At 48.8% G+C, this 63,017-nt stretch overlaps 2 protein-coding genes across 5 annotated transcripts; one reads left to right on the top strand and one right to left on the bottom strand.

The window, feature by feature from the left end:
* Window positions 1–8,323: 8,323 nt before the first annotated feature.
* GDF5 (growth differentiation factor 5) lies at window positions 8,324–12,772 on the bottom strand. Its single transcript, XM_019732486.2, has 2 exons — window positions 11,822–12,772; window positions 8,324–9,660 (listed from the first exon to the last, which is right to left on the bottom strand). The coding sequence occupies exons 1-2, from the start codon at window positions 12,444–12,446 to the stop codon at window positions 8,786–8,788; spliced, it is 1,500 nt and encodes a 499-aa protein (XP_019588045.1). The 5' UTR covers window positions 12,447–12,772; the 3' UTR covers window positions 8,324–8,785.
* A 9,286-nt stretch (window positions 12,773–22,058) lies between these two features.
* CEP250 (centrosomal protein 250) lies at window positions 22,059–56,740 on the top strand. Of its 4 annotated transcripts, XM_074318296.1 has the most exons (27): window positions 22,059–22,188; window positions 28,864–29,151; window positions 29,606–29,662; window positions 30,597–30,679; window positions 30,909–31,074; window positions 31,870–31,976; window positions 32,212–32,463; window positions 33,888–33,984; window positions 35,652–35,759; window positions 36,282–36,437; window positions 36,952–37,130; window positions 37,454–37,636; window positions 39,039–39,183; window positions 40,027–40,173; window positions 40,881–41,006; window positions 41,670–41,803; window positions 43,178–43,316; window positions 44,284–44,626; window positions 45,165–45,286; window positions 46,494–46,614; window positions 47,611–47,732; window positions 48,228–50,837; window positions 52,689–52,802; window positions 52,985–53,140; window positions 53,657–53,758; window positions 54,697–54,756; window positions 56,105–56,740. In XM_074318296.1, exons 2-27 carry the CDS (start codon window positions 28,966–28,968, stop codon window positions 56,366–56,368), a joined length of 6,279 nt encoding a protein of 2,092 aa, XP_074174397.1. In that variant the 5' UTR covers window positions 22,059–22,188; window positions 28,864–28,965; the 3' UTR covers window positions 56,369–56,740. The 4 variants fall into 4 exon arrangements, with proteins under 4 accessions (XP_074174397.1, XP_074174398.1, XP_074174399.1 ...); XM_074318297.1 differs by lacking the exon at window positions 30,597–30,679 and having other exon boundaries at window positions 30,904–31,074; XM_074318298.1 differs by lacking the exon at window positions 52,689–52,802.
* The last annotated feature ends 6,277 nt before the right edge of the window (window positions 56,741–63,017 follow it).

Here is a 63,017-nt window from a genome sequence, read left to right as displayed (position 1 = left end):
ATAGTTGGGTTCAATAAAGGCTTAATCAGTTTTCCCAGGTCAAGGAATGAATGTCATCAATGCACAGAAGGTGATGATATTGACAAGCAAATGTTTCAAGTGATAGGCCAGGAAATTGTATAGTAAAGAATATAAAGAGAGAAAGAAGTTGTTAGGAAAGAAGAGGTGGCCAATGAGTCAAAGAAAATGTAACAAGTAAAACTGAGTGAGAGCATCTTAAAGGATAAGAAAATGTGGTCAGACGGTGAGATTTTTTAATTTAAGGTTTTAGGGTTAGAACCATTCTGAATGATGACACAGTATAGGGGGTGACTATGGAAAAAAGTGCCTGCAGGGAGGTGAAGGTGAAAATCCCTGGAGTGGAAGCCTTCAAAGAATTGAGAGCTTACCATTTAGGGTGGATCATTTACACAGACATTTAGGTTACCTAGGATGATGGCTAGATTGGGAATGAAGAGTCATACTCTGTGTCTGATGCCAAAGCCTACGATAAGCAGAGAGTGTTCCATGAGGTTGGTGGTAGCATAAACATGTAGCATGAGCCTTAAAGGAGCAACAGGTAGAGGTAAGGCTTGAAAGTGGTGTTAGAAAGCTAATGAATGAAGACTCTGTCGGTCTTCACACACACAGGGTATAGAATAATGACAAGCAACATCCCAGAGAAGGAAGCCTACAGGGGAAATAATATTCAAAGAGGAAGCCAGGTTTCAGTTAAGGCAGGAAGTAGAAGGAACTTTGTGGGAACAGGTTGAGGGAATAGGCTAGTTTATCTATCGTGGAGTCCAGGGGGATCGCAGATTCCACAGGCCCCCCAGTGCTGCCCCTGCCCCTTGGCCTTAATTTCCCAGGGATGCTGAGCTTCCTGCCACTGCCAGGGCTCATCAGCCTCTTGTCCCCTAAACACTCAGCCTGAAGCCCCAGCAATTTCCATTGTTTTCCTAAAGCTCCCTCTCTACTTTCATCTTTCTCTTTGCATTGCCTCTACCCCTCTGAATTCCCATACTTCTTTGTAGACACCACATTGAAATTCAGTCATTTATTTAAAAACTACTTGCTGAGCACTTACCGTGATCCAGGTTCAGATCTAGACGCTGAAGATACAGTAGAGAATAAAACAAAGTTCCTGCTCTCGTGGAGTTTATATTCCAATAATGGGAGACAAACAATAGGCAAATAAATATAATCTAATGTCAGGTAAGAATAAAAAGTGAGAGGGCAAGGTGCTATTAAGGTGATCAGCCAAGACCTCACTGAATTTAATCAGAAATGTGAATGAAATAAGAGAATGACCCATGTCAGTATCTCAGAAAAGAGCATTCTTGGCAGAGAAAACAGCAAATACCAAGGCCCAAACATGGGAGAATGCTTGGTCTTTCCAAAGAAGAGCAAGGAGGTTATTATGGCTAGAATCAAATAAAAAAGAGTATAATAGGAAAAGAGGTTGACAAGGTTGCCCTAGAAAGCAGATCATGGGGGACATTGTTGGCTAAGGTTTTGGATGCTATTCTAAGTGTGTGTTAGTATAGGTACAGAAAATCACTGGAAGAGTACACAAGAAACAGTAATGGTGGTTATGGTTGATGATTCTGAGCAAGGGGGCTGGAGCACCAGGATGTCAGGTATGGAAGGGACACATACCATATTTCTCACTATATATCTTTTTGTCTTATTTGAAGTTTGTTCCATATCTATACAATTACCTTTAAAATTGAAATAAAAACGGGCGGTTGGAAGGCTCAGTTGGTTAGAGCGCAAGCTCTGAACAACAGGGTTGCTGGTTCGATTCTCACATAGGCCAGTGAGCTGCACCCTCCACAACTAGATTGAAGGACAATGACTTGACTTGGAGCTCATGGGCCCTGGAAAAACACACTGTTCCCCAATAATAATTTAAAAAAAATTGAAATAAAAACATCCATGTCACTCTCAAAATCTCATTCTGAGATAAATTTACTCATTGGTTTTATGGAAAATACAAAGAAGTAGAACTTGATCCTTACTCTCAGGATATTACAGTTGTGGGGTATATAATACATATTCACAATTTTTTAAAAAATTCAAAAAATGAATTTGGACTCCTATCTCACACTATATAAGAAATTAACTCAAAATGGAACATAGACCTAAATGTAAGAGCTAAACTATAAAACTCTTAAAAGAAAACATGAGTAAATCTTCATAACCTTGTGTTAGGAAAAGCCTTCTTAGATGAGCACAGGTAACAAAAGAAAAAAATATATAAATTAGACTACATAAACATGCAAGCTTTTGAGTTGCAAAAGATACCATCAAGAAAGTGAAAAGAGGGCCGGCCTGGTGGCTCAGGCGGTTGGAGCTCCATGCTCCTAACTCCGAAGGCTGCTGGTTCGATTCCCATGTGGGCCAGTGGGCTCTCAACCACAGGGTTTGCCGGTTCAACTCCTCAAGTCCCACAAAGGATGGTGGGCTCCGCGCCCTGCAACTAAGCTTGAACACGGCACCTCGAGCTGAGTTGCCTTCCAGATGGCTCAGTTGGTTGGAGCGTGTCCTCTCTACCACAAGGTTGCCGTTTCGACTCCCGCAAGGGATGGTGGGCTGTGCCCCCTGCAACTAGCAACGGCAACTGGACCTGGAGCTGAGCTGCGCCCTCCACAACTAAGACTGAAAGAACAACAACTTGACTTGGAAAAAAGTCCTGGAAGTACACACTGTTCCCCAATAAAGTCCTATCCCCTCCCCCAATAAAATCTTAAAAAAAAAAAAAAAGAAAGAAAGTGAAAAGAGATGGAATGGGAGAAAATACTTGCAAATCTTATATCTGATAAGGGACTTGTATCCAGAATATATAAAGAACTCTACAACTCAATAACAAAAAAATAAACACCCAAATAAAACTGGGCAAAGGATTTGAATAGCTATTTCTCCAAAGAAAATATACAAAAGGCCAATAAGCTAATGAAAAGATAATCAACATCATTGATCATTAGGGAAACACACACATACACACAACACACACACTGAGACACCACTTCACACGTCCACTAGATGGCTATAATCAAGCAGACATATAATACAAAGTGCTGGCAAGGATGTGAAAAAATGGATCCCTCATACACTGCTGATGGACTATAAAATGGTGTAGCTGTTGTGGAAAACAGTCTGGCTGTTCCTCAGAATGATAAACATAAAATTACTATATGACCCAGTGATCCCATTCCTACGTATATATTCAAGATAAAACATATGTCCACACAAAAACTTAATGTTCATCACTGCATTATTCACAATAGCCAAAAAGTGGAAACAACCTAAATGTCCATCAACTGATAAATGGCTTAATAAAATGTGGTATGTCCAGAAAATGGATAATTATACAGCAATAAAAAAACATGAACTGAGACATGCTACATGGATGACCTTCGAAAACATTATGCTTAGTAAAAGAAGTCAATCACAAGAGGCCACATATTGTATGAGTATGATTCCATGTCTATGAAGAGTCCAGCCCCCCACTCTCATGACCAATTCCTGGACTTCATTACCAGAATTGTTTTAATTCTGAAATTTTTAATTAATGTCATTCTGCGTACTCACCATCCTGTTATTTCAGCTTTCATTCATTACTCCTAGTACTCCTGTCGTTCTACCCTGTTGAGACCCCCATACTTTTTAACTCCTCTATTTATAGTCTGTCAACCTTCTCTCTTTTCTTCTCCTATCAAGCTCAGATTATATGGTCTGTCACTTTAATTGTTCTCTTGCCAGTATCAACTCCTTTGCTCAAATGTCTTTCTATCCTGCCCACCTAGAAAGCCCCCAACCTTGTAATTGTCTATTTATTCCATGCTGGCATCTAGATTATTGAGTACTGCTGGAGAAAATTATGCAAGGGGCATATTGGAACCACCAAATATGATTACCAACCTCTATTATGCTCAACTCTGTCTCCTTCTCTAAAACTACTATTTGCAACTGTACTAGATTCCTACGTCTGCCATAACAAACAAACAAAAACCCACAAACCAGATGGCTTAAAACAATGAAAATGTATTGTTTCACAGTTCTGGAGGCTAGAAGACCAAAATCAAGACGTTGACAGGACCATGCTTTATCTGAAGACTCTAGGGGAGGATATTTTCTTGCTCTTCCTAGCTTCTGGCATTTTCCAGCAATCCTTACATTTCTTGCTTTTTACAGCTGCATAACACCAATCTCTACTTCTGTCATCACATGTCCTTCTCCCTGTATTTCTCTCCTCTTATAAGGACCCCAGTCATATTGGATTAGGCCCACCCTAATTAGGCCCACCCCACCCTTATCTTAACTTTATTACATCTGCAAAAACCTTTTTTTCCAAAGGTCATATTCACAGTTGTGGGGGTTAGGAATTCACCATATCTTTTTGAGGGACACAATTCAACCCATAACAGGAACCCTTTCCACATTCCTCAAACCTTGACTCTGACCTCTGCCTCCTCCTCTGAACAGATGGCCTAACCTGCTATTTCACAGAGAAAAATAGAAATTATGAGCCTTCAGAAGGAAACTCAACTTCCCAACACTAACCCAACAAACCTGCTTTTATTGTGTGCATGTATCCTTTCTTTTTATCATTTCATGAAAGAATTGCTGCTTTTCCTGTTTAAAGCTAATTTCTTAAGGGTTTTTCAAATTTGACATGTCAAAAACTGACCTTATCATCATCCTCTCCAAATCTATTCCTCCTTCTGTGGTCTCTTTGGTTGTTATTGAATAGCACACGATTTACCCAGTTGCACAAGTAAAAAAAAACAAAACACAGGATTCGCCCTTGTCACGGCTTCTCCCTTGCTCTTTCCATCCCAATATTCCCCCAGTCCTGCTTAACAGAGCAGAAACACAGTTTCCTTGGGTTTGTACGCTACATGTCTATTACCCACACTTGTATTCACATTTAGGCACCCACGTTATATTCAACTAATTCAAATGAGTTCACTGCTACCTACAACACTGTCTCTTTCCCATCTGAAGTTGGGAAATCACATTGTTTTCACACGCTGTATTTGTACGGTTGGTTTCATGCATTCAGATATATAATTTGACTTTTCCCCCTATTATTTCATCTCCTTTGATTCAGCCTATCATAAGTTTAGCATCCTAGCATCCTTTGGGATCTTGATTTTCTCTTTCATTCATGCATGGAACTTAAGAACATGATCATTGCAATATCAGAGAATTCATGTAAAGTGTTAAGCACGGTACCTGGCACATAATAAACCCTCAATAAACATTAACAGTTGTGGTTGTTGTTATTATTCCAACACTCAACAGAGTCTGAGTCATAGTAGACCCTCAATAAATATTTATTAATGAATGAATAAATGAATCAAAGATCGATGGAATGAGTGAATATCCCCTTGCCTGAATCCCAAGCCCAGTAAATTTGATATTATTATCCCTCTTTTACAGATAGGGAAATTGAGGCTCAGAGAGGTTAAGTAACTTGTCCAAAGTTACTCAGCTGGAAAGTGGTGGAACCAAGACTGGAACCTATGTCTGTCTGCCTGACTCTCAAGCATCTGTGACTAACCCCTCCCTACTCTGCTTTCTCACATCTATATTCGGATCAGAAGAACTAGTTATGAAGTCTGAGAGGCTTCCCAAGATTTTGTGTCCCAAGCTTTAGAAAGTTGATTCATTTGCTTGTGGCCCTGGAACACGGGATGGTGGAAGAGGCCAAGAGATGGGTATCAGGGCACTGGGAGCCTCCCCTCTTCCCTCCCCTATGGGCCTCCCATTTTCCCTGCCCTAAGTGTTTCTCCCTAGGAACTAACAACACTGTGTGTCCCCAAAGGGATACTGTAAGACCAGGCAGCCCAGCCCTAGGTATGTAATTCTGCTTGCCACCACTGAGGTCAGTGGAGTTGGAGGCCAAGAAAAGAAACAAGAATGGTACAAAGAGCACTGAGACCTATAGGAGTCCTGTAGTTACAACCTTGGGTGTCAGTTTCCTTATCTGTAAAAATATTTCTTGCCCTGCCTGCTTCATGGGACTGTTTGAGGCACATTAATGATAACAGCTGATATTTATGGAGTGCCACCTCTGTGCCAGCTACTTCTGTGTTGAGTGTCTTTCATGTCCTCACAGTTGGCCCTATGAAAAAGGTATATTGTTGATACCTCCTGCCACTTTTTTTCTCTCACAAATGAGGAAACCAAGGTTTATGGAATTAAGTTACTTGCCCAAGGCCTCTAACTCTAAGTGACAATTCTGAAATTCGAAGCTGGGCTGCCTTTTGAGCCCTTCCGGGCTGCGAGATCACAGCTGGGAGAGTGTTTGTGATCTCTAAGGAATGATATAAGCCTTGTACCCTTTTGCATAAGAATGTACTGTACAAGTATGTAGCTTGTTATGATTAGGACTGGAGGAGGGTGCCTGGTAGAGATAATTTTCCAAGGAAGCAGTTGAATAGATCAGGTGGGTAGGGTGGAAGGGCTGTTCCTAGCCACCCCACAATTATCTGATTGGATCACCATAGTTTGGGTGGGAAAGGGGGAGGGTACAAGGTCTGAGTGGCTCTTTTGTGAAAGACAGTCCTAGGGCAGGTGGAAATGGGAGAGGAAGCTCCCTGGGTATCAAGCCAGAGCCACAACAGTCAATTCAACGCCCAGCCCTTCAGCAGGAAGAGCACAGTGGCTGAGATGACATGAAGCTCTCTGATGCGGAAAAGGCAGGGAGCAACTCCAGTTCTGTCAGACTTTCCAAGAAACTAAGGACACACAGCCCAGAAAACGTGTGTGTAGGAGCCAGCCCCACCTGTGACCCCTTCATCCCTTGCCTCTCTGCCCTTGGGTTTCCAGCCACCCACTTTTTACACTGCACTCCCTGTATCCACAGCCCACGACTTGGCTTCCTTGGCACCTCCCTTCCAGGCTCACTCTCTCATACACACCAGAACTCTTGTCTGCAGTGGCAGCTCCTTTGTTTACTTCCAGAGCTCGCAGGCCTGCCACCAGCCAAACACAACGAAGCCGGGCCAGGGAAGGCAAGGCTCCAGGCTCAGGTTGGCCCCTCAGGGACAGGTAGTGGCCTCCAAACCAAGGAGGCAGCTCAAAGGTAGGTTGCCCCCTGCATGGGGCTCTTGCTTTGGGTCCTGACAACCCAGGTTTCAAGTCTAGAGGGAAGGGACACAAGATCTGCCCATAACTGGGCAGGAATGCCCACTGTTGAAATAGCTTTGGCTAGAAGCCCTGGGAATCAAAGACTCAGCTGGAGAGAGGTGGGGAAAATTTGGAGGCCCCCTGGGTGAGAAGCAGAGGCGTAGACTCCCTTCTCCTTGTCTTTCCTCTCTTCAACCAGGCAGAGCCTGGTCTTGAGCCCTTAGAACAAGAACTCAGGTGCCCAAGTTTCCCTATCAGAGGGTTCTGCTCCCCTCCCAAGAGTTCATGTCTCGTTCCCCACCCCCAACCCCAAAGACTCTAGTGGAGAAAAGAAAGTGGGCATTTAGTCTGGGCCAAGCCCCAAGCAGGAAACATTGTCAGGATGTGGTTGGCACTAGTCTATCTGAAGTTACTGGGGAAGTTATTTATCTAATGTATAATTATGTATTTATATAATATAGAATGTAAAGGAGAGCACCTCTAGCTCTGTTTCTGGAGATGGGGGTGAGGAGGTAGGAGGTTATGAGTGAGCAGTGAGGGTAGCAAGGCCACAGATATGATTATGTGAGAAACAGTGGTCAGTGGCAAAAAGGAAATGCCTCAAGAGGGGAGGAGATGTGTGGCAGCCCAGGTTCCCCAGTGAGAGGTAGAGGGCCTGTTAAATAGTGGCCATTTCATTCTGTGACACTGGAGGGAGCGGGGGACAAATACTAGTGAATGAAGTGGGGATGATTTTAGAGGAAATGAAATCCCCCATTTCCCTCCCGTTTAAGGATTAATTTCAGAGACAACCAGCTTGACTAAGAAATGCCAAAAAGAAAACTTAACTCTGTTGCCAGGCCCCAGTGGAGCAGATGGAGCTCCAGACCCATGGGCCTTTGGAAGGAACTGGAATGGGGTTAGAGGTAGCACCGGCCCTGCTCAGCCTGTACTCTCTGCCCCATTCTGTTTCAGTTTCCAGGATTGGGAATGGGGACTGGGCCCTGGAAACCAGGTTTATACATGAGACAACCGAACTCTCCTCCCTGGGTCAGTCATTCTTTGAGGAGTAACTGGGTCCCCTGGAGTAAACAATAAATTTGCCACAGTCTTAGGCACAGTTTTGCATTTTATCTCATCAATGTACATTTTAATCTAATAATCTAACAGCCCCACATTCCTCACCCCTGCCCAAGCCCTCTCCCCCTCTTTCCCACCCCTGCCCAATCAGCATCTCATTTACCCCAGGGGCAGAAAATCACCAGGAACAATGGTGATTCAAGGAGGAGGTGGCACCTGTTGCTGTCCCAAGAGGAACCCTCCCTGGAGAGTCAGAGTCCAAGGAGGCCCAGATAAGGAGAGGTCGTGGGCTGAGTCTCATTGGAAAACCAGGTCTGTTGGGTCTCAGTCTCTTTCAGAGTCTGTCTCCCTGGGCCTGTCCCTGCCAATCAGAGCAGCAAAAAGGCAGAAATCCTCAGACAGGGGGACTTGTGGGTAGAAAGGGACCTTTAGCCCAAGTCCCACTCAGATAGTGAGCAAGGCTGTTGGAATTCCCTTTCATGGAGGCTGAGCAGACGGTCCCGGCTGCAGCTTCCTGACCCCTCTGTGATCCCACAAGTGTGGAGAGGGGCTCTTGTGACCAGCATCTTGGGAATGTGCCACCCAGGAAGACAGAGGACAAGTGCTGCTACCTGCAGCCACAAGACTCCACGACCATGTCTTCATACTGTTTATAGACCACGTTGTTGGCGGAGTCAATGAAGAGAATGCTGATGGGACTCAGCCGCGTGGGCACACAGCAGGTGGGTGGCGTGGACTCAGGGTCCATGGAGTTCATCAGGGTCTGGATGACCGCATGGTTCGTGGGCTCCAGGTGGGAGCGCAGGGGGAACTCACATAACCCCTCACAGTGGAAGGCCTCGTACTCAAGGGGCGCAATGATCCAGTCGTCCCAGCCCATGTCCTTGAAGTTGACATGCAGCGCCTTCCGACTGCAACGGGCCTTGGGGTTCTTGCTGGGCCTCTTGCCCTGGCGTGTGGCCAGTGGAGCCCTCCGTTTTCGCCGCTGGCTGAACAGGTATTCATATACCGTCTTATCGTCCTGGCCAGAGCGAGCCTTAATCTCATTAAAGAACAGGTCCCGCTTCTTGGTGCGGCCAAACACCAGGAACAGGGCCTTCTCATGGACCTGACGGGCAGCCCGGTCAAAGCCCAGACCACGGAGGTCCACAGCCCGGCCCCGTTCCCAGGCCTCCAGCTCCAGACACAGCTGGGCCGAGTTCTTAAAGTTTCGGAAGAGCTTCCAGATGTCGAACACCTCCCAGCCAGATCCGTCCAGGCCTGGCACGGAGCGCACATCCAGCAAGGCTGCCGGCTGCCGGCCGCTGGGGCAGCTGGACAGCTTCAGCTGGGCAGCTCGCCCGCTACCGGGGGCCACTGGCTTGGCTGTGTCTGAGGGCTTCTTCCGCAAGATCCGCAGCTCGGCCCCTAGCAGCCCATCCTTCTCCAAGGCACTAATGTCAAACACGTACCTCTGCTTCCTGACCGCAGGACCTCGGTCATCTAGAAAGAACACCCAGAAGTCATTCCCTGCAACCTTATCAAGAAAGCTAATCATCTCCAGGACTCAAGGGAGGGCCACAGCTCTTTCCCTCTCCAGAGAGCTTTCTTTAACCTCTTCCCCACTCAGACAGAGGCCAAGACCTAAACCACTGAGAGCCTTTTTCAGAATAAGGGAGCGTCCTACACAGCCCAGCAAGTAGGGTGGCTGTGCTGGGTGTTTGTGTCAATCACTATGTGAATCTGAGATCCATCAGCCTTAGAACTGCCTTCTACCTTCTCTCTCTCTTATCTATTATCTAATATGATATCTCATTGGTGAAATAGGTGGGATGGGCATTATAATTAACCTTGTTTTCTCCTGAGGGGGAATCTGAGGCTCAGAGAAGTTAGGTGAGACTTGCTCAAAGTCAACCAGCTAGGAACAAGCAGAGTTGGAACTCTAGCCTAGAACTTTTCATATCCTATCCTGAGCTACTTCCGCTGTACCTGAAAGAAGATCTTAATCTTCTCATTTTATAGATGAGGCACAGAGAGGGGGTGTGCCTTGCCTAAGGTCACACAGCAAGTTAATGACAAAGCTGGTCAGCAATCCAATTTCTCTGGCTTCCCAGTCTAATGATTTTGTTGTATGTATGTCTTACCCTGCTGAGTATACAAGTTTGTGTGTGTATGTGTGTGTGTGACAGTTCATGTGTTGATGCGTATGATTGGGTTCATATGTGAATAAGAAAGTGACATATGTGAGTAACATGTTATGTGTATGCATGATCAGGATTGTGTGAAAATTTAAAGGGTGTGTGTGTGTGTGTGTGTGTATATGTAAGATTTTGTGTATATGTGGATGTAAGAAAGTGTGTGTGTAAGTGTGTACGTGTGTGATTCAGCGTGTGTGTACAAATATAAAGTTGTGTGTATGTACAAGAAGCTCAGTAGTATGTCCAAATCAGCATGCCCTCCTTCCTAAATACCAATTTGCCATTGGGAAGCATTCATATATTGCTCTAGAAGGTGACTAATTAGGCCTTTAAACTCCCCATCTCCCCCACTCTGAGATCCCTTAGTGCTGGGGGGCACAAAGACTTACTTTATGAGCCCCCGAGGGGTCACAGCTTTCCCTGGCTGGGCAGACAGCCAGGCCACCTCCCCCACCTCAGCCAGACCTGCTGCCTCTATGCCTCCCCCCGCCCTCTGTCAGTCCCCCACAGGCCAGCTCTAACGAGAAGCCTCTCCCACTCTCTGCCCCCTCCCCCATCCTGCCAGCCAAAGTCCTAAGAGTCACAGAACCAGACCATATGAGCTGTAATCAACCCTAGCAATCAGTGGTTCACCTCTCTCTTCACATTTAGGGAGAAACTGAGGCCCTGAAAGGGAAAGGGACTTGCTGAGCTCACGCAGCAAGTTGAGGGGAAAAGCCAAGACAGTAATGCCAGGTGGGCAGAGGGAGAAATGAGGGGAGCAGTTATTCTCCTGGATTAATGACCAAAATGATCTGTGTTTCGGAGAGAACATAAATTTTCATATTTGAAGGGCTCTCAGAAATTGCCCAGTTCAACCCCCATATAGTTGTATAGATGGGGAAACTCAGACCCTGAAGGGAGAGGGGGCTTTCCCAAGGTCACAGTGTTAAAGCTTAGGTCTGTTGCCCACTCCCAAACTCTATATATCTAAATGTCATTCCATGACTCCAAGATGCCTCATTTACTGTCTTCATCTCTCCTGCCTCCGCTGCCCCCTAGCCTGAGGGCAAAGTTTCAGAACCATGGGTAGCTAGAGATTAATTTCTCTCTCTGCCACCTGAGAAAGCCTACAACGCCCTGGAGCCTAGAAAGTTTGGCCAACCCACATAGAAACAGAGCATGGCCTGGTGACCAAGGGTCTTAGAGTCTGGTCCCCAACTCTGCCACCAACTCGTAGGTCTTGTCTCCTCTCTGGGCTTCAGTCATCCCTCTGCACCTTGCAGGAAATGGACTTGGTTATCCCCAGGTGCCCTCCAGCCCTGACATGCCAGCAGCCTGGAACCTGGTATGTATGAGATAGCCCCAGATACCACCCAGGCCAGATGCACACGCCATCTCCCACCAGTGCAGTGTCAGGGCTCCGAAAGGCCCCTCCATGCATGCCCCTCCCTCTGAGCCATGCCCCTGCCACCCCGCCCCCTCACCTTGCCCTTTGTCAATAAAGCTGGTGATGGTGTTGGCCAGGCCAGCCTCCAACTTCACGCTGCTGTTGCCTCCCTTTCTGTCAGCATCGGACAGCGTCCTGTACAGCGAGAGCATGTACTCGTGGGGTGTGATGGGGGGCGGGCGGAATGGCTCCTTGGGCTCTCGAGGGGGCCCAGGCTCCCTGGCCTTCTTCAGCAGGAAGGAGCTGGGGACAGCTCCTGCCTTTGGGGGTGCCTTACCCCCTGGAAGCTGTCCTTTTGGGGTCACAGTCCGCGTTGCAGCCTGCCTTGTCTGGGGAGGGTGTCCTGGCTTAGGTTCAGGGCCACCAGATCTGGGGGGCAGCTTTTTGGGTTCATCCTTCTTGGGCTGTGTCAGGCCTCCTGCCTGCCCGGTGCCTCCCTTTGCCCTGGCATTGGTGGCCCCCCCACCATAGCTGTGACCCCCTGGCCTGAAGATGTTCCGAGCCAGAGGGGGCCTCTCCTTGGCTTCTGCTTTGGTCAATCCTGGCCTGGCCCCCTGGGGTCTCTGGCCCAAGTCAGGGGCCCCCAACACAGTGCAGATAAATTCCAGGTCCAGCCAAGCCAGGTGCCAAAGCAAGAAAGTGAGGAGTTTGGAGAGTCTCATCCTCTGGCCAGCCGCTGAATGACACCAAAGAGAACGGCGGCAGCAGCGAAGGTGCCTCTGGTTTGGCAGGAAAAACCATGAAAGGAGTGGACCCTCAAAAGCAGCGGCAGCAGCAGTAGCAGCAGAAGGAAAGGCTTTCTCCTCAGTCTGAGACTCTTTAAGTCTGCCGGGTGTGTGTTTGTATCCAGTCCCATAGTGGAAATGCTCTCGTATCCAGACGTGCACCGTCTCCAGTCAGCAGCTGAAAATAACTCGTTCTTGAAAGGAGAAAGCCGACCGCCCCCTTTCTCCTGCACAACTGACTGAGGGCTTGAAGGAGGCTTGTATAAGGCTGAGGGATTTTTCCAAGAAGGAAGAATGGCGTAATGCTGCCTGTGTGCTCCAGTTTTTGTTTTTTTTAACTTTTGAATCCTTTCCAGTGAAAATACTTCACACACACACACACACACACACACACACACACACATGCCTGCAGGTGCTCAGAAAAATCTTTTACAAACCTGAACTCAGGAATTGGAAACGGAATTCCAACCCAAACCAATTTAATTACTCTCTGATGTCATGCTGTCTAAACTCATTTAAGTGCGATATATTTATGTGAAAAAAATCACCGCTGCCCTTTCGAGGCCATGGCTCACGGGGGCTCTTGGCACAGAGCCCCGAAGCGTGACTCTAGGCTTAGGGGGCCCCTCGGTCCATGGAGCAGACTCAGGGGTCTTCACCTCCACCTCACGGGGCAGCCCACCCCACCTTCTTTAGGAGAGAGAGATGCTGAGGCATGGACTCAAAGATCTTAAGCCCCAGAAGCATGGGGAGTGTGGGTTTTCAGCTAAGTCCTTGGGGTGTTTTTAAAGCAGTTTCAAACCCTGTGTCTAGTCTGGGGCCTGATTTGTTGTTGGGGGGGGGGCAGCACAGATGGCAGCATTTACCCACCGTTTCTTTTATTTTAATAAACTTGTGGTGACCCAGAGAGAGAACTATCAGTACCCACTACACCCCTCCCCCCAAATGCCATTGACTGAGCTCAGATGATTTCTTCAGGCTTTGGGGGACACTGCCACTTCAGAGCACACTTCTTGGATGGAGGCAGGTCCAGGGTGTACCTCACTACCACCCCCCAGCAAAGCCAGACTTGTCGTTTTGTTGGATGGGACTGGCAGTGGCTGACCCAGCCTGGGGCAGCAGCGGCCCCTGCAGGAGGCTGGAAAAATGATTTCCCACAATGATACTTTTCTGGTAGGTCTGAAAGAAGTCTGAATTCCAGCTGGACTCATGGGGGAAAGCTGCTCCCTTCACCTGGAATACCCTCCTTTCACTCCCACAACTGGAGGAAGTCTTCCTCATCCTGAAAACTTCAGCTGAAAATTCACCTCCTCAGGGAAGCCTTCCCTGATCCCCAGACAGAGCCAATTACCTCCTCCTGTGCATTTTGCTACACTTGTCACATTGTAAAAGGTGTAGCAGCAGTGGAAGCAGTAGTCAGGCAGGCTTCCTTCTTAATGTGAGATTCTTTGAGCCTGCCTGACAGAGATCTGCTCATACTCTAACGTCCCCAGATTGGTTTCCCAGCATAAGCTGGCACAGAGTAGAAGTTCAGTAAGTGCTTGATGAATGAAAGAAGATGAAACTCACAGCTGGGAATGTCCAGGTGCCCGATCAGCCCTTTCACTGTGACACTCCTAGATCCCTGCTGATCTGCAGAGTCCAGCAGCAGAACTTGGCATGTCAGGCTTCACCTGGTGCACCTGAGTCAGAAAACCCAGTAGAGCGCCATCTTCCCATCTCAAAGGACAAATGCACCACCAGGCACTCTTTGGGAGAGCTTTAAGGAAGAGCTAAATTCATTACTATCCCTCCAGCTGCCCAGGTGCTCAACACTTGACTTCCCTTTGGACTTGTCCCCATTTAAGCAGTCATCTCTGGCATTTTTCCCTCTTCTCCACCCCCCCCAACCTCCCATCTCCCACCCCTTCCCACCCCCATCTCACTGTCTCAATCCTCCTCTCTGCCTTTAGGATCGCTCTGTTCCAACCCTTCTCTCTAAAACCTACGCTTTGAAAAGTGCCAATTCATGAGCCCTCTCCTCCATGAAGCCTTCCCTCATCCACCAGAAAACACCCACTCCTGAATTGTCATCATGCATTTTCTGCGCCCCTTTCCACTTTGGTAGCTCAAAGATTATCCAGTCTGCCCCTGCCCCCTGCCTTGAACACAGTTCATTTCTTCCACTCTGTATTTTTTTCATGTTTTTTTTAAATCATAACTTAATTCCTTATAACTGTAATAATTTATTTACATATCTGTCTCCCCCATTAGATTATGACTAGACTGTACTATAATTATCTTTCAATTATTCCCAGTGCTGGGCACAGGGCCCAGCACATAGCAAATTCTCAGTATGTGTTGAATGGATGAAGAAATCGCTAATGAGCCCTTATATATAAAAGCCATCATTTTCTGCTTTAAGGTATAGTTATTTGTGGACATATTGTGCCTTCCCTGCTGGACTCTGAGTTTCTTAAAGGGAGGGATTCTCTCTTGCCATCTAGTAGGCACTTTGTAAGCTCGAGCGAGTGAATAAAGGAAGAGATGAATGAATCAAACAACCAAGACACCTCTGCCTTGGTTTGATAAAGAGCAAGGACTCTGGAGACGAGAAGTCCAGGTTTTGAGTTCCAGTTCTGCTATGTGGTTTGGTGCATTGTATGATCTTTGGCACCCTCTAAACCTCTCTGAAACTGAACAAGCATCATGACAGTACCTACTCACAGGGTTTTTATGGGGATTCAATGAAATGAATCATAAAAAGTGATTAGCCTAGCGCCTGGCAAATATTAATAACAGCTACTATTTACTGAGCACATACTCTAGTAAATTAGACTTTGGCCTTTGTATCCCACCACATTTTTATCTTATTTATATTCACAACAACTCTATGATGAAGGTACTGTTAGTCCCACAATTTGCAGGTAAAGAAACTGATGTTCAGAAAGGTTAAATTACTTTTTAAGCCCAGTTCCTGCTTTGACACATTTTTTACCCAAGAGTCCTAACCTGGCCCTAGAAACACAACAAGCAGTAAAAGGGTGGTAAAGGCAATTACAGTATTCTTGGCTTTCGGTCAAGGCCTCATCCAAACGCGCTGGGACTTTGGGGACATGGAGGAGTGTCAGATCAGGGGCTATTGTTTGAGGACCAGGGAACCCAGAAGTGGGGTGGAAGCATGGAAAAGGGACTCAGAGCTTGCTTAGAAGGCCCTCTCCAGGGAGGAGCCCAGGGGACCGGCCTGGCTCTCACTATAAAGGTGACTAATCACTTCGGTCCCCTCTGGTAATTGCAACCAGATGCTGCTGCTGGCAGCGCTTCAGTCCCAACATGTTTAATTACTGGGATGCAGAGTCCCTCAGGCCCCCATGTCCCCCTACCTCCCCCTCTCCTGTCAGCAATATTAATGTCAAACGCAAGGCAGAGGATGGGAGCCTTGGGAAGCCACTGGCATGGAAATAATCCTTACAGTCCCTTCTACCATGTAAAGCCTATAACTCTTATACATGCTTCCCCATCCATTATCTCACTGGCATTCCACAAAACATCCTCTTAAAACAGGCAGGCCAGAGTATGATTACCCCATTTCACAGATAAGCCAACAGTAAACTGCATAATGATGATAATAATAATAATCCTTTGCTTTTTTCCCCACAAACACTTAGCAATTTTCGAAGTGGTTTTACATCCACGATACTGTCAGAACTTCCTGCGATCTCTCGGAGTCAGTCCAACACATCGCAGTGATTAAGAGCATAGGCTCCAGCATCAGACAACTCAGTCTGTGTCCTGGCTCTGCCACTAACCAATTGCGTGACCTGGGGTATTCATTCATTTATGTATTTAATTACCCAGCAACTGTATACTGGCTGTCTACCATGGGGAAGTCCCCGGTCTGGGCACCGGATCTCTAGCAGTGGACAAGACAACCAAGTCTGCGCTAACAATCTGGTGGGAGAAATAGACAAATAAGCAAACAAATGCATAACTTCGGAGAATTCTAAGTGCTGTGAAGAAAAATTAAGCAGAGTCAAAGGGATGTCTCTTGTACTCATAGATAGGAATGTCTCTTTGAGAGGGGTGACATTTGAGCAGAGATCCAGATGTAGTGGTGGCATGAGCTATACAAGAGTCTGGGAGGTGATCATTCCAGGTGGAGAGCACAGCAAATACAAAGGCCCTGAGGTAGGAATATGCTTGGCATATCTGAGGAACCATGAGAAGTTGGTGTGAGGTTGGTGAATAAAGAGGGGAATGACAGGAGATGAGGTCAGATCATGCCAGGACCACATCGAGTATGACCTTCCAAGCCAGAGAAAGGAAGCTGGATTTTATTTTTAGTGCAGTGGGAAACCCAGTGGAGGGTTTTAAATAGGAGAGTTGTCTAATTTGTAACAGCTGAGCTACTTGCCTTCAAATCCTAGCTCCCCAATTCACCAGCTATGTAATTTCAGGCTAATTATTTAAACCCTCTGTGCCTCAGTTTCCTCATGTACAAAATGAGAATAATAATAATGATAATAATAATACACCTATTTCATAGAGTTGTTATGAGTTACGTTGTTGTGAGTCAAGTTAGGACAGTGACCACATTCACAGTAAACACTACACAAATGTTAGCTATTATTTACATTTAAAAAAACCATTTCTCTGAACCTGTTTCTTTACATCTAAAATGAGGATAAAAATATCTGTTTCACAGACTGGTTATAAGAGCTAAATTTATTTACATACGTAAAGCACCTTTCTTTCAGTGACGAGTATATAGTAGGTGCTCCATAAATTACAGTTTAAAAAAGATTCTGTTGTTAACATTGTCCCTGTTTCACGAATGAGGAAATTGAGTCTCAGAGAAGTTAAATGACTGGCACAAAATTGAATTTTTTTTTTTTTAAGCTAGAAATGACGGAGGTAGGATTGGACCCAGGCACCTGACTCTGAAATCAGCGCTCTTCCCACAGCGAGGGAGAACTGACCTTTCTTACTATATCACACCACGTTAGGGGTTGGCTGGGAGGAGGGCTCAGAGTCCCGGACCCTCCATCTGCATTTCTTCTAATCTGTGGCGTCTGACCTGTCCCCATCCAGGGAGCCCATGCAAGAGGACAGCCGCCTAAACCTCTTCCCAGCCTCCAGTCTGGTTTGTATTGTTTAAACTGCCGGAGTTGCCAGTGCTCTGGGCTTTCGTCCGGTGAGCTCTCAATGGCTCCCCCAGCTGAGCTCCTCGGGAATTGCACCCTGTCCAAGCGTGGGCCTTCTGTCCTGTCAGTCCAGTTCATGTACGGCCGCACATACCGTACATACTACGATCTGGAAACTGTGTGAATCTGTGTTTCTGTCTGTTGCGGGTGTGGGGTGTGAACAAAGTAACCATACATTTTTTTCACTTTTATTCTTTATTTAAAATATTTTTTCTTTATTTTAAAAATGATTTTAACACTTTTAAAAAGGAATACTCATTAGATAGAAAAGTAATGCAAATTCATGATGATAAAGTTTCAAACAGTACAAAAGAATACACAGGAAGTTTCTATCCCACCCCAGACCCCAGTTCTTTCAAATCCTTCTCAGAAGCAACCACTCTTATCAGTCTCCTGGATGACTTTCTATGCAATATAAGCTTTTTAAAAAGCTTTTTATTGAAGTATGCATACTAAATATATTTTAATTACAAAATTAAATCATGCTTATTTTTTAAAAATTCAAACAATAGCGAAGTTTATTAAATTAACAGGACTGGAATGAGACCTGCCCACTGAGGCAGGTTCAGGAGAAGAGGAAAATGTCCATCTGATGAAGGGTATTGTATTATCACCTGATTATCCAATCCAAGGAGATTCAATCCAACCAGGGAGCAGAATCACCAAGAACAGCGCCCAGAGGAAATTCTTGGCATTCTTCAAACATCCCATGGTCTTGCACAGCACATATATGCACACTGCTTGAAATTCCCTTCCCGCCTTTGTCTGCTGGGAAGATTTATCCTTCATCATTGGGTATAATGTCACCGTCACTATGAAGCCAGCCACTCCCTCTTCATAGAATTTACCAAACTACATGTATGTGAAATAGTTGTTTACTCACCTGCCTCCCGTGTGAGTTTGTGAACTGAGGCCCTAGGCAGGGTCTATGTGTTATTGTTCTTTGTGTCTCTCCCTGTGTCTAACTCAGGATTCGGCACATAGTAGGTACTCAATCACTATCTGTTTAATGATGAATGAATGGACTCATATGGACAGCAGCAAGTTGTTCACAATCTATGACAAGAGACTGTATCCTTTCGGTGCCTCTGGCTCTGCTTCAGACTGTTAGCCTACAATAAGAAAGAGGGGAATGATTGGGGGGTTTTCCCTTAATTTTTCCGCTCTGTCATCCTCAGCTCATTTCAGTCACTCAGGGTGCTGACATGGAGAGGAATGTGGGGAAAGGGGTGGAAAAGTCTTCTTTGAACTAGTACTGTAGCTAACTTTGTGCTTTCTGGGTCTGGAAGATGTTTATAGCTATTCCTGTGCACCATCAAAGCATCATGGGGTGCTTTTAGAGGTTCTGCTGGGCTCCTTTCCCTTAGTAAAGACATCACTATTACCAATGGTAATTTTTTTTCTTACTTCTGGGGTCCCTTTACCCCAGTAGGAGGCCCTACTGAACAGGACCCAGGGTGGGCCTATGCAGTCTCTCTTTTTCTCACGTAGCCCACATCTGGCTTACAGAAAACATTCCCTGACAAATTTGGGAGAGCAGGCCAACCCCAACAAAGCAGCAACCTCTTGGGTCTGCCATCAAAGAAGTTGGCATGTTTGTCTCTTGTTGCTAGATTTCCCAGGCAGGAGGTATATATCCAGTCACTATGCTCCCCAATTGCAATGGAGACAGATTTGGCACCTCAAACTCTCATGGAAGTCCTCTCCCCAGATCACTTGGCTGGAGCAGTTAAAAGTAACACCCCCATGACCTTCCCCAAGAAGGGTGGGGACTCACTGCCAGAAATGTCTCCACGTACATTCTCTATCCTTCAAATCTCCTGACCCTATAGATAAGGGATCTAAGAACATTAAAACAGATTTTAGGCTGTTAGAAAATATATATATATATTTTTAGCACCTCACTTTGAAATTTCACATATATAATTTTAAAAAGAAAGAAAAATCAGTCAGTCAGGGCAGCTTCTTGGCACGGGACAGAGGAAATATCTATAAATAATGAGCTGGGCTGGGGTACAGGATCCATATTACAGCCCCTGGGAGAGGGTTAGGATATAAAGTATGTTCCCAGAGATGGAATTTAGGACATAGGGGAAGAAGCCTAGTTCATCCAGAGGGGACCAGGGTTGGTTTGCTTTCAACTAATCCATTGTCTGTCCGTCCACTCCAGCCTCCTTTGAAGCCTTCTCCCCATTCTGGTTTATTAGACAGGTTTGAACATGGCCAGACTCTATTTGTGTCTGGATTAAGTCTTTTCCCATATGTCTCTTGGGTCCCAAGCAATTCAAGTGATGTATATGTACACCTGTTTCTTTGTCCCAAATGTTCCTGGCACTTTGTAGGACATTTGAAGGCTGATGTATTCTCAGAGCCTTCTTTGGTCCAGACAAAACACCCAGTTGTTCTAGTTTGTTTTGTTTTAATACAATTTCTAACTTGACGTTAATACATTGTATTATCCAGTACTAGTACACAGTAGATGTTCATTAAATGCTTGCTGGTGAATGAATAAATCAATAAGGAGGTGAATGAATGAATCCCCATTTACAAAGATCAATGATTACTGTTTGGTTTTAATACCTTTCTACTCCATTTACCCTTGTCTTGGTAGTCTGAAAGCTATGTTTGCTCCTCATGGTCTTAAAATGTACTGTGTATTTGCTGATGGATTTTATGTCATTAACCTTTGTAACACTGAGGTTGACTTGATTCATTCATTCAATGGATGCTTATTTATTAGCATCATGTGTCAGGCTCTGGGCTAAATGCTAGGAATAAGTCAAACATAGTCTCCCATCCTCATGAAGTTTTAATTTTAGAAGTGGGGGGAAGATAATATGTAAATAAACTAACAAAAACTGGAAAGTACTATGAAAGAAACAGAATATTGTGATAGAAAATGATAGCGCATTACTTTAGATAGCATCATCAGGGAAGACCTAGCTGAGGAAGTATCATTTAAGATGAGACGTGAAAGAGAGGAAGCTATCAGCTAAGCCAAGAGCCGGGGGGAAAGTGGTCTAAGAAGAGGGCAAAGGTCCTGGGACAGAAGAGTTTGGTGTGTGTAACATTCAGGTTGTTTCATTTCTCTCCATTCCATATACTGTTGTACTGAACATTCTTACACAGTACCTGTTGTGTGAGTATTTCCCTAGGATGGATTCCCACACCACTGATTCTTTGCATCTGTTTCTCTATCCAGTGTCTGGCATATTTCATCTTCCCTCTGTAAATTGTTTGCCTTTCAGAATCAGTGCCCTCCCTCCCTTTAAGCCCCATTTATGTTATCTTTTTCTCAAAGTAACTATTAAGAACTTTTTCGTGTTCTTACAGGAGAAAAGATACAATATAGCTCTTATCAAAGTGTTTCCTTCTGCTGTGCATTTCCTGTTTCACTCCTGCTGTCTATCCATCCATCCGTCTATTTACTCACTTAGCACTTACTGAGCACCTATTTTGTACCAAGCCTTATGATGGGTACTAGAAATGCATCCTCACGTAGTGCTTCTCAAAATGTGTTTCTGCTGCATCAGAATCACCTGGGGTATTTGCTGAAATGCGGATTTTTGGGCTCCACCCGACTCTAGGGGTGGAATCCGAGTGTCTGAATTTTAAGACGTTCCCCAGTTTTGTGTGTGGGGTGGTGGTGGTGGGTGTTGTTTTTTTCAATCCCAACTAAAAATTTAGAACGACTGAGTGGAAGGTAAATGGAATTTACAACTCTTAAGAAAGTACATTATTATCTACAAAATGCTATGAGAATAACGCCTGAGTGGGTCAAAGAAGGAAGAATCCTCTAGACTCAAGTAAGGTTTACGCATTAGACAAACTGCAGTTCTCCAGACATTCAGGCAAAGAAAACACCCTGTGCAAAATCGTGGGAGAAAACAGTGCTGTGTGTTCAAACGACACTATGCTGTGAGTGTTGTTGCCTGAGGCGGCTTGGAGCTTCGGCTCTGAAGGTAAGAAAACCCCAGAACGGGTCGCCCTGAAGTTTTTATTGCCACCCAGGAGTCATTCCCTAATTCTTCACGCAGCTGTTAATTGCACTCCATTTGTGGGTGGAACAGTGCGCAGGCGCACCTAAAACCAGGTGACCTCACACATGCGCAGTGTGTAACCCCAAAGCCAAACGTGGGATGATTGAGGGCAAGGTTTTTCCTGTTACCAAAACTTCCCTTGCTCGAACCCAGAAGCCATGGCTGTCCTCATTCTGTCTAGGGAATCTTACTTCTCCTAATGTAATCCCCCTCTCCTTCTGGATCACTCCAGTAAATCGGATGCCAGTACTCAACATGGCGGGAGGCCTCCAAGTGGCGCCGTCCGCCTATAGGCACACTGCTGGGGGGCGGGGCCCTCCGAAAGGGCGGGAGTTTGGGGGGCGGGGTCTGGGCCCCAGTGGGGTGGTGGGCCCCCGCCCCCCGCCCGGCCTTAGCCGCGGCTTCAGCCGCTCCGGCGCGGAGGAACGGGCTGGGATTCTGCGGAACCCGAGCGTGGTGAGGAGGGGCCTCAAGGGCAGGCGGGAGGTGCTCGGGTTAACGGTCCGAGGCCCAGAGACCCGCCCGCTTAGGGCGCCTTAGGGAATCCCGTTCGGGCAGCGGCCTTCGGTTCCCCGGGAGGAACCCGAGGCCCAGAGAGGGATCGGGACCTGCCCTAGGGCTCCGGCCCCTGCCTCCGCGTCCTGCTGCCGCCACCACTCTAGGCTCCAGTCCGCGCAGAAAGGGATCTTCCCGATCCTCGATTCCAACAGCCGACGAGCCCGGGGTTGTCAGGATGCGGCGCTGCGCTCTGCGGCCCATCTCGCTCCGGGCTCCCGGAATTTTGCGGCTCCCTCTGCCCTTAGGGTTTTGCACGAGATCTGTCCGAAAGCCCAGTCCCACCCGCCGCCCCGCTCTGGAACTCATTCTTCGCGACCCAACTCAAATATCACTTTCTCGGAAAGCTTCCCCAGCCTTTCTGCTGGTAGAGTTCATCTTGCTGCTTGGTTTTTGCACTCATTGTACCGAGTTACTTTTCCTGCCCCTCTTTTACACCCATGCACTTGTTGGGGCGTTATGCCTTGCGTTTTTCATCTCTATATCCCAGGGGCTAGCACATGATGATAATAGCTAATATTTACTGAGTATTAAAGTGTCAGGTGCTACTAAATGCATTACATGTAAAGCCCCATTTAATCTCAGCAATTCCACAAGGTGGGTTCATTAAGTTGATGCAAAAGCAATTGCGGTTTTTGCAATTGTTTTTAACCTCTTAAACCGCAATTACTTTTGCACTGACCTACTCCTATATCTTCAAATTTTATGCAGGAAGAAGCTGAGGCACTCAGCTCAATTTGCCTAGAGTCCCACAAATCAGTAAATGGTGCTGGGAAATGAATTCTAGGCTGTCTGCAGAGCATGTGATAATTTCACTAAATTGCCTTTGGGTTCAGTAGATGTCTGTTGATTTGGTCATTACATTAGCCCCATGACTCATGGAGACACGTAGCCCCAGGATTGTGATGCACACCTTTTACTGAGAAGGCTTAGGAAGGAGAATTAATGTTCTCGAATATATAAAGTGAGGTCATGACAAAACCCAGGCTAGAAGCTGCTCTAGCCCTCTCTGTTCCTTCAGTCACACTCTACCTTTCTTTGCTCCTTTTCCATCAGAGATCCACAGACCTAGACCTCATTATTTCACCCTTTAGGAAGTGCCCCTCCCAGAACTTTGATTTCATATTTCATAAATTAGGAGGCAAATTAGTGTAACGGAGAGGGTATAGAGTTTGGAAGCAGATTGGGATTTAATCTTTGCTCTGCCACTGACCAGTTATATCCTTTTTATTTTTTGAACCTCAGTTTTCTTGTCTGTAAAATGAGGATAACTTTGTTTCAAAGGGATTTTTAGAAGGTTGCTGTAATTGTTGTGAGAGAGGAAAGTGCTGCACAAACTACGTGATCTGCTTTTTACATTATAGATGGTAATAGAACTGTCAGCATTTTGCAAGACCGGTGGTGATATGGATCATGTTACCTAAAGTCTTTATGTGCATTCATTCAGTCAAATATTTAGGTATCTGCTATATACCAGCCACTGTTTTAGGAGCTGGGAATACAGCAGTCAATAAAACAACGTTGTTGCACTTGGGAAATTTACATGCTGATAGGTATATTACACATAATCGGATGGGGACAGATAAGTCATGGTAAACAGAAATACTAGTTTGTGTGAAGGGTGGGGGTATTTTATACTGGGTGGTTAGGAAACAACTTACTGAGAAGGTAACATTTGAACAGACAGACCTGAATCTGGTAAGGAATTGAATCATGAAGGTGAGATCCTGAGATGAGTGTGTGACTTGTTAGGTTACAAGGAGGGTGTGAGTAAAGAGGAGAGGAGTAAGAAGTGGAATTGGACGCTAGGATCAAATAATTAGGACACTGGAGGCCCTTATAATGATTTTGGATTTTATTCTGAATAGCCATTGGAAGGTTCTGAATGGCATCATCTGTCACTTTTAAAAGGATCACTCTGACTACTCTGTTGAGAAAAAGTAAATTTGGAAGCAAGGGTGAATATATCGCTACTGTCTAGGAAGCTTTTGCAGTAATCCAGATGTATTAGTTATCTATTGCTGAGCAAGGAATTATCCCAAAACTTAGCAGCTTGAAAGAACAATCATTTATTATCTCATACAGTATGGTTCAGAAATTCAGGAGCAGCTTAGCTAGGTGTTTCTGGCTTAGGGTCTCTCAGGAGATTGCAGTCAAGCTGATGGGTGATCTGCTCCCAAGATGCTTCCTTACCACTGGGCCTCTTCACAGGGCTGCCTGAGTGTCCACAGGATTTGCTGATGGATTGGTTATATGGTGTGGGACAATGGAGTCAGTATGACTTTAAGGCTTTTGGCTTGAGCATCCAGAAGGATGGAATTGTCATTTACTGAAATGGGGAAGCTAGGAGGAGTAGGAGTTCATTTTTAGACAAGTTAACTTTGAGATGCCTGTTAGACATCTATGTGGAGAAGTTAAATGGATGTTTGGATTTAGTATAGGAGTGTGACGTTCCAGAGGGAAGTGTAACCATGGGAGTCCTGGGTGTATAGGTGCTATTTTAAGCCATGAAACTGGATAAGATTAACCTAGGAAATAAAGGTAGATGGAGAAGAGGTCTGAAGCCTGAGCCCTGGGACCTCCAACCTTAGCTGTTGGGGAGATGAGGAGGAACCAGCAAAGGAGACTGGAGGGAGAGGCCAGAGAGGTGGGAGGAGAACAGAGAGAAACCCCATGTATGAGATTTAGATAAGGAGCCGCATGCTAATTTTTCTCTTTTTTTTCTGGAATAAGAAACAAATTATCTCTGCAGACAAATATGTATAATTCCTTTGCTCAGGGAAATAAAACGTTTGTGCCCTGAAGTGTTTTTCCTTTTTTGCTTTAAGTGACAATTTCTATTTATCAGGTTGGTGCCAAAGTCAGTGTGGTTTAAAAGGTTAAAAACAATTGACAAAACCGCAATGACTTTGGCACCAACCTAATAATAATACCAGTCCACATCTCAGTCCATGCTAAGCATTTACGCGTACACCTCTACTCCAAGTGTAGGTGATGTTGCTTCTACTTTAAACTTTATTTAAATACTCATGTTAGAGTATTTTGAATGAAGGGAGACAAAATACATAATTTATATCACTCTCCTGCCACTTTCTATCGTAGGTGCAGCAGTTACTGCCCTTCCCAGCCCGGTTCCTAGCGAGAGTAGGAAGTCGGTCTCGTTCATTTCTGTGTCACTGTGGCAGGCTGCCTGATAACTGAGCAGCTGGAATTCATGAATGTCGATGGAATAAATTAATGTAGAAAAGAAGTGATTCTTTTTCCTTTTCCTACAGCGATGATAATATCTCTTCAGTGGTTTACAGTTTACAAAGCACAGTGATATCCATTATCTCATTTGAATGCCATCCAGTCTGTTACCATTTGCCAACTACTGACCTTTTCCTTTACTGAGGGACATCGAAACCTCCCTTCTTTTGGAGCTGTGCTAGTTTATTCTCTGGCTGATCTGACAGTATGTTAATAAAAGGGGACTGAACTGCATCTTGAGGAGGCTCGGAACTAAATCTCAATTTCAGAAAGATTCCCGGTGTAATTTTTCTCTATCCCCTATCTCTTTTTATTCTTGTTATAGTGAATTTCCATTCTATGAGGATTTTTTTTAATCATACAACACTTCAGACCATTTTAAGACTAATCTTTATTTTTAAGAACAATTTTAGATTTACAGAAAAAGTGCATAATACAGAGAGTTCCCATATACCCTGTATCCAGTGTCCCCTCTTACATTTGTATGGTACATTCGCTGTAATTTCAAATCATTTTTTGAGGTAAATGGGGCATATAAATAAAATGTGAACAAAATGAAGTTACTTCATCTGTGTAGCCTCAGTTTCCTTATCTGTAAAATGAGAGGGTTGAAGTAAATTTTTAAATAACTCTAAAAATTTTAAATTATCTGCTAATGTAAAACAATCCTATAATTCTAATATAATTCCATTTCTTTGCTGAAGTATGATTATCACCTTCTCCGATAATGTTTCTATGTTAACAGCAGCCTTATCCTAAAAGAGGATTTAATATGAGAATTCTGGGAACTGCTTACAGAGGTATTAGGTTGAACTACATGAAATGATCACTTTTATAGGTAGAAAAGGGCAAATATTGGTAATTTAGTATGGTTCAACCTAATATTTGCTGGGGAGGATTCAAAGAAGGGCGAGGGAGCCTCTGGGTCCCCTGAGCCCCCCACTGTGTACAGATGCCTCACCCAACCCTCACAGTATTAGGAAAGAAAAGGCCCCTCAGGTCTCTTGAAAGTACTTTTGGTGGTGGTGGTGTTGGCAATGAGAGCTGTCTCCCAGGAGATTTGTGCTTCCAACTAGCAGAGAGAGATTGAGCCAGTGTTTCGCAGAGCCACGGTGAGTTGCTTGACACAGCCTTAGTGGAAAGGAAGGGCAGAAAAGGAAAATGTTTGGAGTGCAGGGGAAAGCTGTATTAACTCTGTTATAGGCAGCCTGGAGCATTAATGCCACTACGTCTTTATTGGTGCCACTCAGCTCTTCCTACTTGATACACTTTCCTTACTATCTTGTACAAGCTCTGCAAACTCAGTTATCTTCAGTTTCCCGGGAGGTAATGGGGGTTAAGAAACTGAGTTTTCCTCTGTTGTAAGAAAAACAACAGCAATAGTGCAATGATAAATGACAACTGAAATCTGCTGTCAATGTGAGGGAGAGAATAGGCCGGGGGTGAGGGCGGAGACTGGTGAAATGGAGAGCATATGCTCTATCTAAAAGGGACAGACACTGTTCAACCGCAGGTGGTTGTTGCCTTGTGGGAATGTGGGTCAGGGGTCACTAGCTATTCCGATTTTCCAGACCTATGAATTTTTATATGCATTTTCCCAATGGTAAATGTTGGCACCTAACTTGAATTCTTAAAAACTATTGTATGGGCCACACGATGGTTGAAAAGAGCCAGCAGTCCACATTTGTGACATCTGGCCAAGAGTTTAGGTCTGCCAGGAATGAGGCCCACATGCATTTCTTCAGCTCTTGCCTTTGAGGCACTCACAGATTAGTAGAGAAAATAGATAATAATGATAAAATGTAATATAGACATTAGGCTGTGTGTGTGTGTGTGTGTGTGTGTGTGTGTGTAGCTACATCTGGGAGGACACAATAGGAAGTGATGTTTGACACATAAAGAGATTTTGGGGCCCCTGAAACTCCCACTGTATATGCAAATGTTAGATTTGCATTTGCTGTATATACCATTTTCTTGATGGGTAGTTGGAGATATGGATATTCCTTAGCCCTACTGGTGCGAATCTCAGGGTTAATAAAATGAGAGAATTCTAACCTATCCCCCTACCCTCAGATTATAGGATTATCATGTGTTTTAGAGGCCTGAGAAATTCAGAGGTCATGTAGCTGGGTGCCCTCGTTTTTGGATGAGGAGACTAAAAAGGAAATGGCATGCTGGAGGTCACAGAGCCCATTAGAGGCAGAGCTTGGATGAGCACCCCAAACTCTTCTTGACCACCAGGCCTCCCCCTCTCCTAGGCTGGCCTCCCCTGCCTGCAGGTTGGCCCATTGCCCTGTTTTGGCCCAGCTCCTGGTGGGTGAGGAGGGTTTGCCATTGTGCTGAAGTTGGTTCCTTCTTCCTTCTCTCTGTTGGATCCCTTGCCGGAAATGCCTGCTGCTCCATTTCTTTGTCAGGAGTCAAACAAATTTGTGTTCAAATCCCTAATCAACCAAATGCCACCTGTATGAACTAAGACAAATTGCTTAATTTTTCTAAGTTTCCTCATCCATATATACAGTCATAATCATACCTACACAGAAATGTGATAGGAAAGCCTGGGAAGGTTTCAAGGATCTGGTGATGACAAGATGAACTAGTGCTTGTAAAGAACCTACAAAGTGACTGACCCATAGGAGCATTTAGCAAGCATTAAGTATGCTATTGATCATTCATACAGTTCACAGCCCCCCCCCCCACCGGTTGGGTTAAATGCCTTTCCTTTGTTTTCCCATACTATCCTGCGATGTCTCTATTATTATTATTGAACATACCACATTGTACTGCAGGTCCTCAAATAACTTAGTTCAACATTGTTTCCTTATAATGATGAGATGCCAAAGGAACTTAACTCTTGTGTATATCAATTAGCCTGTGGTAAATTGGTTTTGATATACAGCATTTCACTTGAAGTCATAGGACCTATCAATGACGTTAACTGAGGACTTCGTGGGTTGTAATCGTGTCTATCTCTGCTGTTAGACTAAGCACCCTCAGTGATTCATTTGACAAGTGTTTATTAGGCACCATGCCAGGCAATGGTAAACCAGGAGCTCTTGTTCTAGTGCAGAGTTCCAAAAGACGTGCCAGGAAACACTAGTCCTGTGAACTTGTTTCATGATCAAAGACATTCAGGAGATGATGCTCCTCGTATCCCCCTTTAGAGATTAGGGTCCATCTTAGTATTTTAAAGGCTCTGCACGGTCCTGTAGTAAAGGAACCTATTTTACTTTGTCCAACCCAGCATTGTCAGACTTAATGAGTATTTGGTGAGTAAATGTGAGTCATGTAGACAGTCTTTTTAACTCCACTGTGTGCTTTGGTCCTCAGCTCAAGAGGAGGTTTAAGTGGCAGACAATGAGTAGAGACCCTGCTGGGAGTGAACAGCCTCTGGCTGCATAGTGGCTTGTGGGCTTATTGTCTGGTGCCCCCATGGAGACAGGAGGCCCTGGGTTGAACAGCATGAAGCCCCAGTCACTGCAGCTGGTGCTGGAGGAGCAAGTGCTCGCACTACAGCAGCAGATGGCAGAGAACCAGGCAGCCTCCTGGAGAAAGCTGAAGAGCTCCCAGGAGGCCCAGCAGAAGCAAGCAGCCCTTGTGCGGAAGCTGCAGGCCAAGGTGAGGCAGCTGCCCTTTGAGGGAGGGGAAGAGAGGAGAACACCTCTCAGAGCTGGGTGCCAAGGTGGAATAAGGGTTGCTGGAGGCAGAACCCTGGGTGGGAATGTCCCAAACAGCCTCTCCTTTGATGCTCACACCTACTCCAGGAGATACACACTTATTATCTCCCTTTAAAAGATGACACATGAGGGTTAAATTAGTTGTCTAGGTTTGCTCTCCTGACCTGAGGTTTTCTGGTTCCAAAGCCTATGATCTAGTCTCTCTGATACATAAGGCATAGAGAAAGTATTATTTAGATGCCCATATGGAAACTGCAAAATGCTATGGCCTTACCTCGCTATCGTCACCCAGTCCCCCCTTCACAGCAGGTTTGCCCGAAGTTCTCGAGGTACTTTGGACTGGGCAGTTTGTACCAGTCGTGCCCATTGCTCACGTCCTGCTTCATTTGCTTCAGGTGTTGCAGTACCGGAGCTGGTGCCAAGAGCTGGAGAAGCAGCTGGAAGCCACTGGGGTGAGTGAGGCTGTTCTGTGTTCCCCCTGAGTCCTCTGTGAATATACTTGTTAGGCTTCATTTGCTGGCTAAGAGAGGTTGGGCGTGATAAAGCAGTGTTGGGGAGAAACCTCTCTTTCTTCAGCTGCTGAGAGTTGTATCGCATATGTCTTCATTGGACCTAGCTATTCCTGGCCTATCAGACTCCAGCCCTAGGCTCTTTAAGGACAAAGCGCAGCTTCCGGAGACTTAGATTGGAAGGGGTGTGGAATCAAAGGGAAGAAATGCATTTTTCATCCAGAAGGTGTCAGTGTTGATCTGTCTTAGAAAGACGTGTGCCTTTGCAGGCCTGAAAAACTTGTTTGTGGCAGAGGGATTTGTTTGTGCTGTGGGCTGGGTAGAACTGGCTTTAAAAGACCCGTTTGCCTTTGTTCCAGCTCCCTCTCAGCTCCTTCTCACATTCCCCTCAGAAAGTTCTCTCAAAAGAAGGAAAGAACCCAAACTTATTGAGCACTATTCTATGCAGACCAGGCACCGTTAGACATGGTCATATAATTACGACACTTAACCTGCAAAGCAACTTTCTGAGGGGAGTGATATTGCCTTCGTTTTGTAGCTGAAGATTTTGTGGTGCAGAAAAGTTAAGTAACTTCCCAAGGTCTAAAATTTAGTGTAGAAGTCAAAGCCATCAGTGGAAGATATATCTTACGCTTCTTAGGTTGAAAGCTCTTTTCACTACCAAGTGCCATCTTTCAGGAGAAGTCACAGGTTTATCTTTGGTAAGAGGAATGCAGTGGATTTACTTTGAGAGGAAGTGACTGAGGAAAGAGACATATTGCTATCAAAGCGGAGAAAGAATAAAAAGAAAGTGGCTGCTGTAAAAGGGGACATCCAGGAATTGAGCTGAGTGATATTCCCCTTGGAGGTAAATAAGGCTTGTCTCTGTCTGGCAAAGGGACCGATCCCTCAGAGGTGGGAAAATGTGGAGGAGCCAAACCTGGAACAGCTGCTAATCCAATTGGAGGAGGAGCAACAGAGGTGATGGACCCCAAATTCTCTGGCCTGGGTGCTCGGCCAGTGGGTGGAGAGGCTGACGGGAAACCTCTGTCCTGAGAGCTATGTACCATGGATCAGAACCATGGGCTTCAGCCTCAGCCCTCCAATGCCTGGCAACGCAAAATTCCAGTGGTTGTCATCTTACTCCAAGAGGTCCAAGGATTGGACCAGACCTTTATTTTGCACTTGCTCCTGCCCGTCCCCAGTGCAGGTGTGACAGTCTAGCGGAGGTGAACACCCAGCTTCGGCTGCACATGGAAAAAGCTGATATGGTAAACAAAGCGCTCCGGGAAGATGTGGAAAAACTGACAGTAGATTGGAGCCAGTCGCGGGATGAGCTCATGAGGAAGGAGAGCCAGTGGCGGATGGAGCAGGAGGTAGGAGGGACATGGGGCTGAACTGTGAGAGGAGGGCTTGCATTCTGGGCACTCCCTGGTCAGTGTTGGAAAGGGTTTACTTCAGGACTTGGACGGGAACTGGATGTTGTCCTCAAGGTGTCTGGCCATCCTTACTACTCACGCTGGCAGCTTTGCCCTGCTTGGGCCTTCAGCTTAGTTCTGCCCTTACCGGCCTCGTCAAGGTTTTGCTGGCCGATGGCATGACACTCAAAGCAACTCTGTTCCTGTATAAGTGACCAGCTTAGGTTTTAGATGCATCTGAAAGCCTACTGACTCCCCATGTTTGGAGATCTGCATATCTAGATGCTAAGGAGGTAGCTATTGAAATTGGATGGGAAAGAAAGACCAGATATGGACCCTGGGGAATGATCAGATTCCCGCTAAAGGAAACTAATGTTTTCTCAGCTTTTGCTCTGTGCCAATAGTACGCTAGGTGATTTACGTATGTCATGTCATTTAATCCTCCTTATAAGTCTGATAATAATGGTAATAGCTCCCATTTGTTGAGGAGCTACTGTTTATCCTTTTCTAATCTAGGTCAGAAGAAGGCCATAGATCCAGGCCATATATCCCAGGCCCTTTGACCTCTTGAATCCCACTGCTAACTTTATTAAACTCTTCAGCGTAACCTGAGTGTAGACACCCATTCATAAGCTGTCCCCTATAAGCCCCTCCCTGCCTTCCCCCTCAGTAGTCAGGAGGAATCCAAGACTCCTGTGTTGGCAAAAGGTAGCCCTCTGCCCTGTGGTGTGACCTGGGTTTCTGAACACACAGTTCTTCAAGGGCTACCTAAAAGGGGAGCATGGCCGCCTTCTCAGTCTATGGAGGGAGGTGGTGACCTTCCGACGCCACTTCCTGGAAATGAAGTCAGCCACTGACAGGTCAGTGTGGCCATAAGGAGGGGGGAGGTCTGCCCCTACTGACTCTGTACTTGTGACAGTGGGCTGCTGTCGAAGGGGATCAGATGGCGGGGGAGGGGGGAGAGTTGGCGGGGGAGGGTGTTTTGGATTCAGATGATTTCTCCCAGAACTGCCCCTCGGGCTTCTCTGGGCCTGGTCTCCATGCTCCCCTTCCCTGGTCCCTATTGGAGTCTGCTCTTTCCTTGCTTGTATTCAGAGACCTGACGGAGCTCAAGGCTGAGCAGGTGAGGCTTTCAGGGTCCCTGTTGACCTGTTGTCTGCGCTTGACTGTGGGAGCACAAGCTCGGGAATCTGATGGACCTGGGAAACCAGAAGGGAGCGAGCCAACCCAGCTGCTGCTGCTACTAGCCAAGACCCAGGAGCTGGAGAAGGAAGCCTATGAAAGGAGCCAGGAGTTAATACAGCTGAAGAGTCAAGCGGATCTGGAGAAGGCTGAGCTTCAGGATCGGTGAGATGGGCTGGGGTCCTAGGAAGGGGTCCGTGAGGGAAAATTGACTCCTGTAGTGTGTTAGAGATAGGCGGGGAGATGTGAAGAGCATTCCTCCCATGAGAGGGGAAGGAGATATGCCACAGAGAGTCTAGTTTGAAACCCAATGCCAGATTTGGGGCCATGTCACTGCCCTCTGCCCTCAGACTATCTTGTAGCTCAGTTTCTCTCCTGTTGACTTGTGGAGCTAGCTGTGACTCTGTCGTCTATCAACACCAAACTACTTGCCATTCCCAGATCAGCCAACCTCTTCCATGCTTTCCTGCCTTTGTACATGCCGACCTCAGCCTGGAATGCTGCTTCTTCTTCTCTCTCTGCCTTATTCTTTAAGACATCGTTCAAATGTCACCTCTTTTGTGAAGCCTTCTCTGACCTCAGTAGCCTATCAAATTACTATGCCCGGATATGGTCTTTTGACCTGCTTGTTACAACATTGATCTCATTGATTAGTTAGGATTTTTTGTTAGGCTTTTTTATTTTTTGGATTAAAATAAAATAGATTTTTTTTTTTTAAATTGATGAGAAGACCAGGGACATAAGCAAAGAAGCCCATTTGAATCTCAGGGCCAAGTTCAGTTTTATACCCCATGGTTAGAGTTGTATTACCACCTATTGGTGGTGTTGGTCGTGAAGACACTGGGAAGCACAAGGACAGGAACCTTGTCTTAGTAAGTTTTGTGTCTCTAGAGCTTTTCACTTCATCTGCCATGTAGTAGACACTCAATAAATGTTGGTTGAATGATACAATAATTAAATGAATGGCAATGCAGTGAGTTAAGGCTCTTAGAGATGGTACAGAATAAATTATTAAGACTTTGAGAAAAATATGTAGACTTCTGGATGCTATTCATTCAAGAAATGTTTATGTAGCTTCCCCTGTAATGCCAGGTACTGAGCACCAGGACCTAAGGTTCAGTGGTGAAGATTTATGGCGGCTTCCCTGAACTTTCAAGTTAATATCAGGGAGGTTGACCATAATCACCCCCAAGGTGGCCCTCCTTTTCCCCTTTCATTGTGAGAACCTTGGGCTGGAGGGACCTTGGGACCATCCCATATGGCAATTCTGATGTTCTTATTGACTTCAGGGTGCTTGACTTCAAGATCAAGCGGGGCCTGGAAGGGCCTGGGCCAGGGCTTCCCTTCAGCTCTCAGACCCCCAAACACGTGTTCCAGCCTTGAGATGTGGTAAATCCCTGCATGTGTCTGAGTGGCTTTGGCTTCCCCCCAGTTCAAGACTAGCGTCTTACGGTATTCAGGGAGTGCAGGGGCTGATGGCACCTGGGACTCTGGGAAGGCTGCAGTGGGAGTGTCTGTGTTCGGGCTGGGGAGTACAGCACGCCCACATCAGTGGACTGCCAAGGTGACTGCCGTGCTCTTCCCTTTAGGGTGACTGAGCTCTCTGCTCTTCTGACGCAGTCTCAGAAGCAAAATGAAGATTATGAAAAGATGGTAAAGGCGCTGAGAGAGACAATGGAGATCCTGGTACGTGATCCTTTGTTCCGAAAGAAGTGGGGAGTGGGCCTGTAGATACCTTGTTCTTTATGGACAGGTTGTACAGGGTACCAGTTAAACGTTCCTCGATGAAATCCTCTAAAGCTAAAAAATAAATTTGGGCTGAACCTGAAAATTAATTAACTCATTCATTCATTCATTCATTCATTCATTTAATAAATATAACTCTGTACTATCCCTGCTGTATTCCTGGGGAAACTACAGTGGTATATGCATGCAGTGTGTCTTTATCAGAGAAAGTGGGACACACATTGAGAGGCACACTGGCAAACTAGGAAGGGGATGTGTGGAGAGATCCAGCTCCTAGTCAGAAGTGAAATAACTGAGAGTATGGCAATGTTTGGCTGGAGAAGAAAGGGCTTGCAGAAGCCATGATGGCTGCCTTTACATATCTGAAGGACTGACATTGGGGAAAAGAGTTGACTTGTTTAATGTTTTCCAGGTGGCACAAGCAGTGGAAATGACTAGAAGTTACAGAGTGGTAGAGTTCGGCTAACTGCTAGAGCTGTTCAGTAGTTGAACAGTCTATCTTGGGATTCTCTAAGGTTGGACTTGGTTCCACATTTCCTTTCATCTCTGAATTTTCAGAGCTGTGATTTTAGGCAGATCCTGAACCCCTATCCATATGTCTTCTCGTCCAAACTGGGATCAGCTGGGAGCCAGACTTGTTTGTGTCTTTTTGGTTCCTTTTGGTCAGGAATTTGCAAATCCAATGTCCACAGGGCCCAGGTAGGGTAAATGAGTGGGTCAGTGGTAAGAATTCCTGTTTGCCAGCACTGTCACGTTTAGTTTTCAGTACTGAGTGGACACTTGATCTCAATATTAAGGAGACAACAAAGAGGAGTAGGGACTTCATGAACTTGAAGAATATATGTCTCATTGGAGGAGGCATCTACTGTTCAACTTCAATAAATTATTGCCATGTAGGAATGGGGGCTGGAGTGACCCACTTGTTAACTGTTTGAGAGAAGCCAGAAGTTCAGGTCTCAATTCATAAAATCTCTCAAAATCTCTCAATTTGTAAATAACAGTACAACAAAACACAACTGCAGGTCTCTGTCTTCAAGCCCTCATTAACACAATATGATAGGAAGGAAGAGAGGAAATCTTGAGTCTTCAAGTTGCTTGCTAGCTTTGGGGCCAGAGGTTTCTCTGGTTTAACCTTAGGTCTCAAGCATCAATTTGCTGTTTAGAGACAGCAACCATTCCATCCAGTGATAGCTCACATTTACTTATTGAGCATTTGTTTTGTGCCAGGTCGAGTAATTTACAAGCATTATTTTTTCCTTTTGAGCCTCAAAACAAACCTGTAAAATAGTTGCTGTTAATTATTCCTATTTTAAAGAGAAGGAAGCTCAAAGAAACAGTTGTCTAAGATTACCAAGCTAATGAGTGGTAGAGCAAGAACTGTAATCTAGGCAGTCTAATTTGGAGCTCTTAATCACTTAATCTGCGCTCTTAATCACTGTATCACATTGTCTTCAGCGTCCTGGGACAACGTTCGCATTCACATGTGGTCAGGGGAAAAGTGGGGTTGACGGAACGGACAGAGTGAGATGCTGGTTGATTTGGGGCCTGGAAAGATAAATGCTCTTCTAAGAGTTTGGCTCTTAGGCTCTATTTTGTTCCCTGTTCAGGAGACAAATCATGCAGAATTGATGGAACAGGAGGCATCTCTTACTAGGAATGCGCAAGAGGAGAAGCTGTCTTTCCAGCAGGTGATCCAGGACATAACCCAGGTCCTGGTAAGCGTCCTGTTCCTGGTGGGCAGCCTATGCCTCCCCCCTCCCAGGCCTCCAGGTCCTCTCCGTCATGCCGAGATTTCCACTCTGAGGGGTTGGGGCTTAGGGTCTTGTGGGGATGATTGCCCTGAGTGTATTTGAAGACTGGAGCCTAAGGGGTAGCTAAGCATTCTTGTGCTGGCACCGCCTGCTGGAACAGGCCCTCTATTGTTATTACCAGCTGCAGTTCTCAGGCCGTGCTGGGGTCTGGTGTGCGTTACCTCAAGGGCCTCTTTGTCCTTCATTTCTTCATTTATTGTTACCTCAGACAGTGCTCTAGCCTTGTTGTGAGTCCCAGGTTTGGGTGAGCAAAGGTAAAGAGTGGAAGGAAGCAGCCTTGTTTTGTTCTTAGCTGCCCTCCTCCCACTCCCCAGGGAGAGGACCTGAGAAGGAAACCATCAGATTTGTCCCGGCTGTAGGGTTAGCCCCCGTGTGGACGCTAGGCCTTGGTCACTAGGGTAGTGATCCTGCTGTGTTGTGTTCTAGGTCCTGGCAGAAGAAGGGGACCATATGGCCCAAGGCTCTGATCATGTGAGCACCTTGGAGAGCTCCTGGGACTTCTCCCAGTTTAATTCCCAAGACCCAGACACAGCTCTCACTCTGGTGCGTTCAGTGCTGAGTCGGCGACACCAGGCTGTGCAGGTGAGAACCCCAGCCACTGGGGTGGGTGTCTGAAGTGATTTGTTCCCCAGGGACCCTGCTAGCCTGGACTGCTCCTTTCACTATGTTGACCAGTCATGAGACATTTTGTTAACACCCCAATGTGCCCATTAGAATCTCTCTGTCTGCCCACCTGTCCTTGTGGGTAATAGACACATTTTCCGTGCCACTGGCATGCTCCACTTTGCATAGTACTTTGCAAAGATCGGCAGTGGGAGCCCTGGGAGAGTAAGGGTAAGTGTGGCTTTACCATTCCCCCTGCCCCCGACACACACACGGTACATTTGAAGATGATAAACCCTGAGGCTCTAGGAGGCACAGAAGCCCAGTAATGGTGATCTCGGATCCTCTGTCTTCTCAACTGGTCACATCTCAGCTCACCCTTGTTGCAGCAGCCCCCAAACCCCTTGCCCAGCCCTACTTTCAGGTTTCTGACATTCCTCCCTTGCCCTGCTCTCTCGCTCACCATCTCACTTCTGTCACTCTCCCTCCACAGGACCTAAAGCAGCAGCTTTCAGGCTGTCAGGAAGCTGTGAGCCTCTTGCAGCAGCAGCATAACCAGTGGGAGGAAGAGGGCGAGGCCTTGAGGCAGCGGTTACAGACGCTCACTGGGGAGCGGGACACTCTGGCGGGGCAGACCGTGGACCTCCAGGGAGAAGTGGACTCCCTCAGCAAGTGAGCAGGGGGCGGTTCATCCCACGCGTCCTCCCCGGGCTCAGTCCTCTCCGGCCATTTACCCTCGCATCGTGCTTCTGCTTGGCGGACCCTGCTCTCCCTGAGACCCAGGGCTGCTCACGGCTGCCTTGCTTTGTGCTCTGCTTGTTTCTGCTCATTCCATTTTGGGTTTTTGTGATGATAAAAATTAGTTTCCCACTCAAAAGGGAAGATGAGTTATTTAAACAAAATTGGCACCTCTCTCCTTCGACCCTGTGATGTCTGCTTCCAGGAAGGACTTTAGGTTCCAAGGTCTCTGCTCATCTCTGGTGTCCTTCTTTCAGGGAGCGGGAGCTCCTGCAGAAGACCAGGGAGGAGCTGCAGCAGCAGCTGGAGGTGCTGGAACAGGAGGCGTGGCGACTGCGAAGGACAAACATGGAACTGCAGCTGCAGGGGGACTCCGCTCAGGGCGAGAAGGAGGAGCAGCAGGAGGAGCTGCACCTGGCTGTCCGCGAAAGGGACCGCCTGTAAGTGTCACCTGTCCCCTCTGCACTGGGGCTTGCCCTTCCCTTCAATTCCACACCTTCCACCACCCACTCCCCCTGCTCAGAACATGGAGTAAATTGAAACCTGGCATATGGTGCGTTCAGCTTAGCTTACTGCTCCTTCCTTTGCAGAAAGATGGATACAGAAAGTTTATCCAGGCTTTGATGAGCACCCGTAAGGGAGGAGGCACTGTGGTGGATGCAGAAATCAATAAGACACAGGTCCTCACCTCAAGCAGTTTGCAGTCTAATGAGGAAGACAGACAGACAAGTAAAGAAGTAACTATGGCATGAGGCTAGATGAAGTATGAGCTAAGTAGAGAGAGCTTCACCCTAGGTCCTTTGGAAACATAGGAGTAACAGGTAATTATTGAAAGCTTCATGGAGGAGATGGTAGCCTTTGGTCTGGGCCTTGACATATTTTGATTGGTAGAGAGTGGGAGAAAGGCTAAGGGAACAGATTAGCAAAGAAAAGGAAACGGAGGTATGTTCAGAGTAGGCTGGACTGGCTAAAGGGTAGGACTTATCCTGGGAGCAATGGGAAATGAGCTGGTCAAGAAAGGTTCCAGAGCAAAAGGACCCAGCTAATCTATAAATTCCCCCTGTATAATAAGGACACAGAAAAAGCAAGGACTTTACAGCTGGGCAGAAGTTTGGTTTAAATTATGGCTCTGTTACTTGAACAGATTACTTTATTTGTAAAATGGGAGTGATAATATTTATCTTGAAGGGTCGTTGGCAAGATTAGGTCAGTGTTTTGCAAAATGCCAGTATAGAGCCTGGCGTATGGTAGGTTCTGAGTAACTGGTGGCAGGGACTGTATCTTCTTCACCTTTGGTATAACCCCTCCTCTCCTGTGCCCTAGCTCCTTCCACCTAGTAGGCACGAATAATGGAATCTGGAAGGACTGCTGTAATGACCTGTGCAAAGAATGGTTTCTCCTGTACCAAGGGGAAGAACAGACAATCCACAAAAATAATTATATGCTTTTAAATTTAATTTGTTTGAATCGATAATACTTTCATCAATATTTATGAGTCAGAAGTCAAAACTATTTAAAAAGATATACGAAGATATGCTTCGTTCATCCCATTTCCCTTCCTCTGTAGGTAATCATTGAAATTAAGTTCTTGTTTGTCTTTCCAGTGTTGTTTTATGCAAACATATGCATAATTCTTATTTCCCCCAATTTCTTGCATAAAAGGTAATACACTACATACACTGTTCTGCACCTTGCTTTTTATTACTTTATATGTTTTAGAGATCTTAACAGTTTTTAGAAACCTTCATTCTTTTGCATAGCAAAGGTAATTATATTCCTGTTAGGTTTTGGGGTTTGGTCCCTCCCTAAGATTTCCTCTAGCCACCTCTCCTTCCATCTTAGTCAGGAGACGCTCGCAGGCCTGGAAGCCAAACAGTCAGAATCACTCAGTGAACTGATCACTCTTCGCGAAACCCTGGAGTCAAGTCGCCTGGAAGGGGATTTGCTGAGGCAAGAGCAAGCAGAAGTGACTGCAGCGCTGGCTAGGGTGTGTAGGTCTCCCCCTCACATGTGGGGTGGGGTGGACCACTTAAAAAGTTGTGTTTCTAGGAAAAGGCCATGCAGCCTGCCTCATTCTTCACCCTGCAATCCATGACCGTTTATATTTCTTGCCTCAATCACTAGTCTCTGCTGTTGGGTCCTTTCCCTCCCAACATACTCTCTATGTTGGAATTAGAGTGGTTTCCTAAAGTACAAATCTGATTTTGTCAGTGTCTTCCCTAAAACCACTTCATGGCTTCCCAGCTCCTTGTTGCCGCATTCGAAACTCTGCCACCTGCCCCAAACTGTTTCCAGCCCCGCTTCACTCCAAATCCTTGTCCTGACTCCCATAAGCCTTTACTCCTGTCACACAGCACCATGTGCAATCTCAGCTTCACTGTGTTCCTCCATGCCTCTGCATCTTTGCACATACTCTTCCCTTTGCCTGGACTGCTTCTTTCCTTCCCTTTAACCGCGTTCTGTTCCTCACCTTTCAGGAGTACCCAACTTAACCGTCAACTCTTCCACTGAGCAATTTTGATTCTCCCAAACTGAATGCTTTGAGTTCCCAGAGCACTTTGTGTTTACATCGTCTATGCTGTCATTACAGTTGTAGTTATATACACATCCTGATGTCTGTGCCTCTATATTGTGAGCTCCTCTCTTACTCCTCATGAATGAAAATGTGAATGAGTGAATGCATGAACGAAGGGAAGCTTGTTCAGAACGTAAGGGGAGGAATGGAGTGTTAACTGTCTGAAGGAGGAAAGCAGCGAGTGTGGGGGTGTGAGCTGTGAGCGATTGCAGGAAAACTGGAAATAGGAAACCCTTTAACTCCCTTTGTTTTCAGGCAGAACAGTCCATTGCAGAGCTGTCGAGTTCTGAGCACAGCCTGAAGGCTGAGGTAGCTGATCTTCGGGCTGCAGCTGCCAAGCTCAGTGCCTTAAATGAGGCTTTGGCCTTAGATAAAGTTGGGCTGAACCAGCAGCTTCTCCAGGTGAGCAAAGATTTCTCTGATCCGCAGGGTGGGGCTGGGCCCTGACTGAGGGTGGGCTGGGGACTGACTGAGGGTGGGCTGGGGACTGAAGGAGCTGACGCCCATGACAAGGAAGAGTCCTTAAATGGATCAGCCAAAGACAGATCTGCTCCCAAATGTAGTCCTGAAATGAGCAGAAGGAACATTTATGGTGCAGAGGAGAGCAGACTGTAAGGACTGGGCTTAGCCATTAAAAGTCCCCTCCCACACCTACAGCAGAACCACCTTTGGGCTTTACAGCAAAATCACCAGGGCAAGGAGGGAGGCCCATGTCCTCAGGAAGGAAGACCAGGTTTTTAATCCTGTTGCAGCAGATAGCAGCAGTCACCAGAAAGGGACCTGCTGAAGAGCCTAAGTCGCAAAGAATCTTTTCTATAGGTTGCAAATGTAACATGTCTCTGCTACCCGTTCCCTTGAGCCCCAGAAATCTTGTGTTTCCTTTTTCTGAATTTTTGGGGAATAGGATTTTGCCTTTTTATCTCTATCCCGAGCACCAGTCCATGTAGTACGTGGAGTACAGGCATCAGACCAAATGAATGCGTAGTCCTCCTGCCTTAGAAGTACTCCTGTGTCCATCTTTGGAGAACAGTCATCTCTCACTTGTCTCAGCACTTGCCCTCGACACTGTAACCGTTTGTCTTTGCTGCCCTTCCCTTTTTGGCCAGTAGTTAGAACAGGAGAACCAGTCCGTGTGTAACAGAATGGAGGCAGCAGAGCAGCACAGAGACGATCTTGCTGCCCTCCGAGAAGAGGGCCGCACCCTGCTGCAGGATAAGATAGACCTGCAGAAACAGGTCCCTCCTTCCTCCCAGCCCCACAGCCCTTCCCCAGCATCACCAGGCTCCCCGACTCCCTCCTGCAGGACAAGGGGAACCTTGGTCCTGCTGCCTGAGCTGGGGAGAGGAAGGGCAGGCCTCAGCACTGAGTGGAAGATTGAAGGGCGCTCAGAGTTGAGCACGTGCCTCTCAGAGCCCTGGATCGCAATCTCTCTGTGGTGACCACAGAACTTATATTTTCTCGGGCAGCCGCTGTCAGCTGTGCTTTCCATTTTCTGCATAGACCCCCTATTCTTACATAGCAGGTTGCTTTTCTTATTCTGATTGCTTTTCCTTCTCTGAATCCTATATCAGATGGTGTTCTGATTATTCATTTTAAACAAATACAATCCCTATACACTTGCCCATCGCTTGCCTTTGGGCTTGGTTATATTCAGCCAAGATTTTTTTCTGTGCCTGCCTTTATCCAGCATATGTGAGGCTGGGGAGACAGACGACTAGGCTGAGTGCTGTTTGGGGAGGGGTGTGGTTAAGAAGAGTGTACAAGGATCAGTGGACCCTCCAGAGCCCTGGAAATGAGCTGCTGATTGTGGTAAACCTCTAAGGACCCTAAAGCCTTAGGTGACAAGCATCCTCCCACTGGCCCCCTGCCCTTGGTCCTCATGTCCTGAACTTGTCCAGGTGGAGGACTTGAAGTCTCAGCTGCTTTCCCAAGATGACTCCCGGAGGCTGGTGGAGCAGGAGTTTCGGGAGAAGCTGAGAGAGGCCCAGGAGTGCAGCCGAGTTCAGAAGGAGCTGGAGAGAGAGAAAGCCAGGTAGGCTACACAGGCTGTGGAGTTGGCTTTTGCCTCTCTGGCTGCAGTGGTCACTGTGAGGTTGACAGTTCTCTGCTCAGGTCACCCAGCCTTTCATGTCCCCAGTTCTGGGCTGCACAGGTAGCCATGTGAAGAGAACGTGGTCCCTGTCTTCAAAGCCTACACTTCATTTATTTAGTAAATATTTAGATAACATGCACTATGCATCAGGCACTATGCAAGGGGCCGAGGATACAGTGATAAACAAGACAGTATGGCCCCTGCTTCAACAGAACTTACAGTTTTGTGGGGAAGACACGAACCAAGTAATCCCCAAATTAAATTATTGCAGGTTACGTTACATGGTGTGGAGGAAAGAAAGAGAATGCTGCAATAGAAATGGGGGCGGCTGGGGGAGATCTACTTTACATGCTAGGGCAGGCCTTCCTCAGGAGGTTGCATTTAAACTGAGCACTGAAGGATGAAATGGAGCCGCCATGCAAAGGGGTGGGAGCGTCCTATATGGTAGGGATGGAGATCACACGTAGTGGCTCTGAGGCAGACCAAAGCTTGGGTGTTTGGTGAAACTGAAAGTACGGTGTGACTGGAGCCTGGGGACTGAAGAGAGAGTGACATGAGTGAAACAGGGCCATATCATTCAGGATTTTGTAAGTCACAGGAAGCAGCAGGTAGTTATTTTAGGTTTCGTAGGAAACCATTGGAGGGCTTTAATCAGGGAACGCAACACAATTCAATTTATGATATATTAAAAGGGACAGTGATGACACAAAACATCAGGAATGAGGTAAGACCACCCAGAAGGAAAAGCAATGTGTATTCTCTGGGCTGTAGGAGCTTGGAGAAGGGCAGATCCTTTAGTTGATGAAACGAGAGGCAGGAAGACCAGTTAGGAGACTGGTACAGTTGTCTGGATGAGAGGTGACTAAAGCTGAACCAGGGTAGGGTCATGGGACAGCGGGAGAGGAAAGGGGTTCAAGGGACGTTACGGAGGTTGGAATAGTTATATGCAGTCATCAATTGGATAAAGGTAGGATGAAGGGGGAATTCTGAGATGGTCAAGGCTTCTGAGTTGGGCCACTGAGTAGATGGAGGTGCATTCACTGAGCTAGGGGAGGGGATGGGAAGAATTGGACATGTAGAGTCTGAGGTATTGTCCAGATATTTCTGGAATTTCCCAAAGAAGAATAAACTATGAAGTTGAAATGAAGCATCATATTCATGAAGTACCTAGGAGCTCGATAAATGGTAGCTTTTATTGCTACACATTACTGTTTCTATTTTGATTATCAATACTGTGTTTAGAACAATCAGATGAGAAGGTAGTTCTTCATTCCCTGAGAGAATGGTCTAGCCCTCTGACCCCTCTCTTTTTAGCCTGACTCTGTCGCTGGTGGAAAAGGAACAGAGACTCCTTGTTTTACAAGAAGCTGACTCTGTTCGACAACAAGAGCTGAGCTCCCTGCGCCAGGATATGCAGGAGGCCCAGGAAGGGCAGAAAGAGCTCAGTGCCCAGGTACTACCCACACTGGTTATGGCCCTGGTCCTTGGTGGGAGCCTGCTCCCGAAGTGTGTGTGTGGGGAGTGGGGGTGCTAATTGTTCAGAGTCCTCTCATAAAGAGGACCTTTCTCTTTTTTCCTCATTACATGGTATGCTGGCATTTCAGCAGCCTGGCAGGAGGGGAAGCCAAGACTGGGCAGGGTTGGGGCTTGGGAAGCTGACCCCGAGTTGGAAACAGACCCCTGTGGGGAGCCTGGCAGCCCAGAACATAGTCCCCAAAGGGGCAGAGCTCATACAGGCCTGGTTCAAGCACGGCCACATCCCTGTATGCTTGGTCTGCTTGGCAAGGCACAGGAAGCAGCAGCAGGACTTCCAGGGACTCCATTTGCTCACAGGAGGACCCCAGACCTTGGGTCCAGAGGAAAGGTGGGACTGGGAGGGGAAGAGTGAAGAAGTAACAGATAGACAGCAGGCTGCAGCAGGTAAAGACCCACGTCTGGTTGATAGTTAGTCCTGGGTTTGACTCCAGCTCTACTGCTTCCGGGTTGTGGGAGCATCAGTTTCTTCATAAAACAAGGATGATGATTCTTAAGCATTATAGGAATATATAAAGTGTCATGAATACAATAAGCGTTTATTAAATGGTAGCCATTTTTATCGTGACTGATCTTCTTACGCTCAGTGTCAGGGTTTGAGGCTGAGTTCTCATCATAGCAGGGAGCTGGCATAGTTGCCAAGGAGACCAGGGCCAAAGCCCATTTGCATAGCCTATGTCCACGTGTCAGGAGTCAGTAGGCAAGCATGCAGGTCAGATCTAGGCTCACACTCATTCCAGAGCCCTCCCTCCCTGCTGGAGAGCTGAGCCTACTGAAATTTTGCCATTGATCAAGGTTTGCACAGGCATTGAGTGGGGTCAGGCCGGAGAGGGTCTGACGGGAGGCTATCCACGCCCTCCAGAGAATGACTGACTTCTTCCCCACAGGTGGAATTACTGAAGCAGGAGGTGAAGGAGAAGGAGACTGACTTTCTGGCCCAGGAAGCACAGCTACTGGAAGACCTAGAGACATGTCGAGTAACAGAGAAGCAGCTGCGAGCGTCCCTGTGGGCCCAAGAAACCAAGGCAGCCCAACTACAGCTGCGACTGCGCAGCATGGAGAGCCAGCTGGAGGCACTGGCGGCAGAGCAGCAGCCAGGGCACCATGCCCAGGCCCAGCTAGCCAGTCTCTATTCTGTCCTGCAGCAGGCCCTGGGGTCTGGTTGTGAGAGCCGGCCTGAGCTGAGTGGTGGGGGAGATTCTGCTCCCTCCCTCTGGGGCCCTGAGCCAGGTGAGGCAACCACCCAAGAACTCAGTCCTTTGGGCCAAAGCCAGGCCTAGCTCCCAGGGAAGAAGGAAAGGGGGGAATGTGGTTCCTTAGGCGATATGCATCGAGGCTAAGGCCACAGACTCTGGAATTAATTCAGTCATAGTTTGAATCCCAGCTCTGCCATTTGCTAGATGGGTGTGTCCTTGGGCAAGTCACCTGTCCTCTCTGAGTTTGATTTTCTCAACTATAAAATGAGGATGTTAAAAGTAACCATCTCTCAGGATTTTTCTAAGGAGTTAATGAGATTACAGAGGTGAAATAGCTCCCACAGTTCCTGGCACTTACTAAATGCCTAACAAATGGCAGCTAGCGTTACCTAGTACCCAGTGCAGTGCCTGACACACAGGTGTGCAGAAAGTGCATGATGAGTGAACTGCTGACAAGGGCTTCTTTGAGGAGAGGAGGGAATCAGTGGAAAGGCCAAGGCCATGTCTGGGGAGGTATGGCTGTTCCTTTTCATAGTGCAACCAAGTCAGGAGGTGTTTCCTCATTTGTTCAGACCAGAATGGAGCAAGAATCCTCTTTAAGAGAGGGCCACTCCTGACAGCTCTTTCGGCTGAGGCGGTGGCGTCTGCCCTCCACAAGCTCCACCAAGACCTTTGGAAGACTCGGCAGGCCCGGGTATGTTTCCCCACTCTCCTTCCTTGACTTCTTCCCCTCCCCTCCCAAAAAAACTCATAAGGTAGTTTGACCCGTTTTCTTCCTGAGGTCAGGTTGGGATGAGTTCCACCTATATCATGGCCACCATGAATAAGGCATGTGGTTTCCTGGGCCTTGGTTTTCCTAGTCAAGTAGGGAAAATCATTCCTACCTCAGGGGGTTGTGAGGATTAAGTGAGTAAGGGACTTATGGGAGCCCTGTAAATTGAAAATCCCTTACAGATGTGTGATAGAGTTTTGCATCATTTTTCTCTCAGCCATCAGTTATTCTTGGTTTCAAAACCTCCAAGAAAAACCCAACAAACTGGGGACCACTGAGATCAGAGATTGCCATATTTATAGGAACACTCTAGGCCTAAGACTGAACTAAATGTCCTGCAAATTCCACCACAGAGTGAACTTATCAGTCAATAAAAATTGAGTGCAGGGCAGCCGGTTGGCTTAGTTGGTTAGAGCGCAGTGCTCATAACACCCCGGTCGCCAGTTCGATTCCCACATGGGCCAGTGAGCTGCACCCTCCACAACTAGATTGAAAACAATGACTTGATTTGGAGCTGATGAGTCCTGGAAAAACACACTGTTCCCCAATGTTCCCCAATAAAAAAAATAAAAATAAAAATTGAGTGCAACCATTTTGCCAGCCACTCTGAGCTAGGGACACAAAAAGCAGAAAGACCTGATTTCAGCCCTCAGGAAGCCTCACGACACTCAAGAAGGCTTGTGACATGGTTGAGGAGCCAAGCCGCATCCTAAGATAAAGCAGAACTGATAGAATTAGATGGAACAATAACAGATGCACATGATAATAGGAGGAAGGGACGATTCGTTCTGATTTGGGGAAAGTCAGAGGAAAGAAGAAGTGACCTTTGAGGCAAGCTTTGCAGTAGGAGTTCGGGAAGAAGAGAGGTGACCTTGGGCTAAGATTTTATATTTCAAATAACAGATGGGACAGAAAGAGATTCAAGGCTCCCGTCAGAGCAGAGCCTGCCATCACTTTGGGAAGCCAAATGCACACGAGTTCAGAGATAAAGAACCCAGCAATGTGGGAGTAGGTGCACGATGGCAGACCCCCGCAGAGGCTGAGGGGAAGGAGAGGGCTTGAGCCCCGGACTGGCATAGCTTTGTGGACGCTGAGGGACTTGAGGTTAGCCATGCCCTTGCTTTCCCAGGATGACCTGAGGGATCAGGTGAAGAAGCTGGAACAGCGTCTCACTGACGCAGAGGCTGAGAAGAGCCAGGGCTACGCAGAATTGCAGGATCTGCAGAAACAGCTCTCTCAGAACCAGGAAGGTGAGGAGCTCAAGGCAGGCAGAGGGATTTGGAGGGAGGAGAGCGGAGAGGCGGGAAGCCCAGAAGGGGCAGGAATAGGCCTCACAGCCACTCCCTGAGAAGAAACTTAGAGGCATCTCCAAAGGGTAATGACCCCATGGACTATTTTTCTGCTTTGCTTGGCCTTTGAGGGCCATCCTGGCAGAAGGGATGAGGAGGAACAGATTTGGTGAAATGAGAGAAGTTGCTGTCTAGGCTTCCGTTTTCTCTGTCTGCAGATTTGAAAACTGGGCCAGGACTGTGAGAACATTATAAAGTTCTGTGTCTTTTGTCATTTATGCACGTTATTTATTTTCGTCATCTCCAACTATGTCCCCAAAATGATTAACCTTTGACAGCAGGATTATGGGCTTGTTTGGGAGATAGAAGGAGGGTGATTCTGGGGAGAACGTATCTGTGCCACAGCCGAGGGCTGGAAAAGGGTGGTGAACTTGGAAAGGAAAGGAGAGGGGAGGGTCTTGAGGCTCAAGGCTTTGCTGTGGAAAAGAGGACAACGTGGGGAGTGGGTCTGGGTCTTGCAAATATCCCAGAGGGCTCCCTGAGAGCCATACACATCAGGGGTCAGGGGACAGCCAACAGAGCAAAGCTTGTCTCTAGGAACCCCTGAAAAATTATAGAATTGGGGACTGGCAAGGACCTCCAGCATCCTCTAGCTCCACCCCGGCTGGAACCCAGGGTTGAGGATCTCTAGGTAACGAGGGTGAGGACGTGTTGGGATGACTATCTGGCCGTGCTGAGCTGGGCAGCAGATACAGACATGAGTCTGGACGCAGCAAAGAGCCTAGACAAACAAGAGCAGCTGGCAGATGGGTGATGTCTCTGTGAAACTGGATGTAATTCTCTCCTTCTTGGCCTTTTCCCCCTTTGATTCTGTTCCCCATCCTCCATCTGTGTCTACATCCCTCTTTTCCTCCACCCCCAACCATGGGCCCTGCTCCACTACCTCTCTTCCCAAAGAGAAATCCAGGTGGGAAGGAAAACAGAACTCCCTGGAGAGTGAGCTGACGGAACTGCACGAAACTGTGGCGTCCTTACAGAGTCGCCTACGGCGAGCAGAGCTGCAGGGAATGGAAGCCCAGGTAAGGTCGTGCTGGTTTGGGGGAGGGGGTTGCTTCAGGGAGGAGGTTCCTCAGAGCTCAGGCTCCAGCTCCCAGGTCCATCTTGGCCAATGGCCGTACCCCATCCATATGTAGCACCCAACATCCTTCAGCAGTGTCTCAGTTTCTCTGGCTGTCCCCACATCCCCGAGGGCCATTATGAAAGCCCCAGCGAATCCTCCTTCAATTAATTGTTCCAAATTGAGGTTGAGATGTTTGTCCCTTGCTCCAAAGGACCAGAGTCTGGGCTGGTTCATTTGTACCAGGCTTTGTCCTCTGGGCATAGCAGAGCCCTGGGATATGGTAAGGACGTTCTTTCACAGTATTAGCTTAAGTGGAATGCACTAGTTTGTTGTTTGTTTTCCCCAAGTCCTTGATCATGGTGCTACAGTACAAAGTAAGGAAAGAAAGGGCCTGTGTTGGGATGACGGTACCGAGGGAGTATAGTCTAAGGTTGTTGTGCATCTTGTTTTCCAGAATGAGCGAGAGTTACTTCAGACAGCCAAGGAGAACCTGACAGCGCAGGTGCAACAGCTGCAAGCATCTGTTGCAGAAGCCAGGGCCCAGGCAAGTGCTGCTGGGGTCCTGGAAGAAGACCTGAGGACGGCTCGCTCAGCTCTGAAACTGAAAAATGAGGAGGTGGAGAGTGAGCGCGAGAGAGCCCAGGCTCTGCAAGAGCAGGGAGAGCTGAAGGTGGCCCACGGGAAGGCTCTACAGGAGAATTTGGCTCTCCTGGCCCAGGCCCTGTCCGAAAGAGAAGGGGAGGTGGAGGCCTTGCAGGAAAACATCCGGGAGCTGGAGAAGCAGCGGGAAATGCAAAAGGCTGCTTTGGAATTGCTGTCTCTGGACCTGAAGAAGAGGAACCAAGAGGTAGATCTGCAGCAGGAACGGATTCAGGAGCTGGAGACGTGTAGGTCTGTTTTAGAGCATCTGCCCATGGCCGTCCAGGAGCGAGAGCAGAAGCTGACTCTGCAGAGGGAGCAGATCAAAGAGCTCGAGAAGGATCGAGAGACGCAGAGGAACATCTTGGAGCATCAGCTTCTAGAACTCGAGAAGAAGGCCCAAGTGATCGAGTCCCAGAAAACACAGATTCAGGATCTGAAGAAGCAGTTGGTCACTCTGGACTGCCTGGCCCTGGAACTAGAGGAAAACCATCATAAAATGGAGTGCCAGCAAAAGGCAATTGAGGAGCTGGAGGGCCAGAGGGAGATGCAAAGGGTGGCTCTGACCCACCTTACCCTGGACCTGGAGGAAAAGAGCCAGGAGCTGCAAGCGCAAAGCAGCCAGATCCAGGAGCTGGAGAGCCACAGCAGCCTCCTGGCGAGAGAGCTCCAGGAGAAGGGCCAGGAGGTGAAGTCCCAGCGAGAACAGGTCGAGTTGCTGCAGAGGCAGAAAGAACATCTGACTCAGGACCTCGAGAAGAGGGATCAGGAGATGGTGCTGCAGAAGGAGAGGATTCAGGTCCTGGAAGATCAGAGGACACTACAGACCAAGATCCTAGAGGAGGACCTGGAACAGATCAAGCTGTCCTTGCGAGAGCGAGGCCGGGAGCTGGCCTCTCAGAGGCAGCTGATGCAGGAGCGGGCAGAGGAAGGGAAGGGCCCGAGTAAAGCACAGCGCGGGAGCCTGGAGCACATGAAGCTGATCCTGCGCGACAAGGAGAAGGAGGTGGAATGCCAGCAGGAGCGTATCCAGGAACTTCAGCTGCACAAAGACCAGCTGGATCAGCAGCTCCAGGGCTTACACAGGAAGGTAGGAGAGACCAGCGTACTCCTGACCCAGCGAGAGCAGGAGATAGTGGCGCTGCAGCGGCACCTGCAGGAAGCCAGGGAACAAGGGGAGCTGAAAGAACAGTCACTTCAGGGTCAGCTGGAAGAGGCCCAGAGAGCCCTGGCCCAGAGGGACCAGGAACTCGAGGCCCTGCAGCACCAACAGCGGCAGGCGCAGGGACAGGAGGAAAATGTGAAGGAGAAGGCGAGCGCCCTGCAGGGCGCTCTGGAGCAGGCCCATGTGACACTGAATGAGCGCCAGGGAGAGCTCGAGGACCACAAGGAACACGTGCGAAGGCTCCAGGAAGAGCTGGCAGTGGAGGGACAGCGGGTACAGGCCCTGGAGGAGGTGTTGGGTGACCTAAGAGCTGAGTCTCGGGAGCAGGAGAAGGCTCTGCTGGCCCTCCAGCAGCAGTGCGCAGAGCAGGCACAGGAGCACGAGGCAGAGGCCAAGGCCCTGCGAGACAGCTGGCTGCAGGCACAGGCAACGCTCAAGGAACGGGACCAGGAGCTGCAGGCCCTGCGGGCAGACAGCCAGTCCTCGCAGCACCGGGAGGAGGCTGCCCGGGGCCAGGCTGAGGCTCTGCAGAAGGCCCTCGGTAAGGCTCAAGCTGCCCTGCAGGAGAAAGAGCAGCATCTCCTTGAGCAGGCAGCCCTGAGCCGCAGCCTGGAGGCCAGCATCGCCACCTTGCAGGCTGCCCTGGACTCGTGCCAGGCACAAGCACGGCAGCTGGAGGAGGCCCTGAGGAAGCGGGAAGGCGAGATCCGGGACCGGGATCTCCGACACCAGGAGGCCGTGCAGGAGCTCCAGCAGGCACTTGCCCGGAGGGATGAAGATCTGCGACGTCGGAAGAAACAGAGGCAGCTGCTGGAGAAGTCTCTGGCCCAGAGGGTCCGAGAGGATGGGACCCAAGAGAAGCAGGACCCAGGGCAGGAGAGAACAGAGGAAGAGGTGAGGCGCCTTCGTGAGAGCCTAAGGGAGCTACAGCTGACTCTAGCCCGAAAGGAAGAGGAGATCCTGGAGCTGAGGGAGCAAAGGAAGAATCTGGAGGACTCAGCCCACAGCCACGAAGCCTCCCCAGCGGAGGAGCCCTCTACAAAACTTGATTCTTTAGGGCCCAGGCTGCAGCAGGAGCTGGAGCGACTACAGGCAGCCCTGAGGCAGACGGAGGCCAGGGAGATCGAGTGGAGGGAGAAGGCCCAGGAGTTGGCGCTGTCCCTGGCCCAGAGCAAGGCCAGTGTCAGCAATCCGCAGGAGGTCGCCATGTTCCTACAAGCCTCTATCCTGGAGCAGGACTCGGAACAGCAGAGGCTGCAGGTGAGTCACTCCACGGGTGGTAAGGGGCGGGGGGGGGCAGTGCCCTGTGTATCTGAGCTCAGGCTGCTTGTAGCCAGAGTGTGGGAAAGCTGAGCGCACAACCACCTCAACATAAGTGGAATCCAGGTTATTGTGCTAGTCTGGGGGGGATACAAAGAGAATAAGACACCCACAGGCCCTGCCCTCAGAGAGCTTATAGTTTAGTGGATAAGCAATTAGAATGCAGTGCCTGATTATAATTAGTGCCTCATTGGGGAAATTTAGTGTGCTCTGAGCATACTCGAGGGACACCCTACCTTTCCTGGGGGTGAGCCCCAAAAGGCTTCCTGGCAAAAGTGGTGTTTATGGTTCGATCTGAAGGGACCAGCAAGGAATTAGCCAAGTACAGGTAGGGGAGGGGCTTTCTGGGTGAGAGAGGGAACATGGAGTATCTGTGTAGGCAGTGCACACTGGGACGTAGAGAGGGAGTTGGCGAGAGAAGTGAGGACAGCAGGGGCTCCATCACTGAGGGCTGGTAAGTCATGGACCCGGGTGACCAGTGGGAAGTGGCTGAAGGGTTCGGAGCAGGGGAACGACACAATCAGATACACAGTTCAGAAAGAGCTCTCAGGCTGCTGTGTGGAGCGATGGTAGATCCTGAGAGACCAATTAGGAGGCTGTCATCGAAGTCCAGGAGAGAGAGTGACCTGAGACTGTAAGTGTGGATGGAGGCACATGGATGGACCGAGGTGATCATAAGACTTCTGGCAGTTGATTGGCTAAGAGATGGAGGGGGGGTGGGGAGTGTAAAGAAAGGACGAAAAGAAAGCAAACCCCCGGGTTCCTTCATGAGATGAAGAAAGGCAGGTTTGGGGAAGAGTAGTAGAATGGTGGGTTGTTTGGCAATCAGTGGAACAACTTTCCTATTTCCAGGCCCGTTCTTACCGGCACAGAAAAAGCAAGGTATGCAGCTGAGCAGGAGGGCACTTCCTGTTCATACTCTTGGGTGACTGAGCAGTATTTCCTCGGTGTAGCTCAGGTCAGGGTCTCCCCTCCCGTCCACACTCAAGGACATTTCAGATGCAGCCCTTCACCACAGTACCATTTTTTATTTCAAACATTTTATATACGACACACTGTTCCTCTCCTTTTCTTCCACAACCACCATGAAAAGTAGGAGCTGTTATTATCTTCGTTTTATAGTTGAGGACTGGCAGTTCAGAGAGGCTGAGTAGCTTGTCCAAGGTCATATGTCTAGTAAGTGGCAGAACCAGAGCTAGAGCTAAGCAATCCTTTTACCACGAAGCTCTTCTCTCCCGGACAACCTCCACCCACACATGTTCACCCATCTTCTCTTACCTGTCTCTCTCCTTGACTATTATCATTTATGAAACATAACGTGCCTACAACATATCTAGCACTAGGTTCCCCATTATCTAAGGGATTTAACCCCAAAGGCTTGATCTATGCTTCATGGAGCATGTACGGTAGTCATTTCACAAATAAGGAAGTTGCGGTTTGGAGAGAGCTCATATCCTGACCAAAGTCGTCTAGCCAGTAAGTGGTGACATAATACCCAGCTCTGTGTGGCTCCAGAGTCCATCCTCAGGGCTCCAAGTTATCCCTTATTATGGGAGATCTAAAACGAGACAGGTTTCAGTCCTAGCCCACCGTGTATCCTTGGATAGAGCCCTCTCTGCTCCTTTGTCTTGTCCATCTGTAGAAGGAAGGTTCTGCACTAGAATAGCTCAGAGGCTCCAGGAAACATAAGATTATAACCTGATGAGAAAACTGAACTGAGGATGAAGGGTAGAGTGGGTGTGCATATGAGGTTGTCATGACGTTGTTTTGTTCCACACCTTGATACCCCAGGATGAGTTGGAGCTCACCAGATCGGCTCTGGAGAAAGAGCAGCTCCACAGCCCTGGCCCGACCAGCAGAGCAGAACGGGGGCCCAGGGGAGAGGCAGGTGTACAGCTGGAGGAGGTGAGCTGGGGGCCTGGTGGGAACAGATGGCCCAGGAGGGAGCTCCTGTCCAGCGACTGGTCTTCTTCTCCTGGGAATCGGGTCCTTAAGCTCAGTCCTGCCAGATTGGTCCCTTTGCCCTCTATCTGTTCCCCACCAGTCTCAGGGGCTGCCCCGGTGGGATTCACAGGTCTCTCCCACAGGTCGCAGGAGTGGAGGCTGAGCCTCGTCCTGGGATAGAGGAGAAGCAGCCGTGGGGACAAAGGCTTGAACACCTACAGCGAGCGGTGGCACAGCTGGAGATTGAGCGGAGCCGGCTGCAGCGCCACAACGTCCAGCTGCGGACCACCTTGGAGCAGGTAAGTAACTTCTCCTGTCCTCAGCTCTCTCCTCCACGGTCCAGTGTGCATGCACCTCTACTTCTCATGCAGCCCCCAGAGCAGGGGTTGGTAAACTATAGCCCGAGGGCCAAATTCGGCCTGCCACCTATTTTTGAAGATAAAGTTTTATGTGAGCACACCCATGCCCATTCATTTATGTATAGTCTATGGCTGCTTGCAGGCTTCAGGAGTGGGGTTGAATAGTTGTGACAGGGATCGATGGCCCACAAAGCCCCAAATAGTTCTGAATAGTATGGACAGTGTTTGCTGACCATTGCTCCAAAGTCCTGAGAGGCTGGCCGTACGTCTTCAGTCCCAGGAGCTCTTCCTTGAACTTGGAGCTGCCCTAGCATGTTCTCCCCCCAGCCCAGGAGGTTAGCATCCCATGATTGCTGTCCTCTTACACTCACACGTACACAGGCCTCTCGAGAAAGGCGGCTGCGCTCCAGCCCCAGAGCCAAGCTGAGCCCCGGTTTCTCACTTGCATCCTGGCAGGTAGAGCGAGAGCGGAGGAAGCTGAAGAGGGATTTCCTGCGTGCATCGCGGACAGGGCTCCCGGAGATCAGTGAAGCCACAGCGTCGTCACCCATACTACAGGTTTACCTCTTTTCATTGACTACAGCCTCAGGAGAGCCCAACCTCAGCCACCAGAAACAACCTTCCTCCGTGCATATCCCCGATTACCCTTGCAAGGGGAGACAGCCACTTCCGCCACTCCAGAGAGCCCCTCCTGCCTGGGTTCTGCCCCACCCAGCAAGGCCCAGTCTGCCCCTGACCCAGGAAGGAGGCCCCGCATCAGTGGGGGGTGGAGTCTGGGCTAGCTGCCCTGCACTCTCAGGAACTCAGTCTTCACTGATGTCTAGTCTGCCTGCTCCCAGAACAGCACCTCAGGCTCACCTGATTCTGACCATATACCTGGTCAGCATCCCAGGTATATGGGTGTTGGGTGATGCAGCTCTGCAGACCTCTTAGACTGCCTTGCCCCTTGCAATATCAAGTTTATAAGCTCAGTGTGCATGGTATTTCCTGGAGCCAGAGTCCGTTTTTGGGGTAAGGAGTTTGGAGAAGCCTCCCCACACCGGCACTCCTTTAGCGAGTTACGCCCATCAGTAGACAGCCCTGCAGCCTGGCAGGAAGAGACTGTCTCTGGTGGCTAAGAATCTCCCAGCTCTCCTTCCTCCGTCCTGTAATAAGAGCTTCCCAACCACAGGCACCTTGTTTTACTTCCTCTCTGCATCCTCAGCTCATAGGCCAGGGCTAGCAGGTGCATGGTGTACGTCTGTAAATGAACAGGTGCCTCGGTGAAGCCCATGCCATCCAAGCCTTCGGAAGTTCAGCATCAGGTCTCCGTGGGCATCACCCATTGGGCTGATTTGGGCCTCTCCTTGCCCAGGGCCATGGTTCCCCATAGACTTCAGTCTGAGTGAAGGCACATCTGGCCCACAGCCTTTGCCCTGGCCCCCCAGATTGTAATGAGCTGGCATAGGATGCCTGCAGAACCCCCTTCCAATAGTAATGGCATTTGTCTTCCACAGAATGGAAGAGGACAGACGGTCTCCTTAGATGCCAAGCACATGGATGAACTGCAGAAAGAGGTACATTCTGAAAGGATCTGTTTTCTAAGCCCCCGTCCCTCCCTTCCCCTCAGGCACAGGCTGTAGCGTCCAGTGTGCTCGGCCCTTTGTGCACCTCCAGGAAATGCCTGCCTCAGAGAACTTCAGTCTCTGTGGGAGACAAGACGAGTCCTGCTCCAACTCAACCTCCCATACGGTTGGGGTGGGAGTGGGGAATAAAGCATGCTCCAGGCCCCAGACCTCCAGGTTCCTACTTAGGAAAGCAAAAGACAGGGAAAAGGGCTGAGGATCAGAAGAAGAGTCTAGGAGGACAGGCTAAAGGAAGCAGAAGCATCCTGGCCTCTGCCCTCACATGCACCCTGGTAGGCAGGACTGTTGCCAGCACAGCAGGCAGAGTAGCTTGGCACCAGAGCCAAGATCCATACCTCAGAGCTCAGGTCAAGCCACCACACTCAGGGAAACTGTATAAAGTGCCTTCTTCCCTCTTAGGCCTCGCCTAAAGGTTCTCCCTGTCTTTCAAGGCCCAGGAGTAATAAGAACTGTGGAATTTTTATTTCTAACCCTGTTTCAGAAATCAGTAGTCATTACTGGCAGGGCCTGACTCTTGGCTATTATTTTGAATTCATACAAAGCAATCTGGCAGATGGGGCCTGGAATAGGGTGAGGCAAGAAAGGCACCTTGTGTGTAGAATTTAAGGAAGCCCTCACTGTCGACCTGGAGTGCCTCCTTAAATTTTGCACCCTGGAACCTCTCTTGCCTCACCCTAGTCCTGTATCTGCCCTGAGCTCCCAATACTTCCCCTCCTGGTAGTCTCAGTATACCCATCTGAGAAATGGAAGGATTAATCACTGATTCTCATCCTCGGCTGCACATTAGAACCACCTGCGAAGCTTTGGGAAAAAAATACTGGTGCCTAGGCCTTACCACAGTCTAAGGCTGAACAGTTCTTGAAAGCTTCTGAAAGGAGCACAACGGAACTTTCTGCAGTGATTAAAATGTTCTGTATCTTGATTGGGATAGTGGTTATACGTGGGTATGTACATTATCAAACACATCAAAATGTACACTGAAAACCTGGGCCTTTCATTACATGGAAATTATCCCTCAATAAGGTTGAGGAATAGTTTTGTTGTTGCTGTTCAAGCTCCCTATTTGTCTCCTGTGCAGCCAGGCTCGACAGTCACTGGATTCTATGATCCCCAGGGGCCCTTCCCCCAAACACAGTAAAGCCTGACCCTGAGATTCACTGATGTGATAGAGTTGGTTCAAATGCTGGTCTGAGCAGAGCTACAGAAGCAGAGCAGGAAGAGTTGGGGCAGCTTCAAGGCCCTCTACTGCTCTCTCCCTCTTGGTTTCCCTGCCCACCAGGTGGCCCTGCTGCGAGCCCAGCTGGCCTTGGAGCGGAAGCAGAAGCAAGACTACATCGCTCGCTCGGTCCAGACCAGCCGTGAGCTAGCGGGCCTGCACCACAGCCTCTCCCACTCCCTTCTTGCTGTGGCCCAGGCCCCTGAGGCCACTGTCCTGGAGGCTGAGACCCGCAAGCTGGACGAGTCTCTGACTCAAAGTCTGACATCTCCAGGGCCAGTCCTGCTATGCCCCAGCCCCAGCGCTTCCCAAGCCACCTCCAGGTAGCAGTGTCAGCCAGGGCAGGATACGGGCCAGCCTGGGAGCACACAGACAGACAGATGGCTGCAGAATGGGTCATGACCCTTCCACTGCAGGACTGCCAAAGGAAAGGTCTGGCTCTGTCGTCACCCAACCTGGGAGCCCAGGTCAGCTGGCATTCCCAGAAGAGGGAAGGAAACCTGCAAGGCTGGGGGAAGGCCCCAATTCACGTGGGAATGAGGCAAACTACAATTACCTTCTAGCCTGCAGTCACCCAGAGGGGTACCTTGCCCTGGCCAGGGAGCAACTCCCAGCTCTTGTCTAGAATTTATTATCCCAGCACTTCACCCTCTCTTTCACCTTCCCTTTCAACAATAAATCCTGGATATTTGCATTTGTTCTCTGCCTCTGTCTCCACCTCTATAATTTGGCAGCATTAACACAAAGGGCATGTATTCAGGAAGAATTTGCTAAAGATTCCTGTCAGGTGGCATGAATTTATCATCTGTCTACATTCTGATAGAGATGGGTTACAGAAGATACAAAGACAAGGCCACTCTCACGTGGAGCGGCCTGCGGGGTCTCAGCTGCCGCTCCCCACATAAGAATGCAGGACATGGTGAGGCCTAAAAGGAACACCCACGGAGCCATAGATGGGGAGTCATACCACACTAGTCTCACTGGCGGCTGGGTTAGAGACACAGGAAAGGGGAGTCACACGATCCGCAACCTGCCGTCCACTTCTCTGCCAATCAACCTCACTTGCTAGCTGCAATCTGCCTCTCTGCAATCCACAATCCACACTCCACCGCTTGCTAGCTCAGCCACCATCTTCTTGCTAGCCCCCATTTGCTGCTAGTGTAGCCACAGCAGTTATATTAGTGGCCAATGGCTCACTGGTTACAGCTGACGGCCAACTAGCCACAGCTGATGGCCATCCAATCACAGTTGATGGCCATTTACTACCTGAGCCAGCACCTTTCCACGTGAGGCCGAGAGCCTGGAAACTGCTTTCTGGGGCTCTGTCCCCACACCACCCCTACAGGCTCTCGCCTCACAATCTACGCGACAAGCGTCTTCCGCGAGGGGCCCTGTGCGAGGAGCCTCGAGGTGAATGCAATATCCTAGACACAGCCAGTCTCCCCGGACACAGCCAGGGTTTCTCAGGGCACCACCAGTGCTTCTGGGTACAGCCAGACTTCCTGGGCTTCTTAGGGTACCACCAGTCTTTTTGGGCACAGCCAGACTTCCTGAGCTTCTTAGGGTACCACCCATCTCCCCGGACACAACCAGGGTTTCTCAGGGCACCACCAGTACTTCTGGGCACAGCCAGACTTCCTAGGCTCAGCCAGGGCTCTCAGAGCAGTGCCACTCTCTCTGGGCACAGCCAGACTTCCTAGGCTCAGCCAGGGCTCTCAGAGCAGTGCCACTCTCTCTGGGCACAGCCAGACTTCCTGGGCTCAGCCAGGGCTCTCAGGACACTGTCACTGTCTCTGGGCACAGCCCGACCTCCTGGGCACAGCCAGGGCTCTCAGGGCACTGCCATTCTCTCTGGGCACAGCCAGACTTCCTGGGCTCAGCCAGGGCTCTCAGGACACTGTCACTGTCTCTGGGCACAGCCAGACCTCCTGGGCACAGCCAGGGCTCTTAGGGCACTGCCATTCTCTCTGGGCACAGCCAGACTTCCTGGGCTCAGCCAGGGCTCTCAGGACCCTGTCACTGTCTCTGGGCACAGCCAGGCCTCCTGGGCACAGCCAGGGCTCTCAGGGCACTGCCATTCTCTCTGGGCACAGCCAGACTTCCTGGGCTCAGCCAGGGCTCTCAGGACCCTGTCACTGTCTCTGGGCACAGCCAGGCCTCCTGGGCACAGCCAGGGCTCTCAGGGCACTGCCACTCTCTCTGGGCACAGCCAGACTTCCTGGGCTCAGCCAGGGCTCTCAGGACCCTGTCACTGTCTCTGGGCACAGCCAGGCCTCCTGGGCACAGCCAGGGCTCTTAGGGCACTGCCATTCTCTCTGGGCACAGCCAGACTTCCTGGGCTCAGCCAGGGCTCTCAGGACCCTGTCACTGTCTCTGGGCACAGCCAGGCCTCCTGGGCACAGCCAGGGCTCTCAGGGCACTGCCACTCTCTCTGAGCACAGCAAGACTTCCTGGACTCAGCCAGGGCCTCTCAGGGCACTGTGCTGGAACAGCGACTCACAGTCAAGGTGCTTACATATTCTCAATGGTGGCTGGTCAGGACACAAAAGCAAACATCCACCAGTTCCACTACATGGTGGGTACGTTCCCAAGCAAACAGTCAAGCTGTCCATTAAATTAAGGATAGAGCCCATTCCCCATAGTCCATAGTCATTCGCCAGGGCTATCCTGGGGGTGAGGGATGACCTTGACCTCACCCTCATCTACCACGGAGGACTCAGCAAGCGTTTCCTCCTGGGACTACAAGTCCTGTATCTGGGCTGCCTCAGCAAGCACTTCCCAGACCACAGGTCCGCAAAGACCTTTGCTTTCTCTGGCCTATGCTGGTTGGAGAACCGTCCACGTCTTCCCACCCCTCCATGGGGGTCCAGCTCTTCAGCAGCTGCACAGCTTTTCCTGTGCTGGTGGGAGAAACGTCCACGTCCTCCCAACCCTCCATAGGTGTCCAGCTCTCCGGCAGCTTCTCCTCCTGGTCTTCCAGAGACTGAGTGTTCACACGCACAAACTGCTCCACCGCCCTTTGGAGAGCTTTGGCCGGCACCGTACCCTGCTCGCTGTGCCATGTGTCATGCAGGGCGGCCTGCGGGGTCTCTGCTCCCGCTCCCCACGTAAGAATGCAGGACATGGTGAGGCCAAAAAGGAACACCCACGGAGCCATAGGTAGGGGAGTCATACCACTATACTCTTGCTGGTGGCTGGGTTGGAGAAACAGGAAACAGGAGCCACACAATTCTCAACCCTCACTGCGCCGCTTGCTAGCTCAGCCACCATCTTGCCAGCCCCCATTTTCCTAGCGTAGCCACAGCAGTTATATTAGTGGCCAATGGCTCACTGTTATAGCTGACGGCCAACTAGCCACAGTTGATGGCCATCCAATCACAGTTGACCACAGTTGATGGCCATCCAATCACAGTTGATGGCCATTTACTACCTGAGCCAGCACCTTTCTATGTGTCCGAGAGCCTGGAAACTGCTTTCTGGGGCTCTGCCCCCACACTCCACCCCTACAGGCTCTCGCCTCACAATCTACGCGACAAGCGTCTTCCGCAAGGGGCCCTGTGCGAGGAGCCTGGAGGTGAATGCTATATCCTGGACACAGCCAGGCTCTCTGGACACAGCCAGGGTTTCTCAGGGCACCACCAGTACTTCTGGGCACAGCCAGACTTCCTGGACTTCTTAGGGTACCACTAGTTTCCCCGGGCACAGCCAGGGTTTCTCAGGGCACTGCCACTCTCTCTGGGAACAGCCCGACTTCCTGGGCACAGCCAGGGCATCTCAGGGCTCAGCCACACTTCCTGGACACAGCCAGGGCTCTCAGGGCACTGCCACTCTCTCTGGGCCTCTCAGGGTACCCTGCTGGAACAACAGCGACTCACAATCAAGGTGCTTACATATTCTCAATGGCGGCCAGTCAAGACACAAAAGCAAATATCCCCCAGTTCCACTACATGGTGGTATGTTCCCAAACAGTCAAGCGGTCCATTAAATTAGGGATGGAAGGCAATTCCCCATAGTCCATAGTCATTCACCAGGGCTGTCCTGGGGGTGAGGGACGACCTTGACCTCACCCTCATCTCCCACGGAGGACTCAGCAAGCGTTTCCTCCTGGGACTACAAGTCCTGCATCCAGGCTGCCTCAGCAAGCACTTCCCAGTCCACAGGGGCGCAACGACCTTTGCTTTCTCCGGCCTGTGCTGGTTGGGGAACCGTCCACATCTTTCCAACTCTCCACGGGGCTCCATCTCTCCAGCAGCTGCATGGCTTTTCCTGGGCTAGTGGGAGAACCGTCCACGTCCTCCCACCCCTCCACGGGGGTCCAGCTCTCTGGCAGCTGCTCCCCCTGGTCTTCCAGAGACTGAGTGTTCATACACACAAACTGCTCCACCACTCTTCGGAGAGCTTTGGCCGGCACCGTACCCTGCTCGCTGAGCCATTTGTTGTGCATGGCGTCCGGTGGGGTCTCTGGTCCCGCTTTCCACATAGCAACGCAGGATATGGTGAGGCCAAAAAGGAACACCCACGGAGCCATAGGTAGGGGAGTCATACCACTATACTCTCGCTGGTGGCTGGGTTGGAGAAACAGGAAACAGGAGCCACACAATTCTCAACCCTCACTGCACCGCTTGCAGGCTCAGCCACCATCTTCTTGCTAGCCCCCATTTTCCTAGCGTAGCCACGGCAGTTATATTAGTGGCCAATGGCTCACTGGTTACAGCTGACGGCCAAATAGCCACAGCTGATGGCCATGCAATCACAGTTGATGGCCATTTACTACCTGAGCCAGCAGCTTTCCATGTGAGGCCAAGAGCCTGGAAACTGCTTTCTGGGGCTCTGTCCCCACAATATCCTTGGGGTATATCCGGGGCATATCAGCTGGAACCAACTCAGTTCCCCTGTAGTCCAACCATGTATCAAGCCAGTAAGGAGGATGGACAGTGGCAGGACTTGTCACTTATGGACTGGTCCTGGTGGAGGCAGTCTGGACTGAACCCAGTTCACAGGCTTCATTAAGACCTATTGGCAACTTCTTCCAAACCTGAGAGAAAAGTTTTTTTTAAAGAAGCAGGGTATGACTTTCCTATGGCACTCCAACCATACATAATCTAGAATTCTTCTTACCTAAGCCTGGGGCCAGAGGCAAGGTCCAGCTAATAATGTGGGGGTTTGAAAGCAGCACCCCACTCATGCAGACATGCTTAGTCCCCAGTATATCCTGTCGCACCACACAGAGTGGAAATGGGGCTGGTTGTTCACAACTGCTAGAGCTTTGTTCCAAAAACCCATGAATGGGACTCAGCAACAGATGCTTCCAGCAGATGAAAGGCATTTTGGAGGCTGCCCTGCAAGGTCTTTATTCAATAATAAACTGATCCCTATTTGCTCTTCCCTCCCCATCCAACCTTCATTAGCCCCCCCACCTCCACCCTAGACCTCAGGCTAGGGTCCCCCTTCACCATCAGATATTCAGGGTAGGGTTGGCCTTCAGTTCAAGTGTAGACTGTGATCGTGCTCTCACACTATAGCTTGTGGGTGATTTTCTACTCCGACTTTCTAATACACACTTTCCTTGACAAATAGTAGGATCGTCTGTGTAGTAGGTTCCACCAGTATTGGTGCCATTGCTCATCTCTGGCCCACTGCTCTTCTCCAGCTCCAAACCCAAAGAGAGAGACCTGAAGTGGAGAAGCATAAAGGAAAGTCTTCCAGGCAGGACCCAACCCTGCCTACGGGCATCAGGCAGAGCGTCCCTCCCTTCTCCTTATCACATGCAACAGAGCAACAAACCTGGGAGATGGGAAATGCCTCTGACCATCCAGCCAGTTCTTGCGGATGTACCTGATGGGTGATCTCATGGATAGTGTGATTGATCCCCAGAACCTGGGGGGCAGAAAGGTCAGAGTTGAGTGCAGAGGTCTTCTCCTTTCACAAAACTTCCCTTTTTCCTCTGACCTTCTCCGTAACTGTTTTGATAGAGGCTGGTACAGGCCAAAAAGTCCTGAGAGCAGAAAGGGACAAGCGTTGAGTCAGTGTCTGGACAGTATCATGTCCAGGGAGTGCCTGGGTCTGCTGGGGGCGTCACCCTGTTCTTCCAATAAGCTTCCATGCTTTGTGTGTCGGAGGCATCGCCACCACATCACAACCTAATTGCCTTTGCTCATTTACTTCCCCACATGGGACAGGCAGCCGCTGGAAGGCAGAGCAGCTACGTGTCCCAAAGTAGAGAAGGAAAAGCTGGTGGTGTGTGTTGGGGACGAGGGCAGTGTCCAATCCCAGGCTGCAGAGTGAGGGCAAGAGCAACATTTACACCAAAAGCCCAAGGCTGCCTGCTCCCCTCCAGGCCTGGGGCCTCCACCAGTCACACCACCTCATGGAAGATGCCCTTTTCCACCTTGGCTCAGGACCATTGCTGCCCTCCCTACATCTGGAGGCTTCAATGATGCCAGCGGCATGTGGGTGTCCTTCCTGGGTCATGGCACTCTCAGGTGTGCTACGTATGTGCAGGGAGGTCTGCTGGCTATGTTCTCACAGCCTAGAAGGAGGGCCTAGTTCATTCTGCAGAGATAGGAAAGGAAGTCGGGAAGGTACTGGGGCTCACAGCCTGGCACTGCTCACCACCCTCCCCCTCCTGCCTCCACCGGAGCACAATGTGGTCCTCATCAACGGTTAGCTCATATTCCAAAGACTTTAGATTCCCTGAGCTCCCTTACTGTATAGCAAAGGATTGATATGCATGGGTCTCAAGGTCTAGCTGTGGCCTGGGGATCAGCTGGCATAGTCCTCCTTGGTCAGCTGGAATTGGGTTAGGTTTCCTTGCTTCGGTGCCTATGCAGAGCAGCACAGACCACTTCTCACCTGGCTCCCATGTTCTAGCACAGAGAGGAGGCTGAACCCCATTGTAGCAGAGAAAGGGGTCAGGGAGGGGATGCAGCCCAGGGCCCAGGACCTCTGGAGACGGGGTGGTCTCCCACCATCAGGA

This window comes from Rhinolophus sinicus, linkage group LG13 (assembly GCF_036562045.2).
Source record: "Rhinolophus sinicus isolate RSC01 linkage group LG13, ASM3656204v1, whole genome shotgun sequence".
In the NCBI taxonomy this organism is placed as follows: domain Eukaryota; kingdom Metazoa; phylum Chordata; class Mammalia; order Chiroptera; family Rhinolophidae; genus Rhinolophus; species Rhinolophus sinicus.
This window is presented reverse-complemented; position numbering and strand designations above follow the sequence as displayed.

What these genes read in the sequence shown, in the direction of transcription:
- CEP250 (XM_074318296.1), top strand. Translation starts at nt 28,966, where the DNA reads ATGGAGACAGGAGGCCCTGGGTTGAACAGCATGAAGCCCCAGTCACTG. An exon ending in AAGGCTGAGCTTCAGGATCG is followed by an intron (nt 32,464 to 33,887) that starts GTGAGATGGGCT and finishes TCTTCCCTTTAG; the next exon opens with GGTGACTGAGCTCTCTGCTC. An exon ending in TGCAGGGAATGGAAGCCCAG is followed by an intron (nt 47,733 to 48,227) that starts GTAAGGTCGTGC and finishes CTTGTTTTCCAG; the next exon opens with AATGAGCGAGAGTTACTTCA.
- GDF5 (XM_019732486.2), bottom strand. Translation starts at nt 12,446, where the DNA reads ATGAGACTCTCCAAACTCCTCACTTTCTTGCTTTGGCACCTGGCTTGG. An exon ending in CTTTATTGACAAAGGGCAAG is followed by an intron (nt 9,661 to 11,821) that starts GTGAGGGGGCGG and finishes TGTTCTTTCTAG; the next exon opens with ATGACCGAGGTCCTGCGGTC.